Source organism: Solea senegalensis, linkage group LG18 (genome assembly GCF_019176455.1).
Source record: "Solea senegalensis isolate Sse05_10M linkage group LG18, IFAPA_SoseM_1, whole genome shotgun sequence".
Taxonomy (NCBI): domain Eukaryota; kingdom Metazoa; phylum Chordata; class Actinopteri; order Pleuronectiformes; family Soleidae; genus Solea; species Solea senegalensis.
The window spans coordinates 19,556,993-19,628,640 of NC_058041.1; the positions used below are offsets into that span (position 1 = coordinate 19,556,993).

At 41.2% G+C, this 71,648-nt stretch overlaps 4 protein-coding genes across 5 annotated transcripts; 3 read left to right on the top strand and 1 right to left on the bottom strand.

Moving 5' to 3' along the window:
• The first annotated feature begins 302 nt into the window (after window positions 1-302).
• On the top strand, window positions 303-18,204 carry rundc3ab (RUN domain containing 3Ab). Its single transcript, XM_044014656.1, has 11 exons — window positions 303-602; window positions 4,137-4,252; window positions 5,168-5,295; window positions 8,935-9,020; window positions 9,114-9,203; window positions 9,284-9,364; window positions 9,980-10,145; window positions 11,774-11,931; window positions 12,067-12,171; window positions 15,631-15,731; window positions 17,091-18,204. Exons 1-11 carry the CDS (start codon window positions 496-498, stop codon window positions 17,231-17,233), a joined length of 1,281 nt encoding a protein of 426 aa, XP_043870591.1. The 5' UTR covers window positions 303-495; the 3' UTR covers window positions 17,234-18,204.
• A 2,940-nt stretch (window positions 18,205-21,144) lies between these two features.
• Window positions 21,145-36,394, top strand: LOC122759509 (protein FAM117A-like). Of its 2 annotated transcripts, XM_044014433.1 has the most exons (9): window positions 21,145-21,421; window positions 21,614-21,849; window positions 22,521-22,666; window positions 23,279-23,425; window positions 24,465-24,581; window positions 33,314-33,442; window positions 33,530-33,716; window positions 33,891-34,062; window positions 34,456-36,394. In XM_044014433.1, exons 2-9 carry the CDS (start codon window positions 21,729-21,731, stop codon window positions 34,736-34,738), a joined length of 1,302 nt encoding a protein of 433 aa, XP_043870368.1. In that variant the 5' UTR covers window positions 21,145-21,421; window positions 21,614-21,728; the 3' UTR covers window positions 34,739-36,394. The 2 variants fall into 2 exon arrangements, with proteins under 2 accessions (XP_043870368.1, XP_043870367.1); XM_044014432.1 differs by having other exon boundaries at window positions 21,145-21,849.
• Window positions 36,395-37,304: 910 nt separating this feature from the next.
• Window positions 37,305-52,973, top strand: LOC122759670 (nucleolar transcription factor 1-like). Its single transcript, XM_044014655.1, has 11 exons — window positions 37,305-37,577; window positions 37,653-37,828; window positions 42,662-42,730; window positions 44,011-44,154; window positions 46,785-46,849; window positions 47,259-47,366; window positions 47,907-48,048; window positions 48,739-48,780; window positions 50,071-50,142; window positions 51,484-51,552; window positions 51,636-52,973. The coding sequence occupies exons 1-11, from the start codon at window positions 37,550-37,552 to the stop codon at window positions 51,687-51,689; spliced, it is 969 nt and encodes a 322-aa protein (XP_043870590.1). The 5' UTR covers window positions 37,305-37,549; the 3' UTR covers window positions 51,690-52,973.
• Window positions 52,974-63,020: 10,047 nt separating this feature from the next.
• LOC122759607 (translational activator of cytochrome c oxidase 1-like) lies at window positions 63,021-70,087 on the bottom strand. Its single transcript, XM_044014544.1, has 5 exons — window positions 69,746-70,087; window positions 69,548-69,654; window positions 68,889-69,022; window positions 67,071-67,233; window positions 63,021-63,415 (listed from the first exon to the last, which is right to left on the bottom strand). Exons 1-5 carry the CDS (start codon window positions 69,996-69,998, stop codon window positions 63,206-63,208), a joined length of 867 nt encoding a protein of 288 aa, XP_043870479.1. The 5' UTR covers window positions 69,999-70,087; the 3' UTR covers window positions 63,021-63,205.
• Between the last annotated feature and the right edge of the window lie 1,561 nt (window positions 70,088-71,648).

The following is a 71,648-nucleotide window of genomic DNA, read 5'->3' on the forward strand; positions in this document are numbered from 1 at the left end:
ACATGAATACTTATGAATCTTTACTTCCTGTCCTTTTGTACATGAATACTTTATGAATTTTTACTTCCTGTCTTTTTGTCTTCTGATTTTTGTTGGTGGTAATAAAGTAATAAAGATAGTTAGAGGAAATGTAGTGGAGTAATTGTAAGAGTTGCTACTCATACAAATATCCACATGGTCATGTGTCTGATCTCCTGCAGCCAAAAACACAACTATCCCTTTAATAACACAGTGGCTGCTCAGGTGATTCGTCTTGTTCAGGGGGGACGATGGGAGACAAACCGGTGTCGTCATGGTGATGTTAAAAAGAGGGCGGGGACAGAGATGTGGATGCTGCGAGTCCTCTCTCGGTGAATAAGCTGCACGAGGACCTCCGCTGCTGCCTGTCGGCGCCTCTGATGTTTCACCCACACAGAGTCCACGAGCGGAGGACCGGCGGCCGACAGGGAGAGGTCCTCTGATATCAGGACTTCCTCCCCCCTCCCTCTCTCCTGGATGGAGCCCGGCTTTGTGCAGGCAGCGATGGCCGCGGGCGATGCCTCGAAAAAGGCGTCGGTTCGGAACGTAACCGTGGAGAGAACGAACCTCCTCACCGTCTGCAGGTACGCGAGCGCGCGCGCGTGTGTGTGTGTGTGTGTTCGCTCTGAGTCATGCGGTGTCATAGCAACGTTCCGGTTTTATTTTCGTCACAGAAGATACATGTATACAATAACCATATGACGACATATCCTGACATCCACTGTGACGTCATCCTCTGCAGACATGAAGCCAGTGCTGTGGGCTTCTCATGTCTCACGTCTCACTCTCTCAGTGTCTCACTCTCTCAGTGTGGGTGATCATTTAGCGTTGTCATTTTTGTCACTGCCTTTTATTTTCTGCGCTCTGATGGAGGCGTGGTTGCTATGACGACAACCTTCCTAGGACAAGGACTGCTTGGCACCCTAGGGAATCAGATCATGAAGGCAGTGAGGCCATCACTGGGTAGAAATAAATATATGTATACATATATGTACATATATACAGTTTATGGCCTATTTAGCAGTCAAGGATTGTGTATGTGTACACCAGGTGGAGGAGGCGTGTCTGACCTCTATTGAGCAGCGTATTTAAATCTGTTTTATTTAGAATTAGGTTGATAATAGCAGTGCATGATATGATCATATCTGTGACATATGTGAGATGGTAGCTCAAACTGGCTGACACAGGGTGAAAGGCGGGGTTACACCCTGTGTCAGGGCAAAGGGCGAGATGACACCGTTCTCACACCTGCGGTCAGCGAGTGTCCAGTTAACCTCTGCATGTGTTCGGACTGTGGGAGGAAAACTGACTCACACAGAAAGGCCTCGTGTTTCCTCCACATCGGAGCCAAACATGGAGCTACATCAAACCCCAATGGACCACCATGTCTTTATAGCCCACAAAAGACTGTATCAAGGTTAAGCTTGAGGTTAGGGTTATAGTAAATCTGCCCTTCTCTGTGGAATGGTATGTATAACGTTCCATTATTCAGTCCCTTCCCTTTGGGTACCAGACTCCCCCACAACAGTCAGTTTATTGGGTAACAGAAAAACGGAACTCTGGAACGACGTCATGCTACGTATCTCGCTGACGCAGCCCCGCCCACCGAGTTAAGGTAGTCTTCTCTGTCTGACTGTTCCAAAACTGACCGTACTGTACAAACCAGACTGTACCATGATGGAAACACAACGTAAACACAACACAAGACGATGCTTGTCCTCACACGAGGCAGATGATTTCACTCCCATTGTTCCAGAAGCAACAATGTCTCATTCAGCTGCTCTGACTCACGCCACATGCAGGACAACAGCTGACTGACCGTCTTCAACAAGTACACACACACACACCTGAGCTCAGTCTGTGAGTAGACACACAATCTGAGAATTTAATGCAATTTAGGCTCCAACTAACAATCATTGTCTTTATCTTTTATTCTGTCCATTGTTGTCTCCATTACTCTGTGAGTTGTTTAGTCCTTAAAATATCATAAAACCAGATCTCCCAAAACAGTGACATCAGCCAAAATAATTCACTTTACCGTCACATAAACCAAGAAGCTGAAATGACAGCACTCACACCGATGAATCGATTATAACTATTACAAATTGATTTATCGATTACTTTACAACTTTAACCAGACATCAGATACACCACAATCAAAAGAGGTGTGTCACATGACCACATGCGTCTGACTGTTATTCATTGACATACTTCTAATATCATAGTTACCTATGATTCAGGTTTACCTCAGTGGTAAAAACACAAGAAACAATGAAGCAGTAGACGAGCAGCAAGCTAAAAATTAAGATTTTCTCAATTTGGTGCGGAGCGTGAAACTGTCAGTCGCTTATAAACCACAGTTCCACTTGTTATAAGACATGTCTTCACCTTCAAATGTAATCATTTACATTACACGGATTTTTGTGCCCATAAAATGTCAGAAAATGTTTAAAAACTGATCTCAAAAGAGTTGTTTTGTCCACAAAACAAAATGATTGAGTTTTGATGATTTATTTGTTACATGGAGCAAAGAAACCAGAAAATATTCATGTTTAAAAATGTTAAAAAGTTATGAGCTGTTGCAGAAGGATCATGTTTCTTTGAAATGAATTAGAGTTATGGTCTGTGATGCATGTGTATATATTCTATTCTACCCTGACTTATACTTATACTACATGATTGTACTTTGAAGCTAGACAGGAAGTAGGAATAAGCAGGAAATGAATCTGCAACGCCCATAATCAATCACATCATGAAAAACAATGGATGCTAAAAGGATAGTAATGAGATACTGACACATAGTGCTGGAAAAACAGATTTTACCCAGTACCTAATAACAATCTCTGCCTGGTTAAAGCAGTGGTATCTTCTTCTTCCCTCACTGGGAACAGAAGTTCGTAAACGACTCACTCTCCTGCACCAAAGTCCATCAAGAAATGCTCAGGGTTGTGATTCTCTCAAACCTTCCAGTCCCAAAGTTACACATTTGAACTCACTAATCTGGGACATCAGTGGATGAACAACAGCTGTGCGCTGTGATGTGTCTTCGTCCTTCAGTGAACTGAAACAAAAGGAAGCAGTTATTGTCTCACTGATTCATTTGTTCCCATAAATGTATGATCACTGTAGTCAGTGATGTCATTCTTCAGTGGTTAACTTCCTGTCAGCTCCCTGCTCCTCTACCTCCCACCTACACTCACCTCATAGGACTGAAAGTCATATCTGGTTATTTTTTCTGTCCTCCAAAGCATTATAGCATATTAGATCAAATGTGCTCCAGAGGCAAACAGTCTGTTATAAATTTAAGCCACATGTCAAAGGTCAGAGGTCACTGAAATAAAGAAATAAGGAGGAGGCAACCGCAGCGTCATTTTTTACATTACATTACATGTCATTTAGCAGACGCTTTTATCCAAAGGGACTTTCAATGGAATTGAGTACAATCAGCCATTTTAACGCAGAATGAATTATATTGATAGAAACGATATTGTCCCGTGTAATATATAATATATGGATATATAGTAAATAAATATCGAGATATCGCCCAGCCCTAGATGACCCACTAGCATGACCAGTGATTCACTGTGACTGTAGATATCCTGGAGCAGAGGAGGAAAAGACCACAATCTTCTGCTCAGAGAACCAGAGCCAACATCCTTCAGGGGGAGCATGTTTGACAAATGAAAGTTGAACTCTCCCACTATCGTCCAGACAGACTTGAGGTCTGACATAGTCATCAGGTCCGAGCAGGCGAAGAAGGTCGTCCTGGTGGAACTGACTGTGATGAGGCCCATGAGAGGAAGAGCCTTAGATACCAAGACCTGTTCATGGAGTTCAGAGAGAGAGAGGGGGTTCCCAGCACAGTCTGTACAAGAGGGGCCAGGAGGGCTGGAGACCTGGAACCCAGTGAAGGTTGGGCTCCACCTAAGGATCTCAGTTTCAGGTTGAAGGCCGCAGTCATTCTCAAGAGTGACTGCGTAGTGGCATGTATTAAACGACTCTGGTTTACATCTGGTTAAGTTAATTAAGTTAAGTTAACTAATTTGAACTTGAGCTTTTACCTCATTGTTTAAATGACACTCACACACACACACTCTCTCTTTCTTCCACACACGTAGGTTTTCAGTGAAGACATTGTTGGAGAAATACACTGCAGAGCCCATCGATGATTCCTCTGAGGAGTTCATCAATTTTGCAGCCATCCTTGAACACATCCTCAGCCACCGTTTTAAAGGTAATGAGCATCTGAGTAAAGGGATGGGCTCAAATATCTGCTTATTTGCTGATTATAAAAAGTCGATCAGTTATTGTGACTATTGCTAATGTTTTATCAGTTACTGCATTCATAGAAAGAAATCTTTGTACACTTGTGGTGCATCCTTTATCACAAATGGCAGCAGTAATCATTTAGTTAGTGGTCTTCAGGTGTGTTTGCAGAAGTGATGAAATTCCCCAGGGTCTGTGAATGCATCTTGTCAGCTCAACATGCTGTGAACCCTGCATTACTGTCACTGTCATGCACTGGAGACAAATAAGCACATAAAAAAGCAGTAGAACATTATAGAAGTACACGTGACCCAAAAAGTTATCACTGTCAACATTGAGAATTATTATTCAAGAAAACGTCTCCTGAAGAGGAGCTCAAATAATCCAGTTAAATGTGGTTTTAAAGTGTTTTATGGGCAGAAAACAACAAACTAAGACACTGTCAGTGATTCCAACTATTGTTTGCACGTTTTCTTAAGTGAAAGTTTTGCACTTAAGTGAATTTTGTTTTTTAATTTCTCAATAATTCTTCTTACATTTCACAAATCTGAGACAAAACATTTAATAGCAGTGATGTTGTGTTTGCACAATACATGAACATTAGATCAGTGAATAGAGAGCATTTGTTACACTGCTATTGAAGACAATTATTTATGTTTATATATGTTTTGTTAATGTAGTGGGCAAAAAAAAAACTACGAGCGTCGCACATCAGCACCATCTATTGGTCTTGTTTGTGTTTAGTCACTAACTCGTCTGCTCAGGAACCCACTGTTCCCTGAATGTAACACACAACCGTTTGATCTGCAGTCTTCACACTGATTTATAAGGCACCAGTGTGTGGAATAATAATAATAATGTTCATGTCACATGTTCCTCTCAGGCTCGGGCAGCTGGTTCGACGGTCAGAGGAGTTTCTGGGACTATGTTCGTGTGGCCTGTGCTAAAGTCCCCAACAGCTGCATCAGCAGCATTGAGAGCATGGAGAACATCAGCACCTCACGAGCCAAGGCAAGTACAACACAGCGATGATAAAGTTTGAATGCAGACAGTGTATCTACAATAACCTTAGCGCCTTCTACTGGCTGTACTCTGCTATAGCACACAAATCACGTTCTCTGGCAGATGCAGTAGGAAAACTCTCCATCTTGTGTGGCTGCGTGTGCAGGAAAGTCGGCAGCCCTCTGTGATGTTCAGTCAGGTTGTCGTGACGACTCATCTTTTGCTTTATTCAGCAGTGGAGATGCTCGGGTTAAGTATAGAGCTGAAACAATTAACCGATTCATCGATTATTAATCGATTACTAAATTAATTGACAACTATTTTGATAATCGATGAATCGAGAAAATAATCGACAGATGAATCAATTATGGAAATAATCGTTAGTTGCAGCTCAAGTTAGTAACTGTCAGATATGTATATTTGAATCAAACCCTGGTCTGCCTCAGTTTACATCATATTACCTGGCTGCACATTTGAATATCTCTTCTTTTTGGTTAGGGTGTTAACAGTTTTTTCCACAATGTGGTTATACACTATAGCCCAGTGGTGAGATGCAGTTACTGCATCTCACCATGAGGACACGCCCAAGTACCATTTTCATGCCTGATACCATTATTTTAAAGGAGACATATTATACCCTATTTCATTAATGCTCGGTTTTGTGCCCGGTCCCTTTACATGCAAATGAGACACAGGCAAACACACACCCACTTCTTCCAGGGGGTGTGTCGACGCCGGCACGCTACCATGACAACAGTTGAGTGTGAACCGTGGGAGGAACATTGCTGGTGGAGGAAACATTGCTGTTCATCTAGGGCTGGGCGATTGATCGATTTTTAATTGAAATCGGATTAATTTGTTTGGACGATGTCAAAAAAATGAAAATCGATTTTTCTGATGTTTCCATTTTACTGCACTCGCTCAGCTCCTGTTCCCTCCCCTCATTCCTCTCCCCCTCCCTCCACTAGTTCTCTGACAATATCAACATGGCAGCGTGTGCATAAAACAGCGAGAGTGTCGTCACAGGAAGAGACGTCCTACATAAGGATGGAGCCGAACACTGTCCAACTGTAAATCAGATAATATGTCCCCTTTAAGGGTTCGGGTTCAGGCACTTATTTTTGTGTGTGTGAATGTTGCCTGTCTCTCCTTTAAAGAGGAACTAAATGTCTGTTCTGAAGCTGACTCCGCCCAATGCCTGATTTTGAAAATCTACAAAAAGTGGGCAGGGGGAGGAAGGGTGAGCGAGCACCTCTGGGGTCGTGATGATCGAGTGACAGCAAGTGCATATTGCAGCAGTGGCAGCTTGCTGTGGTATTTCTGATTCAGAGTGAGACACTTGCATTTTAATAAGTTCACACACCACACATGACATTTTTCGCGATAATAACTGATAAACGTCACCGCACATGAATTAGTAATCTATAAATCAATGATGATGAAGGCCGACTGTTTATTCATACAGCTGTGTTGTTTCTGCCAGCATCTGGAAATGTCCCACACGGTGGAGTAGTGGTCAGCACTCCACCGTGATTTTGAGCCCCGGTTTGAACAAGGGTCTTTCTGCATGGAGGTCACATGTTCTCCACGTGTGTGTGTGGGTTTTCTCCGGGTTCTCCGGCTTCCTCTCACAGTCGAGGGACACATGCAGGGACCGTTTGTGCAGAAGCTCCTCACTGAAGGTGACCCCGGTGCCGACAGAAGCGGTCAGCGGGGTGGCAGAGACCGACACGTCCTTGTATGGAGGGAAAAAGTGGCTTTACCCGGCTGTGCTGAGAGTTTTAGCGGATAATATCCCACACAGAGGAAGTTGGACTATAGTTCTACACGTAACACCTCATAATAGAATTCCCAGCATATCATGAAGGAGATCATCAATGATGGACAGGTTCTGGTGAGCCGTATTTCAGGCTTAGATATTTGAGTTCTTATATGTAGATAACAGTAATGTTAATAGTTAAGGTTTGTTTCTGTCCCTCTGAAACAAACCTTAACCTCTGTGGTGTGTGTCGCTCTTTCCACAGGTTGTAGGATTGTCCACAGATGTTATAAAACAAACATTACATTTAATGAATGGTTGAGGAAATGACTAAAATATCTGTAACTCTGAAGAGTTGATTTTAAAGCTGAATAATAATATGGAGCCTCTGCATTGATACAATATTGGATGAGAAACTGTAACATGTGTGTGGATGTTATTTTATCTAAAGGGTTATTCTTTCGCCCAGGGTAGATGGTGAAGTGATATGTGCTTTGATGGGATGGTGCTGAGAGGGAGGGGCGTTATCGTGTATTAAATATACATACATATATTTATGTGTATTTATATTTATATACATAAATGTGTGTTTTATGTTTTGTGCTTTTGTTTCTGGATTGTTTTTATTTTGTTACTCTCTTTTCTATTTGATTTTGCAAATGTTGTCGCTGTAAACATAAAAAAAAGAAAAAAGACAGTTGAGACTCATTCATCACAGCAGGAACGTGAGCCGCAGCACCAGCATTTTTTCAAATCAAACCAAAATCTATGGAATTGTACAGAAAATGGATAAAACATCCTCATATTCATGTAACGAGAACAAATTGGATTCTGAAATCTCAGATGAGGTGTGTAAGAATTGTATCAGGAACAGTCATGATAGTTCACACTTTGATACTATTCAATATAATACATAGATTACACTATTTTCCCTCCAAATTGCAGAAAATATTCCCAGAAGTGTCATCCCCATGTGTAAGTGTCTAAGTGAAGAAGAATTTAGAATTGAATGGAAAAGTGGACCTGAGGCTTTGACTCCTACATTTGTCATGTTTATTTTTAAAAATGTCTGGAAGTTACACAAATAAATCCACAGAAACAGATCAGATCATGTCACATAACTAGTGTTATTAGTGTTAGTGTTATCATATTTAGCATTTTTGGCATGTTTTTTCATCGCGTTAATCTCATTTTTAATCTGGAACTTTACTGTTTCTGTATGTGATTCAAAATCGCCCGGACGACACCATAAAGTGATAAGTTAGCTTAACACGAAGCAGCTCAAGTTTGGCCTACCACGTCACTGCAAAGCACCCAGTCGCTATTGCAGCCACAGCTAACGTTAGCAGCAAAGACGTTAGCAACTTTAGCCATAGCAAAGCTCTTCACCAAACTCAACTGGAGGAGAACAAGTCTGTGAACGACAGGCTACTTTCTAAAGTAGGACCTGATGTTTTATTTTAATTTTCTAATTATCTGGAGTTTGACAAAAGAACACAGTGGAATTTAAGTGGCTGTTCAAGTTTGTGTAAGCATGGCGGGGGTGTGACGTCAGAGTGAGGCGACGTTGTTGTTGTGGTGGTGGTGGGAGAGTTTCAACAAGTATTATGTTCCTTAGTTTCTGTCAGTAGAAAAGAGTGACTTTGGATCTGCCGTAATAATGAATTTAAATGAAAATGCATCAAGCACGAATTGGCATGTATATCAGGATAGCAGCACAGAGGCTTAAGTAGTCCATCCCTCCTCTCACTGTTTGTTTAGTGAATAAATAAAAAACATTTGACCTTTGACCTTATAAATCAGATAAATAACATAAATATTGAGGTTTGATACCAGGCTCTCGTGTGTGTTTAATACTTGAATATCTTACTCTCTGGTGACCTCTACAGGGCAGAGCGTGGATTAGAGTTGCTCTGATGGAGAAAAGACTGTCTGAATACATAGCCACTGCTCTGAGGGACAGTAGGACGACCAGGTGAGAGACACTGACAAACTGACCACACACTATATATTCTGTATATTCTGACACGCATGTTCTTAGCAGCTCACACGTGTCTGTGTGTTGCAGGAGGTTGTACACAGAAGGAGCCATCATGTTGAGAGAAGAAGCCACAGTCCTGACAGGGATGCTCATAGGTCTCGGAGCCATAGACTTTAGGTCGGGGAACTTTGACCTTTATTACTTTTCATTTAGGAGCATACTCTGTATCTTATTCTTGTATTATTGCTTTACTACAGTTTCTGTCTGAAAGGTGAGGTCTTGGATGGAAAATCCTCGGCAGTGATTGATTACACACCATACTTGAAATTCACACAAAGGTTTGTTTTTGTTTCCCTCTCTTCCAGCTCCAAATAACTTATTTGTTTGCTTTGTACATTATCATCAAGTCACCACGTAATCATGTCAGTAAAGAGCAATATTCCTCTGTGATAAAGGCTTGGTGAAAGGACTGTACATACATCTACCTCAGCTGTATATGAATTAAACAAATGCATTCAGAACTATAATAATTATCCAATAAGAAAAAAAATATTTATTTACAGATTGTCAGGGCTGGATACCATTGTCTTCAGGGACAGAATCACAAGATCATTTGTTTTTTAATTGTACAGATTTGAGTTTATATTGACGATATTGTAAATAGTATTTAAATTCCTCATTGATTTTGGAAAAATAAAGTTATTCATTGATGCAGATTTATTTATTAAGAGCAAAACACTCTTTAAAGTCTTTTTAAACGGAACAAAAAGTTACAAACAAAACCTTATTTAATTTTATTAAGAGAGAGAAGAAATGATCATTTGATCATTTCTTTGACTATAGTCATGGACCAAACGAGTAAATCATCGACAGATTAATCAAGTATGAAAATAATAGTTAATATATATATGTATATATGTAGTATATGTATACTGTATACGTATCTGTTGCAGCTACGATTACCTGAGTGACGATGAAGATGGCCACAGTGTCAACAGCAGCACCAGTGATGACAGCGTCCCTGAACATCCCTACATCCCCCTGGTCACTGATGAGGAGAGCTGGAGCACAAAGTGTCGCAAGATGGAGCAGAGGTTCAAGATCGTCAACGCACAGAAGGTGTGTAAAAATGTGGTCTGAAGGTATTTTTCAGGTATTTGTGGTTGTACGTGAAAACATGGTTAAAATGTGATCTAAAGGTATTGTTTGGGTATTTGTGGTTGTACGTGAAAACATGGTTAAAAATGTGGTCTGAAGGTATTGTTCGGGTATTTGTGGTGGTGCGTGAAAAATGTGGTTAAAATGTGGGACACAAAACAGATTTCAGTCACTTGACAAAAGATGTGTCTAATAGAATTTATGCCAGATTAAGTCTGAACTGTTTTAAGAATATAATGCTGCTTTGTGTTACTGTCACACAGACTTTTTCTGACTCATCCTAGGAGAAATAGTTTTCACAATATTTCAATTCAATTCAATTCAATTCAGTTTTATTTGTATAGCGCCAAATCATAACATACATGATCTCAGGTCTGTACATAGACAACATCAAGGAGAGCAGAGAAACACAACAGTTCACACAATGAGCAAACACTAGGCATCAGTGGAGAGAAAAAACTCTCTCTTAATAGAAGAAGAAATCTCTGACAGAACCAGACTCAGAGATGTGCGGTCATCTGCCTCGACCGGTTGGGGTGAAAGGAAAATGGGGGACAGAGGAGAGGTGGGGGACAGAAAGGGGGGAAAGAAAGGACAAGAGGGAGATAAGGTAGAGACAGAAGAGAGAGAGAGACCAGGAGCAGATACACAACAACTGTATCAGGTTACAAGTTTATACAGTTACTGATATTGACTTTTAATTATAGCACAATAATAATGGGTAGTCTCGAAAACAGTAACTCAAGTGTATTGACTTCACCTAGTACCATTGAACTTATCAGTATCAGTTTAATGTCTAAAAGTGTCTGCTACTCTTGGAGTCATCCCTAATAAATCAGTCATGTTGCCATGGTGATGCTTACCTCAGGGGGTCGACCGGTGACCTGAAAGGAAGAAAACTTTCTTTTCTTTAGTGGTCAAATATAAAGAAAAATAAACAAAATGGCAAAAGATGTTTTCTTTTAAAAAAAAGTTTTTGATCTTTATTGTCTTTCTTGCAAACAGGTAAAAACATAATTAAATAAAATAAAACAACATTTCAAAGTTAAAGAATAAATAAACTGTAAAGAATCAGGGATGAGGTTTCTTAAAAACTATTCTCTGTCCGTCTATGATCGGAGCGTCAAAGATTCTCCCAGCTTTTCCATCTACTACCGTTTGCTTTATTTATTACTCTAAATCTTTGTTATCATCACATGAAATCACAGCTCTGTAGCACCTGTGTGGAGAGGTCACTCTTTCTCCTCCTTTCTTTCTCGTAACTGTCAAAGGTGTCCAAGAAAAAATCTTATAGCTTTGACAGTTTTAACGGTTCCACGTCTAGATCCTGTACACACTGTGTAAACAAAGAAAATAAGCCTTTTTTGATGCTGTTGATCCACAGCTGCTTTATCAGCATGTTCAAATGTGTCACTGTGTGTTATTCCTTCATTTGGATTCACCTAAGTGAATTCTGGAAGCCATGTTTTCAGTGGGCACCACACTACAAACCTGAACTAATGAGTCATTTAAGTTATAAGTGAAGTGATATTTAGTCTGATTTGTAAAACCAGATGAATCTTTCACTCAGTGTGAACGTGTGTTGTCAGGGTTACCTGGAGGAGCTGGTGCGCCTGCGTGAGTCCCAGCTGAAGAACACAGAGGCTGAAAATAAGAGGCTGAAGGCTCGCCTGGACGAGCTGCAAGGCCAGAACCTACAGGAGAAGAAGGAACTAGAAACCATAGTCCTGGAGCTTCAGGAGCAACTGTGAGTCTTGTCTTATTCACCCGCAGATAAATGTGTATGAAATATTTCTCTCTGGGCTTTGAGACTAAATGTCAAAATTAGATTTTGATGGAATGATGAGAAGATTTCATCTGTGTTTGTCCTCGTGTATTTCAGGACAAGCTTGATTCCATGTGACTCCAATCACCTGGCCAAAAACCTTTCCATCCCTCTGGTCAACCAGTGGCCCACACTCCAGGGGGAGGTCAAGTTGATCCGCAGGTCTGACATTTGATGACTTCTGTCACTTAAAGCAGCGATTGCCAAACACTGGGGCGGGACCCACAGATGGGTCAACCTTTTATTTGATATTTACTGTATGTGTGTAAATTTAAAATAACATGTGTAAATGAAGTTGTCATTTATATACTAAACGTATCTTGGAAATCATTTGGTTACCAAAAAAAAAAAAATCATAACATACATGATCTCAGGTCTGTACATAGACAACATCAAGGAGAGCAGAGAAACACAACAGTTCAAACAATGAGCAAACACTAGGCATCAGTGGAGAGAAAACAGAAGAAGAAATCTCTGACAGAACCAGGCTCAGAGATGTGCAGTCATCTGCCTCGACCGGTTGGGGTGAAAGGAAAATGGGGGACAGAAAGGGGGGAGAGAAAGGACAAGAGGGAGATGAGGTAGAGACAGAAGAGAGAGAGAGACCAGGAGCAGATACACATCAACTGTATCAAGTTACAAGTTTAAACAGTCAATGATATCGACTTTTAATTATAGCACAATAATAATGGTGATGATATGTATGATATGGATAGCCTCGAAAACTGGATCTGGATCCTGCAACCTGCAAGATGAGAATACAGAGAGAGAGAGAGAGGGAAGGAAGGAAGGACACAAACTAGGGAGAGAAAGAGACAAGGTTAATGACATATAAAAAGTCATATTCATACCCTGAGTGTGAGAGAGTGAATGTGCGTGTACCACAGGAAAATCCCCCAGCAGTTTAGTTCTATAGCAGCATAACTAAGAGCTGGTCCAGGTTTCCCTGAACCAGCTCTAACTATAAGCTTTATCAAAAAGGAAAGTTTTAAGTTTAAAATACAGAGAGAGTCTCCGCCTCCCGAACTGTCATTGGAAGCTGGTTCCACAGGAGAGGAGGAGCCTGGTAACTGAAGGCTCTGTCTCCCATTCTGCTCTTACAGACTCTGGGAACCACAAGTAAACCTGTATTTTGAGACCGAAGTGGTCTATTAGGGTGATAAGGTAAGACTAGGTCTTTCAGGTATGAAGGGGCGTGACCATCAAGTGCTTTGTACATGAGGAGGAGGATTTTAAATTGAATTCTAAACTGTGGGTGGAGCCAGTGTAGAGAAGCTAACACTGGAGTTATATGGTCTCTCTTTCTAGTTCCTGTCAGAACTCGTGCTGCAGCATTTTGAAAGAACTGAAGGGTTCTAACAGACTTGTTAGAACATCCTGCTAATAAGGAGTTACAGTAATCTAATCTAGATTAACAATAGCATGAACTAGTTTTTCAGCATCCTGTAAAGACAGAATGTTTCTAATTTTCATAATGTTCCGCAGGTGGAAGAAGGCTGTTCTGGAAATGAGTTTTATGTGTGAATCAAAAGACATTTCCTGGTCAAAAGTAACTCCAAGGTTCCTCACAGTGGAACTGGAAGCCAGGGTGATGTCATCTAAAGTGACAATGTGATCAGAAAGTTTTTCTCTGAGGTGTTTAGGGCCGAGTATAAAAGTTTAAAAGTAGAAAGTTACAGGTCATCCAGGACTTAATGTCTCTGAGACATTCCTGGAGTTGAACAACCTGATTTATTTCATCTGACCTCATTGATAAATATAGCTGTGTGTCATCTGCATAACAATGAAAGTGTATGTTGTGCTTTCTAATAATGTTCCCTAGAGGAAGCATATATAAGGTAAAAAGTATAGGCCCAAGCACTGAGCCTTGTGGAATGCCACAATTAACTTTTGTTTGTAGTGAGGCTTTATCATTAACGTGAACAAACTGGAATCTATCAGATAAGTATGATTTAAACCAGCAGAGGGCAGCACCTGTGATACCAAGAGTCTGCTCCAATCTCTGCAGTAGAATATCATGATCAATGGTGTCAAATGCAGCACTAAGATCTAACAGGACAAGTAAAGAAACTAGACCATTATCTGAGTTACTAACTTTAACTAGTGCTGTTTCTGTGCTATGGTTTAATCTAAAACCTGACTGAAAATCTTCAAACAGGTCATTAATGCGCAGATATTCACATCATTGATTGGCAACAGCCTTTTCTAAGATTTTAGAAACAAAGGGAAGATTAGATATAGGTCGGTAATTAGCTAAAATATCTGGGTCAAGGGTCGCTTTTTTAGAAGGGGTTTAATAACTGCTACTTTAAACGTTTGGGGCACATATCCAGTTAATAAGGATAGATTAATTTGAGTTAATATAGAGTTGTTAATTAAAGGAAACACATCTTTAAACAGTTTGGTGGGGATAGGATCTAACTGACAGGTTGATGGCTTAGATGATGAAACTAATGATGTTAACTCAGGGAGATCTATAGGGGAGAAACTGTCTAACTGTGCACCTGGTGCTTCTAAAGCTCTTGTACTAGAAGATGAGTCAGTCCCAATATGAGGGAGGAGATGATCCATTTTTTCTCTAATTGATGTTATTTTATTCACAAAGACGTTGATAAAGTCATCACTGCTCAGTGTTAAAGGAATAGATGGTTCAGTGGAGCTGTGGCTCTGTGTCAGCCTGGCTACAGTGCTGAAAAGAAATCTATGATTATTCTTATTTTCTTCAATTAGAGAAGAATAATAGGCAACTCTAGCTTTGTGTAGGGCTTTTTTGTAAGCTACAAAACCATCTTTCCAGGCTATATGAAGTTCCTCTAGGTTACTGGAACGCCATTTTCTTTCTAATCTACGTAACGTCTGTTTAAGAGCACGAGTATTGGAGTTAAACCATGGTGCTCGTCTCATCTGATTCACCACTTTCTTTTTCAAATGAGTCTAATTTAATAGCTTCAGAGTCATGTGATGGTTGAATGGCTTGTTGTGAGGAGATTGCTTCTCCACTGCCCCCTACTGTCTGTTAGTAACACAGCACTACACACAAACACACACACACCCTGTAGCCCGGTCCCAGCTGTAAGCAGTGTGATGTGTGTGTAGTATTTAAGGTCGAATAAGATAAGATATAGGTCGGTAATTGGCTAAAACATCTGGATCAAGGGTCGCTTTTTGAGGAGGGGTTTAATAACTGCTACTTTAAAACTTTGGGGCTCATAATAGTCATAAAAAAAAATACAGAGCCGTTAATTAAAGGAAACACATCTTTAAACAGTTTACTGGGGAGGGATCTGACAGGTTGATGTTTAATAATGAAAGCACATCATACACTTTCATTGTTATGTAGATGACACACAGCCTGGGGTGCCGGGTAGTTCAGTGGTTAAGACCGGTCCCCCATGTGCAGAGACTTCTTGATCACAAGTTCAACTCCAACCCTGGCAGGTTGTACAAAGTTAGCAATGCAAGCTCATTGTTCAACACTCAATTCCTCTGTAAGTCACTTTGGATCAAATGTAAATATTTAGGAATGTCTCAGAGACATTAAGTCCTGGATGAGCTGTTATGTCACCGCTCTCAGTATCAGACATGAAGCAGTGACGTTGTGCCTCATGTGTTCATACACAGGAGGAGTTTCCCCAGCACTGAGCTGCTGTCAGTGGAGATCAGCCTGGACTCAGACTCTCAGAGGACGGACAGCAAACAGAACGGAGGAGCCTGGTGCACAGGTGACATTAAAAATCATGTCAACACACAGAGACTGTGTAGTTATAATGTCACCATCTCTGTGTCATTAGATCTTCTTATCTTATATGTGCATTCATTTATCACACAGTATGTGTTGATGTTCATTTATGATATCCTGAACTTGCTGTTGCTTTATTTATAGTGGTGTGGGTGTTTCACAGTTCACCTTGTCATAATTCATGTTTTACTGTTTTATTCTCAATGACTTACTTTTACTTACTTTAATTTTGATCCTGTTTTACTTTTGAGGAGTTAGCATTATTTTTTTAGTTTATTCTGATTTTAATCAATCCTGACAGTAAGTGGTAGAGCAGATCCTCTTTCAACTCCCACTAGTCTACATGCCAATGTGTCCTTGGGTAAGACATGTGACCCTATGTTGCCCCTGATGGCCGTGCCATGATACTGTAGATACACTGAATGAATGTGTGAGTGAATGGCAAAAAACCCTGTAGTGTAAAGTGAGTAGTCATCAAGGCTTTAAAAGTGCTCTATAAACACAGACCATTTACCAAGAATATTATTATGACTATTTGGATGTTAAGACTATTTAACTTTTATTAATATATAATGTTTACGTCATGCTTAGGTGTTTCCTCAGCTAATTTCTATTTGCAGATTGATTGATTGATTGATTGATTGGACCAGTGGGGGACACTGGTCCATGTTCTCCCTGTGTGTGCGTGGCTTTTCTCCAGGTTCTTGTGTTTCCTCCCACAGTCCAAAACATGCAGAGGTTAATTGGACACTCTAGACCAGGGGTGTCAAATGTACGGCCCGCGGGCCAAAGCAACTTATTTTTCCTCAGGAAATTTGCAGTTTGTTTGTTTGGTTTTGTAAAAAGATACTTCAAGTTATTATACTATTATTTTACTGGTTCAGCCCACTAGAGAATCAGGTTAAAATGAGTTAAGTTAGTTAATTAATCCCCTTAGGGAAAGTATTCCTCTGCATTTTGACCCATCCTAGAATTAGGAGCAGTGGGCTGCCACACTGAGTGGCGCCCGGGGAGCATTGGGGGTTGGGTACCTTGCTCAGGGGTACCCCAGCCCTTTTTGGCCAGGTGGGGATTTGAACCGGCGACCCTCCGGTTACAAGTCAAGTTCCCTTTGACACCCCTGCTCTAGACTGACTGTCGGTGTGAGTGTGAGAGGAGATGGTTGGTTGGACCTGTGATGGACTGGCAACCTTTCCAGGGTGTGACTTCGCCTTTCGTCCCATGTCAGCTGGGATTGGCTCCAACTCTCCTGTGATCCTCACATCGAGGATAAAGCGGTAGAAAATGAAGCTTTCATTTAAATAAGTGATGTTCGCTGTGTGTTTCTACCTCGCCCTTTCAGGAAAAGACTACACCCCCTCCATGATGGGCCTGTGCGGGTCCTTGGCCTCCCTGCCGAGCTGCAAGTCTCTAACAAGCCTCAAGTCCAGTGAATGCCTGGTTAACATCAGCACAGAGAACAGTCCTGCCCTCTCTCCCAGCTAGGGGGTGCCAAAGTGACACTGCCAACCCTGGTGAAGAGACAGAACAAGACGACTGCTCTGTGCTCTCTTGTGTAGTCTTAACGTGACTCTGTCCACTTTTAGGCTCTGAGAGAGTAGCCTCCCAGTGTGGGACAGTGACACAGACGCAGGAATAGCTGCTGTACTGCCCGACAGCCTCCTTTCACCTTCACTGTCTGTCATGTTTTGGATGTGATTACACCTCCTGTAGTCCAGGAGGTGTAATCACATTGTGCAATTACAGTAAACTGTTTATGTACTGGTCTCATTCACCACAACCAACGCAACTCACTGTAGGCTTATTCTCTGTGTCACTGTCCATTCATCTGTCACTGTATCTTACTCTGCCTGTTGCATAACCCTGGCAGAATGGATGAGCGTTTATAGGAAACAGACAGAATGTTTTTACCATGTTATATTACACTATTATAAAAGTTTGGAAACAGATCATACAAGAGAAGGCTGACGTGATCGGAGGGTTCTGAAGATTATTTTCAAAGTGAAGCGGCACAACTTTATGATGTTAGAATTATTCCATCGTACCGTAGGCTAGAGGTCGAGATTATGGGATACGACTCTTAAAGACCAAGTTATCAACGTTTGCTAGGGGGCGCTACAATGCAAACACAAAAACAACAAGTGGACATCATATCTGTGGCATACAAATGCAAATGACATTGTGACTATGCAGAATGAATGTTTTCATTGTCTTTTTCTACAAACCTGGCTTGATAGAGGTGTTTGAGCAGCAGAGAAATAGTGGATGTGTAATGTGAGTGTGTGTGTGTGTCAATCAGTTGTTTTCTTTTTTATATAATAATTCATTTCATGGCATAGACTACTTATTTGTATCATTTAGCATCATGTAATATTAGTTTCATGCAGGTGTGTTGAGAGTTGGTGTATGCTGTTATTAAAAATTGCAATAAAACTGCCTTTTTTTGAAACATTAAACGCTGGAGTGGATTTGTATTGTCTATACAAAACGTTATAATGCAATGCTAATTCAGCAAATCAGAAATCAAGTGATGCACTTACTAACACCTGTAAAGCTCTGCAATGGACCAGAACTATGACCTACAATCCAGTCAAGCCCTACTAGCCCTACTAGGCCCTGTTAACCATCCAGTGTGTAACATTTAGTAGTTTATATTTGGCAGCAATAATATATACTACACATAAATATGTTGATATGAGAATATAACCTCTGAATGTCAGAGTACAAGTCAGATTTCTGCTGTCACTAACATCAATATTAAATCACTGCTGTCAGTTTTCATCTGTGGACATGTTACTATGCTAACCTGAGATACGTGTGTTTCCAAGGTAAATACAACACACCATAATATATTGATATGTACTTTAGATACTAAGGGTCTTGCTTCATGGTGGCCGACATCTTGCACTTCCATGTTTTTACAGCAGCCTGAATCAGTAGGAAGTCTGTTCTTTGGATATCACAAGGCCTGAAATGATTTTCTTTGTCTGTATCTGCTAAGACACTTTTTCAGAGCATTGTTCTCTGTGAAACATTGTCATAAGTATTTTGTACCTGTGACATTCAGATAGCTAACTCTGTGAATACTGCGAGTTAAGCTAGCTGTGAATATTACACGCTGTCATTCGCTCCGATTTTTGATGGATAAACCTTTAATGTATAATGTTTTTTTTTTGTTTGTTTTATCCTAACAACAGTGTGTAAGATTTAGCAGCGAGAGTGGTGAAGTTGAATATCTCTTATCTGTCCCAACATGTAAGAGAACCCATGGTGTTAGCATTAAAACAAAGAAGGTGTTTAGTTTTTCCATAGATGTAAATGATCCTGTCATAATGAAAACAGTCAAATTATTTTATATTCCATTTCTGTCTAATTTAATCTTACACACTGTAGCTTTAAGATCAAAAAGGCTTTGTGGAGTTCCCCCAGTTGGAAACCTGTTTTATAGTCTTGTTCTAATGAAATGTTTATATTTCTATATTGTGTGAACTTCCCTGATGCCTATTCCCACAATACGTGCATTACAGCAAATCAATGTACAGTACTGCTTCTACATACATAGTGTGACAGTGTAAATGTACACAAAATAGGGAGATTTCATGACTACCAGAGGATAAACGCTGTGAACTTTGCTACTGACAGTCATGTTGTGACTTGAGAGTGATTTCATGTTTACTTACGATGGAGAATTTGATAAAAAATGAGCAGCTCTGTCGTTTCATTGACCCACACACGCCTCTCTCTTTGTGCCTCTGTCATTTTGTCTTCCTTTGTAGCTCTACCGTGTGAAGCAGGGGGGCGTCTCTCCTCAAAGGGGTTTGAAATGGCCTTTTGTGAGGTCATAGGTCAGGATCATTCATTAATTTAAAGAGACAAATGCACAGAGCTGAACAAACAGCAGCTGCTGAAGATTCCCTTAGTAAACTTTACAAAAGCATTATGTCAGAGACACATTCCAGGTCCACATACTGTCCAATTAACTACCTAGCTGTAAATGAATGGACACTGGGCGGTAGTGCAATATCGGCTTTAGTTATCTGGTGTGAACTGTTGAAAATGATGTCACTTGGGTGACGTGCAGAGCAGTTGCAGATGAACACATGCTTCAGCGATTCATCCTTCTGTGATAAAGCTTGTTCACGTGCCAGACACATGTAAGTGTGTTATGTAAGCACAGGCCGAGGGCCAATAGTTGGCCTCTTAGGTTTGGACAAGGGGACACTCAGCGTTTCAGCACAACTCCTGGATCTCTTCATAAAATGTGCTGGGTGTTATCTTTGCCACCATCTCCTGTCCAACCATCGGCACTCCCACAATACACACTGTCTCAACATGCACACACCACCCACAACCACTTCACAGTCCACCCAGATGGTGTGCACACACCCAGCTTTGATGGTTTTATAGGCCTCAGGCCTGTTAGTGTGGTTAAACCACCAATGACTGAATTAACACACACATATTATGTACACACATATTATACCAAACTGTTCTGTAAATCTTGATTTGGATACTCAACGAGTGACTAATGTAGAAGTGTTTCCCTTTGTTTTCTATGGTATGAAAGTCCATTACTGAATGTAATGCAGTGCAGAGTGATTCTGCCTCCCTATGACAAACATGAACATGTGCTCACTGGAATGGATTTCCACAAGTCATCCAAGTTTAAGGAGCTGCACAGTTGCTTTCACACTATAGAAATACTTAGTACTTTAGTCACACCACAGAAAGTACTCCTGTTAAGTACTTGCTTCACAGCAGATGATTGACTGCAGCAAAAAAAAGAGTGTTGAGGTGCTGGTGCGTGACTTGATTATTTCCATTTTATTTTGTACACAAAAAATGTTTAACTTGACTCAATTTATTCTTAATTAGTTAGAGCTTTAGTTACTTTCTAGATTTATATTATGGGTGTGTGTAAAAACAGATATATTATATTGATACTGTTTATTATACATGCAAAACATCAGTTATGCCACAGGATTAATATATACACTTATATTAATGCACAAATATATTATTTTATACTGGAACATTCTGCCAAATGAACGTCACTTTTCGGTCGATGTCGGCCTACCACACAGAAACATGAGGGTTAAAACAGTGGGGATGGGGTAGGATATGACAATTTACCATCACAGTGGTTCCAACTATCAATAATGTTTTAAACGTTTTTCATTTTAAGACGCTTTAAAAGCTTTATTGTGACATTTAAACACACACGAAAATCGGTTAACATGAGATATGTTCGGGGGGCAGTGACAGCAACTTTTCATTGTTTGATTGATGGCGAATTGTCCAATAGTATTAAAGTCAACGCCTCAGGCAACCAATCAGACGTGAGACTCAGAGCTGGCTCCGCCCACTACATAATTAAACCCACAGCAGCGTGGTGGTGGTGCTGCTGCTGCTAAAGAGTTTGTAAGGAAGCTCGAATGCCGAGGGCCACAGTGACTGCGGCCGCACCGCAGCCTCAACTCGGCCGCAATAACACTCTCCAAACTGAAGAATTGCAATGAAACACACGCCCAGGTTTGATTAGAAGACGTGGGAGTTGATGTTAGAGTGACTTTTTCAAAGTGGAGCCGCTTCCTTGTTCGACAAGCGGGTGAAATATCTCAACATCATCACAAAGAAACTTTGCCTGCTAAGCTGCTAACTGGCACTCAACAAGTGAGGGATTCTGTTTTGTTTGTATGTTTTAAAAAAGTGTGTTCACCGCTGAAAACTTCACCAACTCCTGGTTCCGACTCAACTGTGGAGAGAAGTGCTGCTGCTGCTGCTGCTGTTGTTGTTTACTTTGAGGCTTTTTTCATTCTCGACACGGTTTAGAGAAGTAGAATAACTCGTCATCATCCTCAACAGCAGAGGAGGAAGAGCTGCAGCTGGTAACGAGCACAGTCTCCACACAGAGCGCCCCCCCCTCCCCTCCTCACTTCCACCAGGCAGAGAGGAGCCGAGTGGCCCCGGGTGAGTTACCATGTCCGGCCGTGGAGTTGGACAGGGCCGGGGAGGTGCTCTGGGTCCACAGCCTCTGAAGGCAACCATCCCCTACCAACTGACAAGCAAACCTCCATCACAGCGCAGGGATGGAAAGTCAGGTATGAAGATCCTTCACACCTGCTGAATGTTCACATGTGAAAACTGAATGTATAGATAAATAACCAAGTAAATGAATGTACAGAATAGCATACAGTCAGGTATGATGATCCTCAACACGTGTGTCACCATATACATACATATACTGTATACTCTCTCTATATATACATATGTGTGTATATGTGTATGTGTGTGTGTGTATATATATATATATATATGTATGTATGTGTGTGCATATATATATGTATATGTGTGTGTGTGTGTGTGTATATATATATATATATATATATATATATATATATATATATATATATATATATATATATATATATATATATATATATATATACATATACGCACACACACACAACCTATATATAACTGTTCATATAAGCAAATTTGATGCATGGATAAATAATGAAGTAAATACATTTACAGAATGTTAGATGTGTACTTCCTATATAGAGGCAGCCACAAGAACACAAATAAACAACACAAAAGACGTAAACTGTTGGGTACAATGATTATTAGTTATTAATGTTCATCTATATACGTGTGTGTGTATATATAAGTACATTTTACTAACTCATGAAAATAGAGAGAATATTGGCAACTGTTCAACCTGTTTCTACATGTAAAGTATAAAGTGTACATTTGTTTCTCATATTAACAGCTGGAAAGGTCAAACTGCACCAGCTGAGCTCTGGCATGAGGCGAACGATGTCTCTGGACGCCATTGTGGGGCCGTACCTGCAGGGGCAGTGGCTGAAAGAAGCAGAGGGCCGCGGCAGCCTCTCTTACAAGGACAAATCCACTCAGGTCAGTGTCTCTGTGATCATGTTCACTGGTTTAAATTGAGGAATTGAATGTGCTACCTTACTGCATTTCTTTCCCATAATAAGAATGACCAAACATACAGAAGTACTCGGGTCATGTTGAAGAATAGTTTTTAACACGGTTGCTATGAGAAACTGGCTTAAAGAGAGACAGTGTTAGGTGCCTGCAAAGCTGTTCAACCGTGAGAACCACGGTCCCTGAAGTCAGCTGACTCGGCCTTTTTGGTTGCACCCATCCTCTGCTCTGTGCAGGCACTCACTGCTGCTGCGTCTGTTGCCCACATCCCCTGTTTCTCCTGCTGTTCTCGCTCTTCTATAAAGGTGAAGAGAGTGAGCCTGTGGGTGATGTCGTGCACATCAGCATTTAGATCTGTGTCGGTGTGAAACTGAAATCTTGTTTTAATGTTTGACATTTCCCAGTCTCTGATTTTACTTTGCAGCTTCAGTGCAGGTTGCCCTGTTTAGCAGGTTTCCTTGTTTTTAAATCACCTGCCCACACCTGCTATCTCTAATGTGAAAGAGCTATTGATGACATGCTTCTTGGAGGGTATTCTATCTCATGGTAGCTGACCATATCATGGTTTCTTTCCCCCAGACTCCGGCCTCGTGGTCAGATAATTGCGGCGGCGCCAGCAGCAGCAGCAGCAGCAGCGGTGACGCCGGCAGCAGCAGCAGCAGCAGCAGCAGCAGCGGCGGCCACAAGCGCTCAGCATCATGTGGCAGTGCTGAGCATCTGCGAGAGGTCAGTATCTACTGATGCTGTTCAAAACATGTGCTTTAGTAACCCTTCAGTTTCCTAAACTGGGCAGTTTTGTATTCACTGTATGGTTTATAAATGGTATCTAGCTGTTTTTAGGCTATAGACTATTGCTTATGATCTGTATTACATTACATTAAACATTACATTAAAATACAGTTTCAGATAATACCTGGTTTATTTCTTTGTTTAAATGAAGGATATTTACGTGTGTTGGAAACAATGAAATTGACTATAAATGTGGTCAAATTCAGCTGGAACACAAATAATTAGGCTTGAAAAGACTTTTTTAAAGTCATTTCAGTTTATCAGATACCTTATTATCAGATACCTTATGATATGACGGTCAGTGTTTTCAGCAGCGGGGGCCGTCTCTCCGGGGAGCCGTGACCCTTGACTGCAGATTCTACTTTTACAACCTATCTATTGAATGGCTTAAAATAAAAAACCAAATATGTAAAACAATAAAATTAAATAAATAAAAATGATAAATAATAATTTATATGCCTCTCTCACATGCTTACTAATCACTTCTGTGTCAGATATTTAACATAGAAATAGACTATGGAGTAAACAAGAACTCTTTTTTTAATGAAAAGGCAATTCTTATTTAACATTCCATTTATATCCATACAGTTGTTTATATTACTCTGGTTCACTTTAAATACATGTGACAAGCTAAGGAATGTAAGATAATATAAGCTCATGTTATGTCCGGTGTTCAGTGCCGTCCTCCCCGTGGAAAACCAGAGTAGATACCTGAGCAAGACAGTTCTCTGTGGTTTACCTTAGTACTCACGAGTCGTGAGCACCTGACCCGGTGCAGGACTCTGCTGTGAAGGTGGATACATGCGGCGGCCCGCCACTCCTACATGAATGTAAAGGAAACACTGGACATGTCTAAAATCTAAGACGATATCTTTTAAACCAACACCACATAATGAGAATATTCCTCCTCTGGGGAGAGCATGTTAAATGTGTTTTGTGCAAACATAGCGACTGATGAACCGTGTGCTGATTGCAGATTGGTAAACTCAGACAACAGCTACAGCAGCGTAACAAGCCCGTGGTCTCGGGGGGACGTGACAGAGAGAGCCAGCGGGGTCATCCTCAAAGGAGCTGTAACTTAGCAACGACTCAGGTACTCACTGTCAACAGCACGCTCACACATGCATGAAAACATCTCACTGACCAAAATGAGTTGTTGATCAACTGCTGGCTCCATCAGTCAAGTTTGTGACGTAAGTTACTGAAGAGGCAGCAGTGAAACTAAAAACACTGATTTAGTTTGTGGACTTTGGTGTGGGACAGTGAGCAGATGACAAACTTAACTGCAACATAAAGTAATGACCATATTTTTAAGATATCGTGGCAAAGGCTGGATAGATTTTATTAGGTGAGTAAAAACTGTTTTAACACGTGTCCCGTCTGGTTTGCAATGAGAGCTCAGTCTGCACTGACTGAGTGTCAGTGTGTCAGTAACTCGACACACTGACACAGAAGGAACTATAAAAATACAGTTAGAAAGAAATGCTTCATTCATCAGAAGTGAATGGAAATAAAATGCTGAAGCAACAGGAAGATCACAACAGCACAATACGTGCTTCTGCTTTCTCACACTTCACAGCTGGACTGTGGTGACACACTGACGACACATGTTACAAATCAAACTAGCACTCCAGGAGGAGATTTTAATAAGAATCTTAATGATTGTTGTTCATTTTCAGCAACATGAGGTCCTGACACATGGTCAACACAGGATACAAATGCTGACAGCAGCGTTTGTATCCTGTGTTGAGAACCAGACTGAGGTGCAGTTGCTTAGTCTTCTTGAGAACATGGCTCACCTGACAAAAGGATCATGTGTTTTAATGTTTTAGATGCATCATTTGAGGGTCACAACTAATGTCCTTGCTTTCCCGTACAATGACAATAAAGGCGTTCTGATTTCTGAATATGTAACACGTACTGTACACAAGCATGAACCATTCCTCTCCTGTTATGTGCTCTTTCAGCTCTTTTTCCCATTTGTCTTTAATTAACATCAAACTCTTGTATAAAACTGAGATTACTCTGCCCTTTTCCCTCTCTGAAATACCCAAACAATTCCATTACCAGCGTTAGTTCTTATCTCCTATCTTCTTATCTCAAAACAATCCTTTAGTTGTAGGTAACGATATCTTTCATTTTCATCTCGTCCAAATTTGTCCCTTAACTTCTCAACACTGCAGTTTACCCTGTTCCACCATTGTGCGTATTGTTGTGATTCATTTGTTCAGCCATTGGTTAAAACCTTTAATTGTCTCTGGTATAAACCTGGAGTCAAATGCAAACCAACTCATCATCTTTATTTTCCTCTCCAATTTTTATCTTTCACAACTGCATTCAATGTTTCTTCTGTAGTTTTGGTTATCCTGTCCCGTCGGCCGTCTCATTTTTTTCTATAGTTCTTCCCAGTTCTATATTTTTGAAACCAACATACCAGAGGTGGGATTTGTGCTGCAAACAAATGTTGCTTTAGGCTGTAGAATCCTAGGTTTCTTTCCTCCCCATATGAACCAGGATATCCACTTGTCCCATTCTGTGACTTGTTCTCGTGGGATTATCCCCGGCTGAGATTGAAACCGATATATTATATACAGTTCTCGGTAGAACATTTGTCTTAATTATCTCTATCCTTGAGCTGAAGTCCAAACAAATAGCTGTCCAGGTCCCTCCTAATATCTTGGTTCATTTTCATGTGATTTGCATCAGTAGCTTGTCTATTCTATTTGTATTGTTTACACCCAAATATTTCATTGAGTTAGCATTCTATCTGAGCTGGTATGTGTCTTTTATCTCTCACAACATGGAATAATTGTCAAAATCTGTGTCTTTGAGACATTCATTTTGTATCCTGAGAGTCGTCTTTCAACTCCAAGGTTGCTTTAAAAAAAAAAAGAGCAATATATCGTCCACAAATAATCCTGTTTCCTAACTTCTGCCTCCGGCCTGATCATTTGGGAGCAGCGGCTCAATGAACAATGCAAAGAGACTTGGAGAGACGACATCCCTGTCTAAACTGAATTTATTTTGATCCTTGCCTTTGCCTCCTGATATATCGATCTAATACAATTAACCGATTGCTCATTAAATCCAAATTTTTCCTAATTTACACTATGGAAAACCCTTTGGGCATCTATGCTTACCAAAATGGCACTTTCCCCCTGACTTAGGATGCATTCTATGACATGTAAATGCCTTCTTTTATAAACCCACATTGGTCCTCATCAGTCAGGTCCTGCATAAATGTCTCTAACCTCTATAATGCTATAATGAAGGTGTGGAGTTAAAAGTGATATGGGTCTGTAATTGCCACAATATTCTTTAACTTTACCTTCCTTTGGAATAATGGAGATAATGAGGGAGGAATCTTGCCAGAGTGGAATTGTTAGTTTTATAAAATGAGAAAATCCCTCAGATCCCGATTAATAGACTTTTTTTTTTTTAAACTTTATTTTTCATTCAATAAAACAAGAACAAAACACAAATACAGGGGGTAGACACTACTATCTTGCATAAAGATGCCATTTTGTCCATCTTGCAGTACATAACTCTGATTTCATCCGTAGTCTATAGGTCATTTGCTCCATTGATCGAATTTCTTCAACAATATCTAGCCAGTGGCTCAGTCCAGGTGGTTCAGTTTTCAGCCAACTTCTTGTAATGGCTTTCTTAGCCGCAAGGGATAGGATCTTGAACAGATAAACATCATTTTTAGCTATTACCCCATCTGGTATCAGTCCCAGGTACATATGCCTGATGTCATCAGGGATATTATAACCAAAAATTTCACCCACGATCCTCAGAACCCCGTCCCAAAATGATCGTATTTTCATACAGGACCAGAATATATGAGAGTGACTGGCATTCAATTGCCCACATTGTCTCCAACAGAATTGTTGTTGACCCAATTGTTTATGTTTAAGTTGTGGTGTAATAAAAAAACGTGTTATGTTCTTCCAACCAAACTCCCTCCATCTCTTTGAACTTGTGGATGTATGTTGGGTCTTGTAAATGGAATGCCAGTCACTCTCAGACAACCCAATGTTAAACTCTTTTTCCCATTTCTCTTTTATATACAATGTATTCCTTCCTTGTTGTTTCATTAAACCTCTATACAGTTTAGAGACTATTTTTGAAGGAGTTTTTTTATATGCACCTGTCAACAGCTCAATCACATCATTCCCTTCCAATGAGAGGTCTTTCTTGATCTCTGTCTCATATAAGTGCCTTAATTGAAGAAATCTGTAAAAATCTCTGTTGTCCAATCCAAACTCAACCTTAAGTTGACCAAATGATTTAAAATGTTGCTTATCAATGAGTGTACATATAGCTGTTATTCCTTTGTCTCTCCACTTTTTAAAGGTTTTGTCTATCACACCTGGTCTGAACCTGGTGTGAGAAGGCCAGATCAACAGCTTACAGTCACCTGTTAACTTGAATTTTTTAACGACGTCATACCATATTTCGAACGATCCTCTCAAAATTGAGTTTTCAACCTTAAGATCCATATGATCTTTTCCACCTAACATTGACTGAGGGGGGGCCCGACCCAGGTTCATCTCAATGTCCTTCCATCTGGCTTGATAACACGAAGAGCACCAATAGACAACATATCTTAACTGTGCAGCATAGTAATAATCTCTGAGACTTGGCAATGCCAATCCTCCATTTTCTTTGTCTAGTTGAAGGGTCTTGAATCGTATCCTAGGTCTGGCACCTGCCCAGATGAACCTGGAAATTAGCTTGTCCCATGCTGAGAATTGAGAATCTGGTACTTTAACTGGGAGAGATAAAAAAAGGTACAACAACCTGGGTAAAAGATTCATCTTGATCACCTCAATTCTTGAGCTGAAATCCATCACTAACAATGACCACTTTGCTACATCTTTTTGAATTTTATCGTTAATTAGCCTGTAATTTGTCTCATAAATTGAGTCATATTCCTGAGTTATTATCACTCCTAAGTATTTTATTGACTTACAATTCCAATTTAAATTATATCTCTTCCTGATTTCTTTATTTGGCTTGTAATTAAAGGATAAAACCTGTGTTTTTGACATATTCAATTTGTAACCCGACATCAATCCATATTCTTCCATTATCTTTAATAATATGGTAAACGTTGTGTTTGGATCTTGAAGAAAGGTAATTATATCGTCAGCAAATAGTCCTATTTTGTGTTCATCTCCTGCCATCGTGATTCCTGTCAACTTATCTTCTTGTCTGATTAGTTGAGCAAGTGGCTCTATGAAAATTGCGAAGAGGGCAGGACTAGCACAACAACCTTGTCGTGTCCCTCTGTAGAGTTTAAAAGTGCCCGTCAGATGCCCGTTTATTTTAACTCTGGCTAATGGGTCAGTATACAATGCCTTTATGCAATTTATGAATTTATCATTGAATCCCATCCTTTCCAGTACTTTATACAAAAAAGCCCAGCTAACCCTGTCAAACGCTTTTTCAGCATCTAAGCTGATCAGTGCAGCGCTTGTATGGTGTTTATTAACATGTTCTATAATATGAAGTGTGCGCCTGATGTTGTCCTGTGTTTGCCGTCCCTTTACAAAACCTGTCTGGTCCTCGTGTATCAAGTCAGGCAAAAAACGTTCCAGTCTTTTAGTGATAATGCATGTAAACAGTTTATAATCTACGTTCAGAATAGATATTGGGGGGTATGACTCGCAGTATTCTTTATTTTTCCCCTCTTTCGGAATGACAGATATCACAGCATCTCTCCAGGAAGGAGGGGCTATCGCCTTCTCAAGCGTCCAATTAAATGATTCTAATAGTACCGGGGCAAGGGCTTCTTTGAATTTTTTGTACCATTCATTTGGATAGCCGTCACTTCCAGGGCTCTTATTAGTCGCCAGTCTACCTATGGCTTTATCCAATTCATTTTTTGTAATAGGGGCAGTCAAATATCCATTTTGCTCTAAGCCTATTGAGGGGAGGTCCAATGAGATCAGGAATTGCTTGATTTTCTCATCGTCAACTTTCTCAGGCTGTGAATACAAGGTCTCATAGTAGTTTTTAAAGATTGTATGGATTTCTTCTGGGTCATATTTCAATGTATTTGTTGAGGGGTCCCTAATCTTATTAATTGAATTTGTTATTTGTTGCGTCCTAAGGCGCCTCGCCAATATTCGTGCGGCCCTTGGGCCTGATTCATAGAAAGTTTGCTTCACGGATCTCAGTTTATTTTCTATTTCATTGTTAATTAAGTTCTCAATTTGTTTCCTCTTTTCTTTAATCTGGTTACCTATTATATCTTTATTGACATTTTTGGGTTGTTTCTCTAGGTTTTCCAATTCCTCCTCTAATTGATCATATTTTGATCTCCAGATTTTCCTTAGGTGAGCTGTCCGTGATATTAGCTTCCCTCTCATAACTGCTTTGATTGTGGCCCAAAGAATAGTTGGGTCGACCTGGTCGTCCTTATTATCATTTATACATTCACCAATTTCTTTTGTAATTTCTTCCACTGTGGATTTATTATTCAAAATTCCTATATTCAGCCTCCATAGTGTATTCCTTGGCTTGCTGTTTAAATGTAAACTAAGGTAAACCATGCTGTGATCTGATATATCTGCCGTTCCAATTGTGCACTCTTGTACCCTGTGTCTATCAATGCTATTCATCAGGAAAAAGTCTAGCCTAGAGTGTACTTTATGTGTGGCTGAATAATGGGTAAATTCCCTATCACTTGTATGAATACTTCTCCAGACATCAAACAAGCCTACCTCTCTTATCAGGATTTTTAGGTCTTTTGATTTTGAGGATCCAAGTCTGCTTGTGCTTGTCGTGTCTAGTCGATGGTTCAAAATTGTATTCCAATCTCCCGAACAGACCAGGATTCCCTCACTCTCAGAAATAATTAAATCAAATAGTTTCCTAAAAAAGGATCTGTCCCTCTCTGGAGGAGCATAAACGTTCACAAATGTGATCAAAACACTGTCAATCCTGCCCTTAATAATTATATATCTACCTTCATCATCTCTTTTTTCTCCAAGCAGCTCAAAGTTTAAAGAATTAGATATCATTATTACAACCCCTCTCCTCCTACTATTTTTACATGAACTATAATATGTGTTGGTGTACCCAAACTTTCTTAGCTTCTCATGTTCCGGTTTTGACATGTGTGTCTCTTGTAAAAATACCACTTGGGACTTATCTTTCCTAATTTTTGCTAGGACCCTACTCCTCTTGACCGGGTTACTCAAGCCATTAACATTCAGAGAAGCAATTTTCAAATTCTGTGACATCACTTAAACATAGAAAAATGTGAATTATTTTGTAGTAGCGTAAACCCCTGATAACACAAACAATAACAAAGACAGAACAGTGTCCACTGAACACAGTGAAAAACAGACCTCCAAACTAGGAGGAGAAAACTCCTCACCAAGACCCCGTTGGTGGGTCGAGGGTAGATCCTATCACTAAGACAGGGCCCTAAGTGTAGGGTGGCTAGGCCAAACCTTTCCATCCTAAAGTCCAACGTAAACTATTTCGACACTCCCAGACAGTTATTGTTATTATACCCTAAATGAAGCCAGAAATGAGTCCAGTTCAAATCTTGTGTTCCAGACTCGTAGTGACAGTGATGAATTCTATTTCTTCATTTTACCTCCCTTGCGCTGGGGATCATCTTTCTGAGCATCGGTGTGATCACTCTGGAAACCCTGAAGCTTAGATCGTGCTCTCTGGGCAACGTCGTCCTCAGCCTCATAACGACCCGGTACCTTCTGCCATGAACCCAGCAGCTTTCCCAGGTGCGTTCCCCAGTCAGTCTCACCTTCGGTCGACGTCGCCTCCTCCACTGTGATTCCTCGTCTCCTCAGCTCCACTCTCGCCTCCTCTGCGCTGTTATAAAATCGGGCTCCTGTCTCCCAGTGGATGCGCATGTTCACATATGGTGTTTGGAAGCGAACTCCTTTCACTTTCAGAGCCTTTTTGATCCCGTTATACTCTTTACGTTTCTTGATCACCTCAGCAGTGTAATCATGATCGAAATAAATGGTCTTATTATTCAGCTGGATCTTTTCCTTCTTTGTTTTATTCCATGCCTCCTTCAAAACCAATTCTTTGGTTGCGAATTCCTGGAAATGTAATATGAATGCTCTCGGGGGTTTGTCGGGAGCGGACCTCCGAGGTCCAGATCTGTGTGCGCGCTGAATATTTAACTCCATGTCAGCCGGGATCGGCAACTTGCTTTGGAGGAGCGCCTCGACAAACTCCGGCACCGAGTCTTCTCCCTCTTCTCCTTCTGCCACTCCGAAGATGCGGATGTTATTGCGTCGAGAGCGTGACTCTAGATCGTTTAATTTAAGTCGCAGCGCTTTTTGCTGTTTCAGGCAAGAGCTCAGAGCCTCGGTCGCTTCAGCAGCCCATCTTTCAACCGTCTCCACCCTGGTCTCCGCCTCGTCCACCCGGTCCGCTAAGCCGTGAACTTCTGCTCCGAGTGTGTCCAGTTTATCATTTATTTCTTGTCCGAGATGACTGAATTCTTGTCGCAAAGTGTTTTTATCGCCTCGTAGGTCAGTTTTGAGGTCGTTAATCGCCTGAATTATGTCTGCTGGCGCCATGACGGTCGGATCGACTTTACCGCTGCTGTCTCTGGCAGTCGACGTGTTTTTCTGCTTTGCGGGCTCCTTATCGTCGACTTTTTGGCTTCTAAGTGATCTTCCCCAATCCATCTATCCTTATTTTCAGCCAAAACTGAATTAAATGTAAACTTGGGGTTAAATTGCGATTTGTCTGGGAGAGCGATCTCACGTGCGTCCGACTACTCCATGCGTCAAACCGGAAGCCCCGATTAATAGACTTTACCATCTCTTTTATTGTTATTTCTGAAGTTAACATCTCAGTCTAATCAGGTGCTCTCCACCAGTTTGAATCATTTTTATGTGAATGTAAACCTGAGTTGAACAATCTGAATAATTGCTGTCTAAATTTGAACTGAATCAACTGAAACTGAATGTATTGGTTTGAAAGTATATTGCAATACATTTGAGAATGTATTTGATTTGATTGAAAAAGTCATTTTCATTCAAATTCAGTTTAACTGAATTTCTTGTACCACACGTGCAGGTCCTGGATGCAGTACAGATGGAGAGAAAATCTTCAGTTAAGAATTCAAATTCAGTTCCTGATGGCACAATCCTGATATCCTATACGTTTCTTCTTCTTTGTGGCATGTTTCATGTAGAATCAGTCAGTCAAAATAGACCTGTGCGAGTAGTTGATTGTATTTAATCTCATATGTGCCAGTGAGGCAGTGATTAGCTCTATCCAATAATTTTACAGTATTACTCAAGCGATTACTGTCCAGGGTGTGAATCCGCTTTTCACCCTGTGTCAGCTGGGATATGACTGTGGAGGATAAAGCAGGAGATGGTAAATGAATGAATACGTTATTGTTATTATCATTGTTATTATTGTTGTTGTTGTTGTTGTTGTTGTTATTATTGATAGCAAAAATAATAATAATGTATTTTAGGGCATGTGTTCAGTGTTCTGTAGGAAGAGCGATTTCCTTTTGTGCAACAAAAAAAAGAGAAATAAAGTTAAAGGCTAAAATGAGTTTTTTCTTGGCAGCCATGTTTTCAGTGTCAGAGTCTTAACCTCTTACAACCACACGTCCACAAACTGTCCCTTTTAATTACTGTCACATGAAGGATGTGCTCCATGCACAGGACGGTTTCAGGGCTGTGATTAAACGCTCCTCAAATAATGCTTCTACTAGAAAAAGTGGAAGCAAGACGAGCTGACGAGAGAGTGTGTGACATGATGAGTGACGCAGACTGAACTTCTTCTTGCCTCGTGTGTCCTCAGGGTCAGTCCATTCCCATCCCTCTGTCTCCCTTGTCCACACTGGTCCCTCGACTGCGTTGCAGCGTGGAGGGTCTGAACCAGGAGCTGGAGGGCATGTTTGTCTGCCAGCCACCAGATCCTCCTCACAGGGTAACTGTCCCCTTCACACCATGTACTCATGGAAATACTCTTTCAAAGACACTTGATGTTTATAATGAACTGTTTCCTGCTCATCAGCTGCTCGAGGTTCCAGACGGTCACCGAGCTCCGGTTCCTCTGCAGAGCTGCAGCAGTGGTTCTCAGAGTGACCCCACCGACACCACACCTATGTCCTCATTCTCCCCCTCCCCCTGCTCCTCCCCCAGCTACATCTCCACCTCCCCATCCTCCAACTCAGAGGACGCTCATGTGGATCTGCTCCGAGGTTAGTTTGTCATTCACGGTGGAATATTGTCACGGATTCTTTGCAGATGTTAAAAAAGAAATGAGATTCTGACAATAAAGCATATGTGTGGAGTCTGTCAGAGATGGAGAGATGACCAACTGTCCTTCTACCATGAAATATGTGCACATACGTATACTTGCCTCTTGTTCTCAGGTGTGATAGACATCACAGAGACATGCCTCCTGTCCCCGCTCTCCTCCCAGAGTGAGGCTGGTGTCTCCCTGCCTCCGCTCAGCTCCTCGTCCCCAGGGCCAAACAAAAGCTGCTGCTTCCAGAGAGAACCTCCAGAAGGCTGCGAGAAAGTGCTCGTCTGGGAGGAGAACAGGTAGCAATATTACAGTTACTTTGAATATGTATTCGACATGGGTTACTGCAGTTTAAGGTTCTGCACAGGTTACATTTATCTGCAAGTAAGCAGGCCAAACTCTATCGGGGTTTAGAGTATCAGTATTTTAGTATCGGCTCAGCTCGCTTGGAACCTTGGTACCAGGTAATAACCCTAATGGAGCCGAGTAGTGCTAGAACTGTATAATTAGAGGAACACTGGTACAGGATCTACAGCTATCTAAAATGAGGTTCCACTAATGCTGTTACATTAAACGGCATTTTAATAGTTTTTTCTTCGATGGAGTTTTCTTAGACGCTGTCGGGTAAAAAAAAACGACAGTATTTTAGGACAATGCCACTACTGACTCTCCTCCTTCTGTCGATCTCCAAGCAAACCAGAGCCAACCCTCATCTCGTCCTGTCCAGACCCCAACAAGGTGAACTTCACTCCTCATGGAGGCTCCGCCTTCTGCCCCGTCAGCCTCCTGAAGCCCCTGCTTCCCTCCATGGACTTGTTGTTCCGCAGCCTCACCGTCTCCCCAGCAGCCATCTGCTCCAGTCAAGGGACCAGCTCCTGCTCGTCTGACAGCCCTGCTGCTGCTGCTGCTGCTGCTGCTGCTGCTGCCGCCGCTGCCGCCGCCTCAGATCCTCCTGTGGGAGAAGAGTCTCTCTGATCACAAGTCAATATCATATACCTACATGATCCAAAGCTTTATACATCACTAAAAATCAAATGATGCAAAGATTTCTTTGTGAGAGTCAGCTGGAGATGTGCTGCTCACATTACTCTCTTTTGTCCAAAGAAGCCATGATATACACTTGTTATTCATTCATTTACTTTTTTTCTTCTTTTTTTAAAAAACTTGAAAAGAGAAAACAAAAATCAAGACAGAGTCAAGTTTTTATAAACCTGATGTCTGACTCTGCAGCTGGTGAACAAAGCATGACAAATCAGTTGAGTGTGTTTTTTTTTATTTACCTGATTTATGACACAATGAAATGACATTGGATTTAAGGGAATATTCCAGATGTTGGACTTGGGTAGTATCTTTACCTAAAGGCTTCCGCTTATGCATTCCTGCTTTATAAAGTGATGGTTCAGGGGTTTGTTGTATGAGGTACTGACACATAATCAGCACTGACTGTGCTGATGTTTGCTGCTCTATCCAGAGTTTAGAGCGATTTATCCAACTGGAAAATGAAGATTGTGTTGCTTTGTAAACTGTTCACTCACAGCTTTTCTCTCATGGAAAACTCTTTGGACTTCAGTGAAAACTTCCAATGCTGTCTTTTCATACTTGGTTCTTTCTGCAGAAAACCTCCATCTTATAAAGTGCCTGAATCAGTTAAAGGAGAGGTTTTCTTCTTCCACAGGTTTTTCTTGTGTTTGTAGAAGCAAATTGTTTTTATGATATCATAGATTTAAAGGCGCAGTGTGTAAATGTTTTCAACACGTCTCTTCAAGTGTGTAGCCTTCAGTTTAGAGCCTTATATAAAATATAGACTTATGGAATACTAGGTACATTAATTGTTTCTTTAAAAGGATTTCACCTGAAGTTGGGTTAAGTAGGTGCACACTGTGTCAGTACCTCAAACCACCACACAACCTGAACATGGTTTTTGCTTTTGTATCTCGTTGACTTGCAAAACAAAAGGTAACTTGTACAAGTATTATTGGCCGTTATTCCTTGATGTACTAGATGTGATATTTTTATATAGTTCTGAGTTGACTACTTAAGCAGTTTTTATGGTGTAGATTACTGGTCCTTCTCCTTCTGCCAAGCGGACAGGTTGATGTTCAGAAATAGAGGATTATTTGTGTGTAGACACTTTTGCACAAAATCAAACTGCAACTTTATTTTTGAGTCGCATTTGCTAGTTTTATATTCAGTTTTTGTACTGCCTTTTTTTTGTACTCTCAATGACCTGCAACATAAGCTAAGAACAACAGTTACTTTTAGTTTCATTCTGTCGTTCTAACCGAGGCAGGTGTTACATGAGATAATGTATCAGGTGGATTTTTTTTTAATGCACTTCCGGGAACATGCTTTTATGTGGAGGAACCAACGTCAGTCCTGGGTTTATTGTTTCTGATGGTAGTTTTGTGTGTGTGTGTGTGTGTGTGCGTGCGCGCGGATGGGAGGTTAACAAGTCTGACTAATTTGTACTAGTTGTAGTTACCGAGTGAAAGCTGCATTTAAACAATGTTTCCAAAGAAGATGTTTCTGTTAAATGTGTGTGTGGATGCTGGGGGAGGGCAGGGTGTTTTTGACGACATGATGTTATCTCAGGTTCTGTGTTCTGTCCACATAAACTTATATGACTGATAATGTCTCTGTCTCTGTGTGGATGACCAGTGACGTGCGGTTAGGTTCATGACTGGGGAGGCACTGAACCCAAAATAGAAGCTTATATTTCTGTTTTGACCTCAATTTAAACATTTAGGTGTTTTAAAAGCTTTTAATTATGCTTTAATTGACTCCATACTGTTCAACAATACAATAGCAAGGGAAACAAAAGAATATTATAAGGTCAAAATCAATTTGGCTGATCTCTTATTAAAATTGAAAATGGTGTATGGTCTTACCTATATGTGTGTCTATGTATATGTATATGTGGTGTGTGTATATATATGTGTATATATAGTAAGTCCATGCCCCGAATCCTTCAAGAATATCTCCATCACTCAGTTGACAGGTGCTTGTGCATCATCCATGGGCTCTGCTCCGTCAGAGCCAATAAGTCACATGACCTGGAAGCTATTTAGCTATACTGCTTAGTATGTATGTTTTTTTTTTACTTTATTTTATTTTTACTACTTTTTACTTTATTACAGTATGAAATGTAGTTAAAATTCATAAAAAAAACAAGAAAAACATTAAAATGTGATTAAAAACCAAAGGTTTGTCTCATACAGCAAGTGTAGCTGTACTGTACTACACTGATTTTTAGCCAATAGGAAGCTATTGAGGTATTGACATTAGAATTTATTAGAAATAAAATTAAGTTTGGTATAAAATACACATCACAAAGGTAATACATAAAAATTTTATATATTGTTATGTCAATTTCTTAAAGCAACAACGTTGATGACAAAGGATGATTATTTTTCATAATTTTAAGCAGGCGTAGAATCGCTTTTTGATCACTTTGATCCACCCTCCACACCAGATGGTGGCGGTAGTGCACCAAAATAAACCTCAGAGAATACTCGCGTCTGATTGGTCGCTTTAACAGCGGAGACGGAAGCTCTCAAATGTCTGCGGCTTTAAAAACACAACACGTTTCTCTGCTTTTTAATCTCTCAGTTCGGTAAAAAGCTTAATGGTAACAACGACAGTTAGTAAATACACATTTGTATTCGCCAGCTCGTCGCCACTTTGCCTGTGGCTGAATTAAGATAACTAAGTTACGTGGTCAGACTAACTTCTGCTCACTTTGACTAACTCACCACAGAGATACACGTTTAAACGAGGCGTTTCAGAATGACCGACATTAATCCCGGAGAGTCTGGTTGGTATTGTATAAAAGTCATTCACACTCGTATTTAGAGTGTACGACATTAACGCGGCTGTGTTATGGTCTCAGAGTGGACCAGTGGAAACCTCCTGAAGCTGTTCTCTGCCATGAAGAGCAACACGCCCTCGCGGTTCATGGAGTGTGCGTACACCACAGGACTGAAGAAGGTGGACTGGAAGAGCGTGGCGTTCCATCCTTTCTCTCCTGAAGCCTGTCGACTCAAGTGGAGACAGATTGTAAAGAAGGTGATTCTCACTTCATCTCATGTCCCGGGTCCACACTGTCCATCGTTTCACTGTATAAGAGCTGCAGGTAACGATTATTCTCATAATCGATTAATCTGTCGAACTGATTATCGATTATCAAAATAGTTGTCGATTAATTTAGTAATCGATTAATAATCGATTAATTGTTTTAGGTCTACACTGTACATACATTAGCTTTGTGATGCTGTACGTGTGTTTGGATAGCTTGAAAATGTGAAGGATTCATGTGAGATGAGCTGCACGCTTTTAAGCACTGTACTGCTGCCTAGTGTTTGTGCTGAACGATTATACCACAGTATACTTGTATATAACTATATTAATCAAACCAATGATTCTGTAAAGCAGAGCGATATGACCCACAAAGAAAATCTGGATATTTTTAAACACGAGATATACAGTATGTGGATATAGAGCCCCTGTTCCCTTCCCTCATTCCTCTCCCCCTCCCTCCTCTAGTTCTCTGACAATATCAATTCAATTCAATTTATTTGTTTAGCGCCAAATCATAACATGCATGATCTCAGGTCTGTACATAGACAACATCAAGGAGAGCAGAGAACCCCAACAGTTCACACAATGAGCAAACACTAGGCATCAGTGGAGAGAAAAAACTCCCTCTTAACAGAAGTTGAAATCTGTGACAGAACCAGGCTCAGAGATGTGCGGTCATCTGCCTCGACCGGTTGGGGTGAAAGTAAAATGGGGGACAGCGGAGAGGTGGGGGACAGAAAGGGGAGAGAGAAAGGACAAGAGGGAGATGAGGTAGAGACAGAAGAGAGAGAGAGAGAGACCAGGAGCAGATACACAACAACTGTATCAAGTTACAAGTTTATACAGTCAATGATATCGACTTTTAATTATAGCACAATAATAATGGTGATGATATGTATGATATGGATAGCCTCGGAAACTGGATCTGGATCCTGCAATCTGCAAGATGAGAATACAGAGAGAGAGAGAGGGAAGGAAAGACACAAACTAGGGAGAGAAAGAGACAAGGTTAATGACATATAAAAAGTCATATTCATACCCTGAGTGTGAGAGAGTGAATGTGTGTGTACCACAGGAAAATCCCCCAGCAGTTTAGTTCTATAGCAGCATAACTAAGAGCTGCTATAGCTGAGAGCTGGTCCAGGTTTCCCTGAACCAGCTCTAACTATAAGCTTTATCAAAAAGGAAAGTTTTAAGTTTAACTTTAAATACAGAGAGAGGCTCCGCCTCCCAAACTTTCATTGGAAGCTCGTTCCACAGGAGAGGAGGAGCCTGGTAACTGAAGGCTCTGCCTCCCATTCTGCTCTTACAGACTCTGGGAACCACAAGTAAACCTGTATTTTGTGACCTAAGTGGTCTATTAGGGTCATAGGGTAAGACTAGGTCTTTCAGGTATGAAGGGGCGTGACCATTAAGTGCTTTGTAAGTGAGGAGGAGGATTTTAAATTGAATTCTAAACTGTCGGTGGAGCCAGTGTAGAGAAGCTAACACTGGAGTTATGTGGTCTCTCTTTCTAGTTCCTGTCAGAACTCGTGCTGCAGCATTTTGAATGAACTGAAGGATTCTAACAGACTTGTTGGAACATCCTGATAATAAGGAGTTACAGTAATCTAATCTAGATGTAACAAAAGCATGAACTAGTTTTTCAGCATCCTGTAAAGACAGAATGTTTCTAATTTTTATAATGTTCCGCAGGTGGAAGAAGGCTGTTCTGGAAATGAGTTTTATGTGTGAATCAAATGACATTTCCTGGTCAAAAGTAACTCCAAGGTTCCTCACAGTGGAACTGGAAGCCAGGGTGATGTCATCTAAAGTGACAATGTGATCATAAAGTTTTTCTCTGAGGTGTTTCGGGCCGAGTATAAAAGTTAGAAAAGTAGAAAGTTACAGGTCATCCAGGACTTAATGTCTCTGAGACATTCCTGGAGTTGAAAAACCTGATTTATTTCATCCGGCCTCATTGATAAATATAGGTGTGTGTCAACATGGCAGTGTGCGCAGAAAACAGCGAGAGTACCGTCACAGGAAGAGACGTCCGACACAAGGATCAAGCTGAACACTGCCCAACTGTAAATCAGTTAAAAACACTTAGGGACAGCACCACTGATCCACTGCTGATCGTTGCATAAACTGCTGCTGTATGTGACTGTATCAGACTGAGTCTGTGCTCCGGTCATGGAGGACGTACTGAACAAATATTTTTAATTAGGACGTGTCAGAATGGTCAGTTATGAGCTCTGTGTGACCTTTTCTTAACAATGTGTGTGTTTGTACGTCAGTGAAATACAGTCGCATGAACACACTTACAAAACCACTACTTATGCCCTGTTTGTACTCCAAAAAAGCCTTGAGAATTCTACACTATGCCAATTACAGAGAACATACAAATCAACCATTTATCAAATCAAAAATACTCAAATTTTATGACTTAATAAACTTACCGCACAGTACAGATGATGTACAGGGCTGCCAACAAAAGCCTTCCTCACAATCTACAGATATTATTATATATCTAAGAGGGAACATGATGTTCAGGCAGAGAAGGGTAAGAACTACATTAAATCATTAAAATCCTGTCTGACACCACAGGTGTCTAGACTGCATCTCTGAGTGCTACCTGATGCTGAAACATCTTTTTGTCAAATGTCATAAGAAAAAAAAGAAAAAGTATGATGAAATGAAGTGTATTGTAAAATGAACATATGTATTCTGTGGGTAATGGGGGCGGGACTAGATAAGCTTTTGCTTCTCCCGCTTTCCCTTTCGGTTATGTGTATTGTGTGGACTACACTAAGATGATGTGTGATAATGAGTGATCTAACTGACATGAACAAAATAAACATAAATAAAAAAATAAAAATAAGTACGGCGACCGCTGGCCGCAGTCTGATGTGAAGTGAAAAAATAAAAAAAAAACTTGTACATCGCACTTATGACTAGCACTTAATAGTTTGTTCTACTTGAAGCTCTTACTTACTTCTAGCTCTTATATGTACCCAAATGTTTAAATGCACTTTTGTAAGTCGCTTTGGATAAAAGCGTCTGCTAAATGACATGTAATGTAACATGTAAAAGTGGTGCGAACACACGTTTGCTGACTTTATCCGGCACATTAGCTTCATATATAAAATCCTCTGTAAAACACTGTGCTCCACTGTGCAGCCACCAACAGCACACTTGTCCCTCCGCGTTGACATAATACCGCTCTTCCTCCCTCGCCTGCACTCTCGCAGGGACAAGGTGGAGCTAAGGTGGAGCTCTCCAAGTAAACTTACTGGTGGGCGGTGTTTTATCACCTATACTTACACTAAGGGGGACCACGAAAACATGACTGAGTATTCTTTTTCCACACTTTGGCGACTGGTAGGGCCTCCAGAGTCCCAAATATAAGTACTGAAATGGTTAAAAAGTTGATTTTGCATAATATGTCCCCTTTAAGTGACCTTATTCAATGAAATATCATATATTTGTCAGTTTTATGTATTTTTAATCAATATGTAAAATTTATATTATTTAGTGTATTTCACTAATTTGTTACTCAATAGCCCCGCGTGACCCTCATATGTGCAGTATGAAGGATAAAAGGTTATAAACCTCAGAGAATAGCGGATAGAGACGGAAGCCCTCAAATGTCTGCAGCTTTAAAAATACAACACGTTATCTTTGCTTTTTAATGTCTCACTTTGGTAAATAAGCGTAACAGTAACAATGACAGTTAGTAAATACATATTCGATGTAACAGTCCTGTGAACCTATGTGCAGGATAAAGTGGGAGAAGATGGATGGATGGGTTCTGTAAAAGCACATCAGCAAAAATGTTCACGATATATTAGAGGGTATCTTGTCACTTACTTACTTCTAGCTCTTGTTTGTGCCCAAATGTTGAAATGCACTTATTGTAATTCGCTTTGGATAAAAGTGTCTGCTAAATGACATGTATTGTCATGATATATAGATATAATATTCATACATTGCCCAAAATCTTCTATAAGGGGTCCACACTTTTTTAAACATGGCAAACTATTGTGACACAAGATACTCATTTACAGCCATATCTTTAACCCACATATCATTTTTGAATTTGTAAACAATCATTGGAAATCCATTAAAACTTCACACATAGAATTTCTGCAAATTTGTTTGGGGACCCCCAAAGATCTCCTGCCATTCATCTTCATATCCTGGGTTCACATCCAGTCTTTGGGAATCACTGGTCTACTCTGAACCACATGGCCAAGATCTAGACCAGACATACAGAGGCCAAGGGAGGGTGACATCAAACCAAAACTAGTGAAATGACTATATCACCAGTCAGTTCCTGGTTTTAATAAGTCAGATCGACTATTTCCAATAAGTTGTGAGCCAAAGATACAGATATGTTCTACAGATGGTGTCTGTACCACATGTCCTGCATGTCTCTCTTGCTTGAGATACACTGCCTAGCCAAAGAAAAACTCAGTTATTGTTGTTAGGTTTCCATTGGCATATTCCAAGATGACAATGCCAGGATTGATCGGGCTGTTTCAGGGAGCATGAGGCATCATTTTCACCACAGAGTCCAGACCTCAACCCCTCTGAGAATCTTTGGGATGTGCTGGAGAAGGCTTTGCTCAGTGGCCTGACGATCTTGGTTTAAATTCAACACTGGACGCAAATAAGTCTTGTGACATTGCAGAAGCTTATTGAAACAATGCCACAGTGAATGAGTGAGTTCAACAAAATATTAGACTGTGTGTGTGAGCCTGTTTTTTAGGTAGGCCTTCAAGGCAGTTTTATAAATCTTTGTTTATGAAGTGTATTATCCTTGTTGTTGATTTTCAGATGCGCCTGACTCGATCCCTAACTGAGCTCCTTGTTGAAGCTGAAGAGAACCTCATTATTGGCCCACAGGTAAAGCACAACAATGCTCTACATTTGCCCTTTGCGAAGTGCAGCTGCTGCTGTATACAAACAGTTGCTCCCTCAGTCAGGTCTGATAGTATTGCTTGACAGAGGACACAGTAGACCAAACAGAGGCACCGCTGTTTACTGCAGCAGTTCAACTTTTGTAGTTGTAATTTTGCATCCTTGTTTTAGAACAGAGTCATGAGTGTTATGTTGAACAGTGTCATGTTGCATGTGTTAATGGGATCACAAATGACGTATTCATCTGAACTGTACTTGTACTGAACAATTACATCATAGACCAAATCACAATATTTGTCAGAAAACCGACAATCAAGATGTTTCCCCATTATTGTTCAACCGTAGTCACCAGAAGAGTTTCTCCAAAGAGTTGTCTGATAAAATGACGACAGTAAATTAGTCATAGGGCAGTTTTTTGGGGCCAAAACATTAGAGATTCACCAAAAATTACCAAAAAAGGCATTTTTGGTTGTCGTTAGAAAAACTTTTAACACAGAAACAACACGACTGAAACAGGATGTTTTGATGACGCATGCAAACAATTTCTAATCCCACTTGCACACTCGTTGTCTGTTATATTCGATGAGATCCTCCTAAATATTTTTCATAGATTTGTAATTGATTTATTCTTTGAAGCATGAATATGAATCTATATAAATACAATGCATTGACTTTGGACAGGACGTCTCAGCCATAACAACAACACTGGATTAAAAAAACAATGGTACAGAATTGGCATCGTTTCTTTCAGTGTTTTCAGGAGGGAGGCTTCTCCTTTGCCACCGACTGTTGCTCGTGTCTCACAACATCTTCAGTCACAAACAACTTGGTATAAGGATTCTACAAAAACACAACAGCTGTGTTTAATTTTGATTTTTCTATCCAAACATATGTTTATTGCCAATTTTAGCAACAGAATCTCTGTGAATCCGTTCATATTTTTTTCAGAATAATGGCTCTGAAAAGATAAGATTTTTGAAATATCTGCCAGGACAAATACTAATGCCACATTGGCAGATTTGGCCCATGGTTCGTCTGTCTGTATGGAATTAGATTTGTGTCAATATTTTATATTTTAACGCTTTTTAAAAAGCAAAAATAAAATAAAATAATCGATTTAATCATTCAAAAAGATTTTATTTTATTGTTTGAAAATACACTTGTTCTTTGTGCCATGGTTTTTTGTTTGTCAGCCAATCAGCAGGCGGCTTCCTAAGGCCACAAATGTCTGCACTACACTTTATAATCACTGGTCTTTCCTGCAGGTTCAGAAGAAGCCGCCTCCTCCAAGTGTCATGTTTTATCACATGCACAATGCCAAGTTTAAGGAGCAGCACCCAGAGCTGGCCCAGAGAGACATTATGAGGGTGTTGTACCAGAAGTACAAACGTCTCCCAGAAGAAGAGAAGGTAAAGTCACTGAGAGAAACAAAATAATCCAATTTTATTTATATACTGTTTTTTATACACAACTAGAGTTCTGAACGGGCCTGACAATTACGACCCGACCTGACCCACGGGTCTTCAAGCCCGAACCCAACGCCGCCCGCCACACCAACTCTCCAAGCTCTCCGAACTCTGGGGTTTGGGTTTGAACTCAAACCCGGCCTTCTTTTCTTCTTGTCTTGTGTTCAAAAATAATAGCAGTGTGTTTAAAAACATGAATAAAGCACAAAATCCTTACTATTATTATTATTATTCCCATTTTTAAACACACTATATATACACTTGTGCATATAGTTTATATAGTACGTTTACATACCCTGGGAGAATTTATGATTTCTTGGCCATTCTTCAGAGAATATGAATGATAACACAACAACCTTTCTTCCACTCATGGTTAATGATTGGGTGAAGCTATTAAGTACCAAAATGAACCTCATCAAAGGTTTACATACCCCAGTTGTTAATACTGTGAACATCAATGACAGCTTGAAGTCTTTTGTGGTAGTTGTAGATCAGGTTCTTTATTTTCTCAGATGGCAAAGCTGCCCATTCTTCTTGGCAAAAAGCCTCCAGTTCCTGTAAGTTCTTGGGCTGTCTTGCATGAACTCCTCTCCAAATGTAACGTTTAAGGTTGTGGCCAAAAAGTTCAATTTTGGTCTCATCACTCCAAATTACTTTGTTCCAGAAGTTTTGAGGCTTGTCTCTGTGCTGTTTGGCGTAATGTAAGCGGGATACTTTGTGACATTTGGGCAGAAATGGCTTTCTTCTGGCGACTCGACAATGCAGCCCATTTTTATTCAAGTGCCTCCTTATTGTGCATCTTGAAACAGCCACACCACAATTTTTCAGAGAGTCCTGTATTTCAGCTGAAGTTATTTGTGGATTTTTCTTTGCATCTCGTACAATTTTCCTGGCAGTTGTGGCTGAAATCTTTGCTGGTTTGGTTTCAACAGAATGCCTATTTTTCCACCTTAATCAGCGTTTGAACACTGGTGATTGGCATTCTCAATTCCTTGGATATCTTTTTATACCCCTTTCCTGTTTTATGCAGTTCACTTACCTTTTCTCGCAGATCCTTTGACAATTCTTTTGCCTTCCCCATGACTCAGAATCCATAAATGTCTGTGCAGCACTGGATGCAAGATGCAATGGTCTGTCAGAAGCCCAGATTGTTATCATTCATATTCTCTGAAGAATGGCCAAGAAATCATAAATTCTCCCAGGGTATGTAAACTTATGAGCACAAGTGTATTGAGAGTGACAGCCTCAGGTCTGTGTTTATGTCTGCAGTGAACTCTATTTGTTTTATTCAACATGTTAATGAACCCACTCACAGTTTAAATCACACCTTCGACCTTGTGCTGACCTGTGGCATAAATGTGGAGGATTTATTGTTGTTTTTTTCCCCATGATCCTCTACTTTCTGACCATTTTCTAAGTACTTAACTTTCCTGTGATCATCAACAGTGGATTTAGAAACATTGTTATTATTATTATTATTATTATTATTATTATTAATACTATTATTACAGTTGAATTCTGCCACATAACAAAAATCTGAAATATCCTGTCATTAAAGGATGCTCAAATGCTTGTTCATACCTTTATTACTTTATTACATGTAGACTAGATTATGATAACTTGTCAGGATGCTCCTGATGAGTCTCTGAAGTATCTTCAGTGGGTTGATTATGGAGCAGCACTGGTACTGACAGGAACCAGGAGAAGCGATCACATCACTCCTGTGGAACCTGCTCCTGGACTCTCACTACATTTAAAGTTACACTTCACACTTTCCTCTTTAATGGAGTGTTAAAGAGGCATTATAGTGTAGGCGGGTTCAAGTGAACACTGAACCATTACTTATGGCGCATTTCTACCGGCTTAACGTACCTACTTAACGTGGGCGGAGTCATCACTGCACGGCTGAGTGAGACTGCGGTGACTTGTTTTATACGCCACACCCACACACACACACACACAAGTGACTAGTGACTTTACACCAGACTTCTGTAGTTGTTTGAGATTAATCCACGTTGTTAGGATTGTAAAGTAGTGTTAAGTGATCTACAGTTTGGCTTGATTTGTGAGTGGGACGTCTCTTCCTGTGACGGGACTCTGGCCAGTCAGCGGCCGGCAGTCTGACCAATCATCATATAGTTACCTAGAATTAGGAGTAGTGGGCAACCACACTGAGTAGCGCCCGGGGAGCAATGGGGGTTGGGTAACTTGCTCAGGGGTACACCAGCCCTTTTGACCGGTGACCTTCCAGTTACAAGCCAAGTTCCCTATCCACTCTGTCCTCTCTATGTAAATCTGATACCTTGTTTGTAATCTGCTGAATGTGTTTCTGTACCTGTGATACCTACTGCACGTCCTGAGAGAGGATCCCTGCTAGCACAGATGTAATGTCAATGATACAAGGTCTAAGGTTTAAAAGGTCTAAAATGACTGAACCCTAACCCTACTAAGACTCAGAGAGACATTGGAGTAAAGGCCAGACTACATTGGTATTTTAGTCTGGCCTGTTTGTTTTGTTCATTCAGGCCTCAGTGTTCCATGATTAATAACTGACTCCTCTCTTTGTATCACAGGCTCCATATGGGAAGAAATACAAGTGTGCATATCGAGAATACTTGGCGAGGAAACGTGAACTCAGGTACCATACCATACACACGCACATCATGTGTGTGTTGTGTGTGTAAATTTGTCAAGCAAAGTCCGTCTTTCAGAGAACAAAGCGTGGGAAATGCATATATATGTGCAGGAGGAGGAAGGCGACATCCAAGTGTGTGCATACTGAACCTGTAGATGGTCTGCCCCCTGAACCATGTCTGGAAGACACACACATCATTACTGACGAAGACGAAAAATCACGCAGTTCCTCTTTAACATCATGGCTGATTGTTGTGATTGAGGCACTGGTTTAGAAGGTACCAGGCTGAAACTTCAGTGAAGTTCAGGTTGGATTGTATGAGATCAGTGTTGAGAGACAGCGTCTCACTGTCACTGAAAACATTTGTTGTATGTACATGTAAAATCAGCATCAAGCTAATTTTGTCTTTCAGTGAAAAAGGGGTGGAGCCTCCATATAATACGTGCAGGAGGAGGAAGGAGTCTGAGCCTGTGCAGACTGGAACTGAAGGTGGAGATGGTCTGCCTCCCAGGCCTCATTTGTAAGACACACACACATTTACTCACACCTTATTGGACTAAGATGCAAGTCAGTGTATTTGAATCAATATGCATTATTGCTGTCAACATTAACACATTCATTTTGGCGATGAATTTAAATAGTTCCTCCACGGGGCCTCGCCAATCTACACTACTTAAATGTGGCGACGAAAAGCCAAGCAGGTCACATCTCACTACAAAGGCGTTTCCTTCCATGTATGCTTCGTAGCAATTAGCCACCGTTATGTTTACAGTTGTGTCTGTTTAATCATTTACACTTTTGATTAATTAAAAACAATTTATTGTTTGTTCGCATTTCTTTCTGAACTGTAAATTGACCGAACTGTGACTTTAGCGTATCATTACACCCGGAACTGTGAGTGTGGAGTCTCATGGTTACTGAAAACATGGCTGCCAGAGGTCAGAGGTCAGCATTTAGTGAGTAAATGCTGACCTAATCCCGGCACACAGGAGAGATGATGCTCTGCCTCTGACTTGGCTTTGTCATATTTAGTTACTTATATTTGTTTGTGTTTCTGCAGCAATGCCTATATTCTATTCTGCAAAGAGCAAATGTCATCTATGGATGGTGTCGGAAAACATAACTATGCAAAGGTTTGTGGTCAACGCTGGAAAGATTTAACTGACGGAGAGAGGAAGAACTACCAAAGACGCTGCCGAAAGGTATGAAAACACAAATAAACCTCGAACCTAGTGTGGTTCTGTGAGGTACTGATTTGTCAACCCTCTACTACAGTAGACCAGAAGGGAGATGCTCTGCTCATGAACTTTGCATTTGCTGTATACCACTATCAGAAGGAAATCATGTATGACTGACAACTGGAGAGGCCAGCTTTCTAAATTAAATTTAATTTTCCTGTGATCATCAACAGCGGATTTAGAAACATCACCATTATTATTATTATTATTATTATTATTATTATAGGATTATTATTATCATTATTATTATTATTATAATAGTTTTATTATTATCATTATTATTACAGTTATTAGTAGTAGTAGTATTGTTATTATTATTATTATTACTATTATTATTAGTAGTAGTAGTATTAGTGTTGTTATTATTATTATTGTTATTATAATAATAATAATAATAATATCATTATTATAGGATTATTATTATCATTATTATTATTATTATTATTATAATAATAGTTTTATTATTATCATTATTATTACTGTTATTAGTAGTAGTAGTATTGTTATTATTATTATTACTATTATTAGTAGTAGTAGTATTAGTGTTGTTATTATTATTATTGTTATTATAATAATATTATTATTATTATAGGCCAACATTATCATGGTGTTTGACAGGAGAAGTAAAGCTTTACTTTCTGTGATTTCTTCCAGCTGAAGAGAGCGTATGACATTAAACTGGATCAATACCTAAAGGTGAGTAATGTTGAAGTCTGCGGCCGAAGCTTTGAGCTCTAACACTTGGGGACATGATGAGAAGTTCTGTAGAACTTTCTAGCAGGCAAAGCTATTTATCTTTCATTCTATTTATCTGTTCATTGTTGTAATTGGTATCAAAGCACCATTGCCTTTAAAGTGCCTTTAAGGTGCATTGTCAAAGCCATTTTTTGTTATATATTAACCTTCGTATGTGCCTTTGTAAATCTATCTATCATCACAACCTGTACGACTTGTCGGTTTTACAACCTAACAAACTGCTGTCTAACTAACTACTAACTGTCTATCTAACTAACTAACTAACAGTGACTGCTGTCTAACTGCTGTTTAACTGTGTATGTGGAATAAACCTTCAGAAAGACAGTCGAGTTGTACCCGCAGTACTTGTTCTGGTTACCCTTTCCAGAAGGGAGTATTGAGCTGAAAGTTCTTTTAAAGGACAGCAGCTCAGTGGTCCCGGCTCCACATGTGTACGTACACTAGACCCCACGTCGCTTCTGACGGCTGCACCAACAGCGTGTGAATGGGTTTGAAAGAAGCTGCACATGTAGCTGTAGCTATGCTGTATGAAAGTGTGGGTGAACGGTCAAGACTGTGGTGTAGATAATGACCGCAAACCAACCTGTGGCCTTATTTTATAAAACTCAGGGTTGAATCCATCCTCCAGAATCTTCTTGCTCGGGTTGGGTCAAAATATCGATTGTGGTGATATATCGTTGTCCTTCCTCGTGCGTTAGCCGATACACCAGGGCAAATTTTAATGAACTGCTGACCTGCCAGTTTCACTCATACGGCGCTACTTTACAGCAGGTTAATGTTAAAAGATGCTCCATCCACCTTCAATACATGGATTTCATGCACTTTGTTCTGTTTTTCACAGACGCTTTGTTACACAGATATCGTCATATGTTGCTAAATGATTGTCTTATTATCACAAAATGATTGTATTGTGATGTTATTGGTATTGTGGACTCTGTGATTCCCACACTTTCTCACACATACTCATAAAACTTGTCTTTATAAATCTTGCAGATGTATACTCGCACAAAACATCACGAAACATACATTCTAAATTGTACTGTGTTCTCCATGTGAGGACTGAGGTTTATTTAGGAATGAAGAGACCTCTTACTTTCCTGCACTCAGTGATGATTTTAGCAGCTGCTGCCTTCATTTCTTTAGTTTGTGCCACTGTGGAAATTCAACATTGACATCACAAAACATCACCCCTTTATTTTAAAAATGAACCCTCGTTTCTTGTCTTTGCAGAAACAGCAACTCCGTAAATCTGGGGACACAAACACTGAAGGAAGAGAAGCACTGAGCCCAAACAGACCATCAGTAAGTGAAATTATCCATGGTAACATCTTTAAATGAAGCCTTATGATGTGACGGCTTTTATTTTGAAGGGCAAAGTAAATGAGGTTTACTTTTGTCACAACTAAGGATTTATTTCATTGTTGCTCTTGTTGCATGTTGTCAAATGTAATTATGTAACTTATGTCTGCAAGTTATTGAATATGATTTAATAGAATTGAAAGAAAATAACTCACAGTAACGTGATTGTGGTGAATTTCTATTTCAAACTTCTGTCAGGAGCTCATGATTATTATTATTATAATAATAATCATATAATAATATTGGTTTAGTTTTTCACTTATAAGGATCTACAGTTTTCTGTGGTGCAAAAAAACAAAATGTTTTAGTATCTTAAGAGTTTAAAGCTGTATTGTGCAACATGTTTTTTTTCAAACTTTATTGATTAAGTTCCATAATAAAATACAAATGTATTTTTCTGCCTCATCTATTGAAAAAATGGACCCCATATTTTCTGATAATAACCACTCAGGGAAGTGTCTCTAGAACAATGTGAGAGGGTGACCCCTGTGACCTCTGTACTGTACGCCTTCTGGCCAGCAATGTGGTCAAATTCAGAAGTCTGACACATGTCTGACACATAAATTAACAATTAACATATTACCATGCAGTTTGCATACTGTCAAAGGGAATTTCTAACAACAGTAGTCAGTGCAGGAGGTGACGAGGCTGTGGACAATGATTACTGTCGGGCGGAGTCGATTATTATTATTAATGATGATAATAATAACAATAATAATAACCATAAATACTTAATATTGTGAAGATGACAATAAGCAGACCTGGTTATGTTAGTGATGTAGGATTGTAATGATAGTGACACACAGACTTAACCTGAGGGGAGGGGGAAACAGAGGAGTCACTGTCACTGCTGAGGGAACAACTGTCACCTGTAGATAATGAGGATTTCTCTTTTTGAGGAGATCAGAGGTGAACCCTAACCAGGGGTGGGAGTGTGGGATTTGGTGAGCATTCGTCAAACAGTGGAAGTGGATTTTACATTTGCAGAAGATATTGCCAAAGGGAAGGAGGTAGATGCTAAAGAGGAGGTGCCCCAGGACTGAACCCTGGGGCACACCTGTAGTGACGGGGGATGCCTATGGAAGATAATCTATTGAGAAGGATGGAGTGAGAGATTGTGTCATAGTCTGTCACCAGACTGGAACTGTTCATGCAGGCAGTTCTGCGTTTAGTGTGAGTGGAGTTAGGAGCTAAATCATGAACTGCAATCAATGTGTTGTGGATGATTGTGACATAAATGTTAATTATTGCCTCATAAGTGTATATTTACCGTATGTCACACAGGATTCTGAAGATGAAGACATTGAGGAGAGCAGCAGCAGTGATGATGATGATGATTTTGACTGTAATGAGGTGAGAAAACTGAAGCATATGTTTTTAAATGTTTCTATTCTGGTTTGCAACTGATGGTATAAATATCAACCTGTGATCCACAGGAGGAAGAGGAGGAGGAGGAGGAGGACGAGGACATCACATTTCAGATGTATTAGATAGTAATGAGACATGTTCACAGCAGGATTGTGGATTTGAGAACATTGATTTTAAATATACCAGAACTATGTGCCTTCGTCTTTACAAAGAACCTCAGAGAGAAACACGCGTTAAAGAGGATTTGAACAAACAATCACTCGTTCATCTTCTACTCTTCTAATCTGCTTAAGCCAAATACAGAAAAGAAAAACACAACAACAACAATACAACTATGTACAGGTAGGGAGTGATCCTTGTCGCACAGCAGTCATTGGTTTGTGAAAATAAAATCAGGCCTATGAGGTGTGACATATTTGACCCAGTTCTCCCAGTATGAAGCAAATTTCTCCAATTCATGACATAACAAATGCAGTTATCCTCTCCATTTTATAAATGTCCATCCACAGATTTAAAGTTGGGCTCTCTTGTGATAACCATTTCCTGGTTAGACTCTGTTTACAGGCCACCAGCAAGATATTTGGTAAATGTTTATCCCCTTTCGACCATTCCTCAGGTATGTGTCCGAAAAACACAACCTTACTCTTGAGGGTTATTTGGCAGTTGAAGATAACCTGCAGGGCATTATGTGTCTCTCTGCAATAGCCCTTAATGACAGGACAGTCCCAGAAAACATGGTAGTGGTTTGCGTTTTGATTTCCACAGTTCCTCCAGCAGACAGGGGAATTCTCATCATAGTCATCATAGACTTCTGAGAAGGCGTAATAAATGACCTCATCAGGCTTTTCCATCCAAATTCCCTCCACTGCTTTGAGCTGGTACGTCTCCATTGATGCCTCCAAATTGCTGTCCATTCTTCCTCAGATATAGTTATCCCTCCTTCCTCTTCCCATTTTATTTTAATATATGAATTTGAATGTGCTTTCAAATTCCACAGACCCTTATACAAGCATGAAACGGTTTTATCAATCGTTTCCGAATCATAGGCTTTTGTAAATAATCAAACATGCATTTACTACTTTAGATTTCTCTCGGTGGGCAATAATTATATGAGAGTAACCGGGTTTTACTCATATTGATTTTGTACCCCGATAATTGGCCATACTGTTCAAATGATTACATCAATTTAGGCAGAGAGTGTGTTGGTTCAAGATGTCGTCTGCATAACAGGCCAATTTATATTCTGTCCCTGTTATAATGATTCCCTTGATATCTTCATTTTGTCTGATGTACTGAGCTAGTGGTTCCAAATATAGTGCAAAATGTTGTGGTGACCATGCACAGCCCTGTCTGGTGCTCCTTTCTAGTGTAAAACTAATAGATAAATATCCATTGTTTGATCATCATGTATCAGTGTCAGTGGGAATTCTTCTAACCGTTTGGCCATAATAGAAGTAAATCATTTATAGTCCACATTAAGAACAGAGATAGGCCTAAAAGAGCCACACACATTTTATCCTTGCCATCTTTAGGTATGGCTGAAATTATTGCCTTGAGGTGGCGTTTGTGCATTTTTTAAAGACCAGTTCAGAGTGGGAAGTAAAACAGGTATTAGTTCTTTTTTAAATTCATTATACCACTCTGCCATGTAGCCATCAGTGTAGGGGAGGAAATATCTACCACCAAGTAACAATCTCTCAATCTCAACAGTCTTTCCGGCGTTAGCAAGAGGTTTTTCAAAGTAAAGTATAGTAAACATTTATTTAATCTGACTCCATTTAAACAACAATTAACTTTACTTTTAAATATCGTTGGGAATTAAAGTTAACCAATCATTTAAAATGTAAAGCCTTTAAGAATTCAATCCTATTGTCAAGAAATCTGACACTGGTCTAGTTCAGGGATGGTTTATATTCTAAAAACCACTCAGTGACCAGAGTGAACGGATTCTTAACTATTTAGAACAAAAGTCTCAACAAGGCAATATTAGAAATGAAGGGTTAACATACCACTTTATTGAAATGTGCAGTAGTAGAAAATTGCTCCTGGCTCTTGTAGCCATGTGCTGTGGTTATGGTCACCAGCCAACGGATGATGAAACATACAAAACCACAGACCGCTTCTCTCTAGGCGATGATGGCAACACTGTCCTATGTGATGGAAAGGTAGTGGCAAAAAGAAGCTCAATTCCCAACTTGGTGGAGAATGGCATATCAAAAACAAAAGCCCCAGGGGCAAGAAAACTAATGATACTCTTTAGAGAGAAATACAAAGGAATCAGTGAGGAAAGGGTCCAATCACAACTCAACTAATCCAGGAATTATCATAATTCACAGGCCCGATTTACCAATAAACCCATCCCTAAATCTATTACAGCGAAGGAAGTTCAAATAAGACAAATATCTTTGGTCGCCTCCTCCACTGTATGATATAGCCGCGTCCCATCTTCATAAAACACTCGCAGTCTAGGTGGGAACGGTGTCTGGAAGTGGATAATTCTCTGCTTTAACACTCGTTTCGTCTCAGCATATTCCATCCTCTGCTGCAGGACTGCTGGGGGGTAATACTGGTCAAAGTATATATGGGAGGCTCAACCAAGCCTTGCGCAGAATCTCTTCTTTGACCCTTTAGCGGAGGAAATTGGCTATTATTGACCGCAGCTTATCTTCCTCGTCTCTGGTGGGTGTTGGTGCCAGCGCTCAGTGCGCCCTCTCGATGTGCGCTCCGTAGTCGGGTGATCCCCAAAGTGTCCCGCAACAGTTTTTCCACAAACTCCACCATAGATGAACCCTCGGCTCCTTCGGGAACATTGTATATCCTTAAATTCTCCCGTCGGTATCCCTTCATGTTCGAGTAGCTTGTTTTCTTGCAGATATATGACCTTTATCATATTGTTCAACACCTGCTCCACGTTTTGAACACGGCCTTCGACTCTCCGATTTCGACTCAAGTTGCCCCTCTGCCTCCGCTATTTTTTGGTTAACGTTAGTGATCTCTGATTTAATCTCGTTCAGTTGTTCTTTCGTGTCTTTTCGGAAGTCCCGAATCTCCTCCAAAACTTTAGCCAGACTTGCGGCATCATCTGAGCATGTGTTAGCATTAGCTGCGTCATCTTGTACCTGCGGAGCTGTTCTCCGAATTTACTTCATTCACAGGCTCTGCACCAGTGCATTCTTTGTTCGTACACTTCTTCACCATCCTTGCTCCTCTTTCTTATTCAAGTACTATCTGAAAATGTGGTATTTGACGGCCGAACGGGGCAAAATAACTATTTAAGCGAGGGAGCTGTTACATTAGGCAGCCATTCAGGGGTTCCGGCGATGTCAAGCGCTTTACTAAATACTCAAAGACACCTTACAGAACACAAAAGCAGCTAAAACAACATGAAATGGTAAAAAGCAAAAGAAAAAAAACACAATGTACTGAGCTAAACATTAAAAGCAATTTTAAAAAGGTGAATTTTTGTCAGTGACTTGAACGTTGGAAGGTCGGTGCAGTCGCGGATCTGTTTAGGGAGTGAGTTCCAGAGGGAAGGGGCAGCAACGGAGAAGGCTCTGTTGCCCCAGGTTCGGTGCTTGGTCCTAGGAGATGGAGTCAGGAGGTTAGCATCGGATGAGCGGAGGCTGCGGGATGGGTTGTGGCGGTAGAGCAGGACAGTGAGGTAGGAAGGGACCTGGTTATGGAGTGCTTTGTGAGTGCAGAGGACTATTAGGAGGACTATTAGTTGCTATGTTTCTGAAAGGTCTGCCTGAAGGCTACAAACCCTTTGTGATCCATGTCACACAACATGATGAGACCATAACTTTTGCTTAGTTTAAAACGAAGCTACGGAGCTACGAGGACACGGAGTGATGCAGCTGCGCACACGGCAGCAAAAAGAGCGAGAGGCCAGTACATGCAACCGGGGAGCTGAGACGAATTCAGTGGCAGATGTGGTGTGCTTTAGGTGTGGTCTGAAGGGACACTTGGACAGAGCCTTCCAGTGCAAACTGTGGTGTGGTCACTGCAAGAGCGCCACGCACAGGCGGAAACAGCGCAGAAACCAGGACAACGCACGAAACTCGCATATCACAGATCTCACAAAGTTTAAGAAGTTTGATGAAAAGTTCCAGACACACTCCGTGGAGCTGGCTGATGGCACAAAGTTCAAGGGAGTGGCAGAGCGCAGAGGCCACGCAGAAGTCCGTCTGATTGACAGCAGAGGAAAAAACCTGAAGACAATTCTGAGACGGGCGTTGTCCATCCTGTCCTACCCTCAAGACATTTTATCTGTGAAGGCAGCTACTAGCAATGGTGCAACCATGGTCTTCAAGAAGAGGAACAACGTTCTGATCCACAGAGACGGTACAAAATTTAACATTCACTTACATGACAGACTGTATTATTTGCACACGATAACAGACAATAATGGTGAGGATCAATGTAAGGGGTGTCATGATGGCAGACATGGCATGAGGTACTCGGACACTGTAATTATGATGACATTCAGAGTTTTCAACATGTCGTTGATGATATGAAAATTAAGGGGTCAACAAACAAATCTCCACATTGTGATGTGTGCACTCAGGGGAAGTTTTTTCAAACCTGAAACCAAGATCCGGATGTGAGTGCTAAAATCCCCCTAGAGCTAGTTCACAGAGATTTGGCTGGACCAATCCAACCTAAGTCTAAAGATGGGTACAGATATGCACTTTCATTCACTGATGATTTTTCCAGTGCAGTGTTTGTGTATTTCTTGAAGAATAAAAGTGAGACAGTACTAGCAACAGAAAAGTTTCTTGCTGATACTGCCCCATATGGCAAGGTTAAATGCTTTAGATCTGACAACAGTACTGAATTTACACCAAAATGGAACTGCTGAGTGCATTTGGCGCACACTTGTCGACATGGCGAGATGTATGTTAATAGAAAGTAGTTTGCCAAAACAGTTGTGGACTTATGCAGTCCAGACTGCCAGTATAGTGAGGAACCGATGCTTTAATAAACACACAGGGCAGACACCAGTCCAAGCATTGACAGGGAGACAGCCCAACTTGTCGAGAATGCAACAATTTGGTTCACAGTGTTTTGGGAGGGAGAGAAAGGACAAGAGGGAGATGAGGTAGAGACAGAAGAGAGAGAGAGACCAGGAGCAGATACACAACAACTGTATCAAGTTACAAGTTTATACATTCAATGATATCGACTTTTAATTATAGCACAATAATAATGGTGATGATATGTATGATATGGATAGCCTCGGAAACTGGATCTGGATCCTGCAACCTGCAAGATGAGGATACAGAGAGAGAGAGAGGGAAGGAAGGAAAGACACAAACTAGGGAGAGAAAGAGACAAGGTTAATGACATATAAAAAGTCATAATCATATCCTGAGTGTGAGAGAGTGAATGTGCGTGCACCACAGGAAAATCCCCCAGCAGTCTAATTTTCATAATGTTCCGCAGGTGGAAGAAGGCTGTTCTGGAAATGAGTTTTATGTGTGAATCAAAAGACATTTCCTGGTCAAAAGTAACTCCAAGGTTCCTCACAGTGGAACTGGAAGCCAGGGTGATGTCATCTAAAGTGACAATGTGATCAGAAAGTTTTTCTCTGAGGTGTTTAGGGCCGAGTATAAAAGTTTAAAAGTAGAAAGTTACAGGTCATCCAGGACTTAATGTCTCTGAGACATTCCTGGAGTTGAACAACCTGATTTATTTCATCCGGCCTCATTGATAAATATAGCTGTGTGTCATCTGTATAACAATGAAAGTGTATGTTTTGTTTCCTAATAATGTTCCCTAGAGGAAGCATATATAAGGTAAAAAGTATAGGCCCAAGCACTGAGCCCTGTGGAACTCCACAATTAACTGTTGTTTGTAGTGAGGCTTTATCATTAACATGAACAAACTGGAATCTCTGAGATAAGTATGATTTAAACCAGCAGAGGGCAGCACCTGTGATACCAAGAGTCTGCTCCAATCTCTGCAGTAGAATATCATGATCAATGGTGTCAAATGCAGCACTAAGATCTAACAGGACAAGTAAAGAAACTAGACCATTATCTGAGTTACTAACTTTAACTAGTGCTGTTTCTGTGCTATGGTTTAATCTAAAACCTGACTGAAAATCTTCAAACAGGCCATTAATGCGCAGATATTCACATAATTGATTGGCAACTGCCTTTTCTAAGATTTTAGAGACAAAGGGAAGATTAGATATCGGTCGGTAATTAGCTAAAATATCTGGGTCAAGGGTCGCTTTTTTGAGAAGGGGTTTAATAACTGCTACTTTAAACGTTTGGGGCACATATCCAGTTAATAAGGATAGATTAATTTGAGTTAATATAGAGTTGTTAATTAAAGGAAACACATCTTTAAACAGTTTGGTGGGGATAGGATCTAACTGACAGGTTGATGGCTTAGATGATGAAACTAATGATGTTAACTCAGGGAGATCTATAGGGGAGAAACTGTCTAACTGTGCACCTGGTGCTTCTAAAGCTCTTGTGCTAGAAGATGAGTCAGTCCCAATATGAGGGAGGAAATGATCCATTTTTTCTCTAATTGATGTTATTTTATTCACAAAGACGTTGATAAAGTCATCACTGCACAACTATACAATTGTGTTTTTCATTTATTGTGTAAGCTTGATGAGGTGAGGCAAGAGGTTTCAAAGGATCAGCTGTGACCCCATAAACCCTTGAAAAAACAGTGACCCCATAAACCGTGCCTAACATGAAAAGTTGCTCCCCTTTTTTACCCATTCCCAAGGACAACCAAGGCCACAAAGCTGGAGCTCAAACAATCATTTATTATAATACTCCAAGAAGACAATGGTAACAATTATCGTCAGGGTGAGCATGGCTCAAAACAACAAACAAAACTATCTATATCCCAACCTAACTTCACTACCAAAATACAGGTTTCTGACATGACTCCCTATAAAATAAACAAAAAAAGCTGTAAAGAAAAGACCCACCCTTACCGCTACCTGGATTTCTGGAGCCAAAAGCTTCAACAATAAATATAAATAGCTCAAGCGGCGGCCATTTTATACTCCTCCCAATCTTCCTTCTCCAATCAGCAGTCAGTATCTGCACCTAAGAAAAGAAACACCAAGGGTAGTAGCACCACCCTCAGGCAAGGAGGAACAACAGCATGAGGACCAGCGCATGAGGCGTTGGTTGCTATTCTGTATCCAAGTTAAGAACACAAGCGGATCGTGATCGGAAAAAACGACGGTTGGTTCAGGGTTAGACCCAAGATACACTTCAAAGTGTTGCAATGCCAATAGTAAGGCCAAAGCCTCCTTTTCAATTGTGCTGTAATGTAGTTGGTGCTTTTTGAGCTTTTTGGAAAAGTAACAGACTGGATGGTCGATGCCCCGCGCATCCTCCTGTAGGAACACTGCACCTGTGCCACCGCACTGGCATCCACCTCCAGTTTAAAAGTATGTGCAAAATCCGGGGCAGCGAGTACAGGCGCACTACAGAGAAGAGCTTTGGCAGCTTCAAAAGCAAACTGACACTTCTCTGACCACTGGAAAGGACTTTTGTGGCTTACTAAGTTCGTCAACGGAGCCACTATGTCTGAAAAGTTTTTACAAAAAGCACAATAATACCCGGTCATCCCCAATGTCGCCGAAGAGGATCGGATCATTTAGTATGAGCCTACTAATATCAGACCTGGTAGAGTCAGACAGGTGCACCAAATGTGCCTCTAGATTTGACAGGATTTCTGAATTTCGAAGGCGCGCACATGAAAAATAGCTGCACCTGTCATTCAGCCCATCATCACTGGGATCATATGGTGTAACAGACATTGTGGCAACAGGTGTAACTACGGGAGGCAAAACACTTTTATCACTGTCAACATACATCTTCAGCATGTTGATGTGACATACACAAGTTTTTTTCCTGTGATCGGGGGTGTGGATTACATAGTTGGTATCACTGAGTTTACATTCATTAGGGGTGGAGTGGTTAAGACCCTACCTTGTGTACAAAAGACATCATGGTCGCAAGTTCGATTCCACCCCTGGCTAATTGTACTTGATTCCATTGTAAGTCGCTTTGGATAAAAGCGTCTGCTAAATGACATGTAATGTAATGAGTTTACATTCGATCACATATGGACCGGAAAACTTTGCCTGCAGACCAGAACCAACCAGCGGTAGGAGAACTAGTACGCGGTCACCGGGAGAGAAGATCCGTGCAAAATTTGTTTTCATTTTGGAGTGAGCGGTGGAGAGTGAATCACGGGCCAGTCCTGGTCTGTGGCAGGGGGCAGAGGGGGGGAGTATGAGAAGAGGTGGGATTGATGGTAGAGCAGGGAGGGAGTTGAGTCTCCTGACAGCCTGGTGGAGGAAGCTGGCTGGAGAGGCTGTGACATGGATGGGAGGGGTCACCTGCAATCCTAAATGCCTTGCAGGTGATGCAGGTGTTGTAAATGTCCATGAGGGGACACACAATGATCCTCTCAGCTGCAATCACGGTGATGCAGCTTGTCAGGATGCTCTCGATGGTGCCTCTGTAGAAGGTGTGCAGTATGGGGGGTGGGGCTCCTGCTCTCCTCAGTTTGCGGACAAAGTACAGGTTGCTGTGGCCAGTGATGCAGTATTGTGGCTCCAGGACAGATCTTCAGAGATGTGCACACCCAGGAACTTGGTGCTGCTCACCCTCTCCACTGCAGCACCATCGATGGTGGGTGGAGTACGCTGGGTGTGCACTCTCCTGAAGTCCACAATAATCTCCTTGGTCTTCTCCACATTCAGGTGGAGATTGTTGTCTTTGCACCACGTGGCCAGCCTGTTCACCTCACTCCTGTAGATTGTCTCATCACTGTTGTTGATGGGACCCACCACAGTTGTGTTGTCCACACACTTAATGAAGAGATTGGAGCTGAATGATGGAGTGCAGTCATGGGTCAGCAGAGTGAAGAGGAGCGGGCTCAGCACACATCCTTGGGTGGCTCCTGCCCGCACAGCCTGTGGTCTCCCCGTCAGGAAGTCCAACAACCAGTTGCACAGGGAGGTGTTGAGCCCCAGCTGGTCCAGTTTGTGGATTAGCTGCTGGGGGATGATTGTGTTGAATGCTGAGCTGAAGTCGATGAACAGCATTCTAACATAGGAGTCTTTAGTCTCCAGGTGGGTGAGGGTAGAGTGGAGGGCACTTCATGAGGATGGGAGTGAGTGCGATCAGACGGTAGACGTTGTAGCTGGAGGGAGACGACTTCTTTGAGACCGGGATGATGGTGGTGGCTTTGAGGCACGTGGGGACAACAGCCTGTCTCAGCGAGGAGTTGAAGATGTTGGTGAAGACATCTGTGAGCTCCTCAGCACAGTCTCTCAGGACACGACCTGGAATGTTGTCAGGACCCTGGGCTTTCCATGGGTTTGTCCTTCTGAGGGATCACCTCACACTATCTGCGGATAGCGGCAACACCTGGTCGTCGGGAGGTGGTGGGGTCTCCTGTGCCGGGGTGCTGTTATCTGCCTCAAAGCGAGCCAAGAAGTCGTTCAGCTGGTTCAGCAGAGAGGTGGAGCTGTCGCAGGTCTGCGGAGAGGGCTTATAGTCCGTGATGGTCTGCATCCCTTGCCACAGGTTCCTGGTGTCTCTGCTGTCATTGAAGCGGTCAGCAATCCTCCTGGAGTACTCCCTCTTGGCCATCCTGATGCCTTGTGACAGGTTGGCCTTGGCTGTCCTCAGGCCCATCTCGTCTCCAGCTTTGAAGTCAGCGTTCCGAGCTCTCAGGAGCTTGTGGACTTCACCTGTCAGCCATGACTTCTGGTTGGCCCGAATGGAGATGGTTCTGGTGACCGTGACATCGTCCATGCACTTCCACATGTAGGAAGTAATGGTCTCCGTGTTCTCCTGGAGGTCTGTGGTGTTGTTGTAAGTGGCTGCTTGTCTGAACATGCTCCAGTCAGTGGTGGAGAAGCAGTCCTGGAGTGCCTCTGAAGACCCCTCAGGCCACATGCGAATCTGTCTTGTAGCTGGTTTGTTGACTTTAACCAGCGGCCTGTATGCTGGCATTAGCATAATAGTAGTGTTGTCTTAGGCCCCAAGGTGGGGGAGGGGGCGAGCTTTGTAGGCACCTTTGTGGGTGGTGTAGACATTGTCCAGGATATTGTTTCCTCGTGTTGGAAAGTTGATATGTCTGTCGACATGGTTGGCGTGGTTGAAATCCACAGCCTGGATGAGGAAGCGTCTCGGTGGGCTGTCTGCTGGTCACTGATGTTCTGGTGGAGTTCTTGCAGTGCCTCGCTCCTGTTGTTGTTGGAGCCAGGGGGATGTATATTGCCACCAGTAAAATGGTATTAAATTCCCTTGGCAGGTAGAATGGCCGGCATTTGATAACCATAAACTCCACCAGTGATTAGCAGTGTTTGCAGACCACAACAGCATCGCGGCACCATGCATCGTTGATGTAAACACAGAGTCCCCCGCCGTGAGCCCCAACGAGCACTCTGTCTGCCCGATAGCATGTCTGCCGGGCTAGTTGAATGGCACAGTCCGGGACGCTGTCGTTAAGCCATGTTTACACAAACACAAAGACACAACACTCACTCACAGTCTTTGAAGTTGCGCGTAGTAGACGGATGTAGTCCAGTTTGTTTTCCAGCGAGCGTACGTTCGCCAGTGTGATGGTAGGGATAGCTGGCCGACGAGGGCTAGCCTAGCCTGGATACCTCCGCGCTTTCCCCTCTTTTGCTTCCTCATACACCACTTGTGGCGCTTCCACTGTGGGCTGGTTGCAGTAGTGGGGGTCGGTGGCTGAGCAGGCCTCTGCAGCAGACCGCAGCCGAGTAGCTCTTCCGTGTCTGCTGGGATTATGTCTGTGAATGTAGTTCTGCTGATGGCGAGCAAAAACTCACGGGAGTATGTGCACCTTGGGTTTACGGGACGTAACGGAGACGAACATATGCACGTAGGTGCACAACACAAAAAACATAAAAACACAGATCTGACGGGAAAGAGAGGAGCTGCATGTCCACGCACCGCCATCTGAAAGTAGTAGTAGTAGTAGTAGACAACGAGTACTCGCTCGTTGTCTCGGTTTTTCTCTTCTCCTATAATATAATTATTATTATTACAAAAAAGTTTTAGTTTGTACAGAGAGATGAGATTATGTATGTTGTGATTAAATGTAGGACAAACACTTTTTACAGTTTTTCTCAGTGGCTTTGGTGCTTTTCTCACATCACTATTAACATTTGCACAGCAGTTAGTGCATTTCTCAAAACAATTAGTGCAAACTGCAAAACCTAGTGGATAACCTGCAAAAGCATGTCACTTGCTCAAAATGGATAGTCCATTCCTCAAAAGCAAGTATTCATGTCAATGAAACTGCCAGTGTGCCACTGGATGGTTGGGGGTTGTGGTCTTTGCTGATCCCAAAGACACATTTCTTCATATTCCATATTTTTAAATGTATATTGTATAAAACAAATAATCATAATTAACATGTAAATGTTGAATTCAAAGTCTCTTAGAGTTCACTTTATTTATGATCTTAGGTAAATCGTCACATATCATCCAATATAGACAATATCGAACAGTGGCCGAGACGTTCATCCTGCTGATGTCCAAGACAAGCTGTTGTCGTGTTGATGCTGACTGATGTGCAAGGTTGTCCAATGTCCATGTGTCCACCGTCCTCAACCATCAGCCTGGATGTTGTCCCACACTTGGACCACGTCTGGACAGTCACTGAGAGCCTCTATGAGTGTGGAGGCAGCACTCAGCTGCTCCTGGTCCAGAGGTGACATGGTGCTGGGAAGACACTCCAGTCCAGAAGACGAGATCTGGACTCCCACACTCTCCAGCGAGGCACGGACATGATTGAGCTGCGTGGCGTCACAGATAAACTGTAAAGAGAGGTGTGATCAGTCTGATTTGTGGAGTGAAACTTTATCAACAATAAGGTGATGACATAAGAATATAGATGTTATTAAGGCTGCAACTAAATTCATCGTCAACAATTTTTTATCATGGATTCACTGGTCTGAACGGCATTTATAATTTTAGTATTTATCATTTTTTAAGCTTCTTAAAAGTGAATATTTGACTTTTACTTCATAAATAACAAAGAAACCGTTAAAGGGGAATCATTGTGGTTTGTTTGTTTTGACACAATATATACTGTATGTATATATATATATATACTTACGTATACAGTATATATACAGTATATAGTATACTGTATATACAGTGGGGCAAAAAAGTATTGGGACACCCACGATTGTTCAAGTACTGCCACTCAAAAAGATGACAGAGGTCTGTAATTTTCATCATAAGTACACTTCAACTGTGAGAGACAGAATGTGGAAAAAAATCCAGGAAATCGATGATTTTTAAACAATTTATTTGTATACTTCATAGGAAAATAAATAACTGGACATGAACAAAACATCAACTCAATACTTTGTGATGTAACCTCTGTTTACACTGGTCAAATGTTTCCTGTAGTTCTTGACCAGGTTTGTGCACACTGTAGCTGGAATGTTGTCTCATTCTTCCATGCAGATCATCTCCAGATCTGTGGTACTTTGTCGCTGGGCAACAAAGACTTTCAACTCCCTCCACAGACTTTCTATTGGGTTGAGGTCTGGAGACTGACTTGGCCACTCCAGGACCTTGAAATGCTTCTTATGGTGCCACTCCTTTGTTGCCCGGGCGGTGTGTTTGGTGTTTCGCCCCATTCATCCTCTCTGCAATACGGATCAGTCGTCTTGTCCTCTTTGCTGAAAAGCAGCCCCAAAACATGATGTTTCCACCCCCATGCCTCACAGTAGGTATGGTGTTCTTGAGATGCAACTCAGCATTCTTCTTCCTCCAAACACGGTGAGTGGAGATGTTACCAAATAGTTAATTATTATTAATATTAATATAATTTTGGTCTCATGGGACCACATGACATTCTCCCAATCCTCCTCTGGATCATCCAGATGGCCTCTGGCATACTTTAGACGGGCCTGGACATGTTTTGGTTTAAGCGGGGGAACCTGTCTGGCTCTGCAGGATTTCAATCCATGATGACGTAGTGTGTTACTGATGGTAACCTTTGTGACTGTGGTCCCAGCTCTCTTCATGTCATTGACCAGGTCCCCCCGTGGAGTTCTGGGCTGATTCTTCACCGTTCTCAAGATCATTTGTCCCCCACGAGGTGAGACCTTGCATGGAGCCCCAGACCGAGGAAGATTGTGAGTGAACTTATATGTCTTCCATTTCCTAATAATTGTGAAAACAGTTGATTTTTTCTAACCAAGCTGCTTGCCTATTGTTCTATCATCCCAGCCTTGTGCAGGTCTACAATTTTGTGTCTGGTGTCTAGAGAGCTCTTTGGTCTTGGCCATCATGGAGGTCTGTCTTTTATACAGATAATGAGTTCAAACAGGTGCCACTATTACAGGCAACGAGTGGAGGATAGAAGAGCCTCTTAAAGAAGAACTTACAAGTGTGGGATAGCCAGAATTCCTGCTTGTTTGTAGGTGTCCAAATATTTATTTTTTGCAGGAAAACACAAATTGTTTAAAAATCATCCAATGTGATTTCCTGGATTTTTTCCACATTCTGTCTCTCACAGTTGAAGTGTACCTATGATGAAAATTACAGACCTCTGTCATCTTTTTGAGTGGGAGAACTTGCACAATCGTGGGTGTCCCCAATAGTTTTTTGCTCCACTTTATATACATACATATACAGTATATATACAGTATATATACACATAGGCAGTGGTGGGCTGTCAGGGCCAGCAGAGAAGGCCCTGATGTTGATGGAACGCAAGACTCTAGTGCTTGCGTTCCATGCTACAAACGGATCCGGTCCAGCCTACATCCAGGACATGATCAAAACCTACACCCCAGCCCGCCCACTTCGCTCTGCATCAGTAAACCGGCTCGCTGCCCCCTCACTGAGAGGATCGCAGAGGCATTCGCAGAACTCGAGACTGTTCACTGTCCTCACTCCCAAATGGTGGAACGATCTCCCCCGGGACAAGACGACAAAAAAAAAACCAAAAAAATACATATACATCGCACTTATGACTAGCACTTCATAGTTTGGTTTACTTGAAGCTCTTACTTACTTCTAGCTCTTATTTGTACCCAAATGTTTAAATGCACTTATTGTCGCTTTGGATAAAAGCGTCTGCTAAATGACATGTAAAAAAAAGTATTTTTTTTTATTATTATTATTTAAATTTTTTTTTAATAATCAAATGAATGTGTGTCTGAACGTGTCTGAATTCAATTACTTTTTCAGTATGTTATGATTATATTTCCAGAAAGAATATGGTTATTTTTTGTGAAGCTGAGCTGGATTTTCCATATGTCATTAAACGCATCATAGCTCTGTGGACCTGCTCTAGTAGTATTGCTAGCCTTTCGTTGAAGCTGCCATTTCCTATTTGTTTATAACTTGGACTGACGTGTCGTCAGCCAGTGACAGAAGGCCCCAGGCCCAGCAATGTGTCTGGCGTTAGCCCCCGCTGTTGTCATCAAGAGGTGTGTGTAATTAAATAATTACATGTATTTAATTCATTAATTAATGGCACGTTTTATTATTTCATGACACATTTAATTATTTCATGGTCCATGTTGCAGTGGATCATTAATTTATTTTATCTGTCAAACTCGCTCATCAAAGTCAGAGGGCGGGGCTAATGTACAGCACTTTCTATTGTAATTGTTCTAGTCTTAGTGTTAATATCTTTCTACAGTGTACTTTCTTGTAAATGCATGATTATTATTTATTATTTATTATTTGTATCTTTACTGTCTTTGCTGCTGTAACAATGTACATTTCCCCACTGTAGGACAAACAAAGGACTATCTCCTTTTATTATTATTTTTCTGTTTTTCTTTGATATACTGTCTGATTATTTTGTCTTCATTGGATATATTATGTTCTCTGAACCAAAACTATCATTTTGAAGAAGAAGGCATTACATATCCATTGTATGTATCCTTATTTAAAACAAGATTGTATAATATTATATATATCCATATCCCTCTTCCTTCCTCATGTACTTTACAAACAATTTTCATTCCAAAAAAGGAATGAAGAAATTGGCAGATGTGACTTTAAATATAAAGCTCATTTGACTGGAACAGGCAGATTGTTCCAATTATCTTTTTAATAAACCAGCATTTCTTTCCCTCCAAACATGTTGCTATTTTTAAATGTAATGCTTTTTTTATTTGTTTTGTTGTTACCATTTCAACCTCTGTGGTAAACTGGGGTAAACTAAGAGTTTTCATATGTAAATACATTAATCTCAATGATAAAATCTCCTCCCTCACTCTCTAACATACAGTCCTTGTGATTTATTCTTTCAGTGTTGAGCTGCATCTTCATGACTTATTATGAGCTTTGATTATGAAGTTTAAGTCAGTTCTTCAGTCTTTGCAGAAATATCTGGAATTGCAATTATTTGAACTCATCACTGCTGCTGCGTGTGTGTGTATGTGTGCGTGTGCGTGTGTGTGTGTGTGCGTGTGTGTATGTGACCTCTGCTCTGACCTTCAGGAGACGCTGCTCGTCCTCATCCTCACTCTCATGGACGTCTTCAGCTCCGGCCTCGATGGCCAGCTCCAGAGCTTGCTCCATGGAGATGCTCTTGCCGACTGATGTGACAACTCCCTTCCTGCTGAAGCTGTGGTGGATGCCATTTGACAGCGCCCCACTGTGGACAAGCAGAGAATCACCTGAAAAAAGACTTTTCTCACCAAAACAAAACGACTGCTTCCAACAAGATGCGAGCACACATTGGAGCAGCACCTATTAAATGCTGGAAAGTCTCTCTGTGCAAAAGCTAAACTTGGCTGCAGTCGCGACTGAACTCGATCCTCGTCATTTGGGTGCATCCCTCGTTTGTGGTGAACCTGTGATTTTACTGGCTTGATTAACGATGCGGGAGAGTTGAGTTTGGTTTTTGGTGGAGAGGGAGCTGAACCAGGATGTGATGTTAAAGTTTCCTCAGCAGGGGGAGGCGTTGTTGTGTAAAAGATAGGGTGGAGTCAATCTCTATACGCATGTGTTTAAAAACTCGAGCTGCTCAATGTGTTGACCCTGGATACTGAGGTGTTTAAAGAGGGGTTCAGAGTTACTCTCTGCTCCCACAGAACGGCTCCTTGGTCTTTGTGGTATTTCATTCTCGTGAGTTTTGATTAAAAGTCTGAGACCTGGGTTTAAAATGAGTTTGCTGGACGTGAAACTGTTTAAAAACACTTGTTGTGCCCTCTCATATACAGAACCTGAAGGTCTGTGTCTGTGTACAGTAGTAAAAGCAGACGAGTGTGTGTGTGAAGAGTCCAGTGGTTTGGTGACAGTGACAAACATCGTCTACACCCTCTTACTACTGCTCTGTAGTCCTTAAAGGAGACATATTATAACCCTATTTCTCCGAGTTAAATAGTTCCCTGGTGTCCTAATGAACATGTCAGTGACATGCTTTGGTCAAAAGACCATAAGGATGAAGCACCATAGCAGTTCAATAACCCTGCTAAACCCGCCCCTTTCAGAACGCTCGGTTTTGTGCATGGTCCCTTTATATGCAAATGAGACACAGGCAAACACACATAATACCGCTCTTCCTCCCTCGCCTGCACTCACACATTTTATAGGGACAAGGTGGAGCTAAGGTGGAGCTAAGGTGGAGCTCTCCAAGTAAACTTACTGGTGGGCGGTAACATTTGCGCTGAAATGTGCATGCTGCCGTCATAAGCGCAGGGAATTCAACATGGAGTGTTTTATCACCTATACTTACACTAAGGGGGACCACGAAAACATGACTGAGTATTCTTTTTCTACACTTTGGCGACTGGTAGGGCCTCCAGAGTCCCAAATATAAGTACTGAAATTATTAAAAAGTTGATTTTGCATAATATGTCCCCTTTAAGGTCCTTAGAGTGGGGCTTTTGGGGGATTAGCAGCACACCCAGAGTCCAAAAGGTGTTGGAAAAGTCTGGTGAAGACTCCACATAGTCGGGACCTTGAGCACCCTTCCTCTGAGCCTGAGGCTCCAGAGGCTTCATGTGGGTTCAGTGTGTGTAGGATGGAGGTAATGAGGGGTTCACAGGGGAGATGGAAGGTGGGACAGTCCAGGTGGTTTGAGACTAGAGAGTTTTTTTTACTTTTTGACTATCACACAAACCCTGGTTTCTTGAGTGTAAAGACAAAGCAAAAACATTTTTTTTAGAACCTACTTTAAAAGAACAAAGGTGTTGTGTAAAAATACATGAACAACACCTGTACCTCTATTGATCCTCTTTCTATCTTGGTTTATCAACACATGGCAGGAGCACAGAGGTGTTTCTGTGCAACACTAAGAATCCTCACCCATTCTTGCCGAGCAGACGTTTAATTTCCTGGTGGCTGCGAGCGTTGTTATCAGTGAGGACCTCGATGAGCAGCAAACATCCACCAGGTCCACGAGCTTCAAATGTGTGCTGAGACGCCAGTTTGGCTTTTTCCTGTAGAACCACAAGAGAAGATGTTGAGACGAGAGCATGTCGTGGAGGGCTGGATAATACATGGATATTATATTGTGACATGAGATAAGACATATAGAGTAAGATATATTACTGAAATATACATTATATATGTGTATATACATAGATATATATATAGATATGTACAAAAAATACATGGAAATGTCACTGTAGCTGTAAACGCTGTCTCATAACCAAGAGCCTCACGCTTATGACTGGACTGGAGCGCGCTACAGTCACTGAACACCTCTTTAATTCAATTATGTGTGTTTAAGCAACACAGACCTGAAGTGAGTAGTGTGCTGTGTACCTATGATTGAGGAATAGCATTGATATTCAACTGTATTTGCATCAAATCTGACTGTTTTAGCCAAGATTATGATCAAATATATTTAATATAACTATATTTAAGTTCTCAACCTTCAGTTTTGAAATGTTCCAGTTTATTCCATTAAATTCTCATGGAAAATTCACGAAGTTTAACAGTGAGCGTGGTGGAGAACTTACTGCACTCTTGATAGCAGTTTCTATGCTAGCCTTGGGCATGTTTTTGTTGCGGCACTGCTCCACGATGTGAGCGAGGTTGATATTCAGCTCTGGGTTGGCTCCTCCCTCTGCAGATGAAAGCAGGTATAAAAACAGCCACATCAAACTATTGTGTGTTTGCAGTCTCATGAAGACGGTGACAGGACAATGAAGCCTCACCTTTCACAGCTATTCTTATCATCAAGCCGAGCTTCATGAACATCCTCGCTCTCGCCTCATCTTTGGGTCCTTTAATGTGTTTCACCTTAGACCACTTGTTGTGTCCAGCGCATAAGGCGGAGCACAGCAGCAGCGTCCTGACACAGGACGTCCTCCTCCACGGGACTGACGGATGGAGGACGGACTCCGAGGCCGCGGTCAGTGTGCGGGGGAACGGGGCTCGGAGAGTCCTGAGCACCGCTGGCCCCAGCATTACTGTCTGTCTGACACCTCCGGGTCTTTAGAGGACATTACACACTACACGCCGCTGCTACCCTGTTGTAGCGACCCGGCACTTCCGAGTGGAGGTGACGTCAGAAACTAGTACTTTCAAAATAAAGATCACGCTTGACAGCTGGTTTAATAAGCACAGTATACAGAACATATATTTATATACATACATACATATATAACCTGTATATATGTATACGTATACATATCTTTCGGCTCAGATTTGTTGTTACTTAAATTAATTTATTACCAAATTATGTGAAAATGAATAACTAATGTAAAAAAACATAAAATATAACAGATAACAGAAATATATGTATAGTATTTATATGGCTTTATTAATAAACTTAACATAGCTTAACATATACATATATATTTTAAATAAAAAAGACCCATTTTAATTTGTGAAAAAACACAAAATCAACTAAACATCACTCACAAAATACAACTGTGTGTAAAACAAAAAGAAAAAGCAGCATCCAGGTGAGGTTTTAGCGAAGATTGGCATTCAAAAAACCAATGGCCTCAGCTTTGAGGGGCTGATCCTGTTTCTCCTTTCTGTTATAATCTGCCCTGTTTTGGAGAAGATTCTTTCTGAGGGGACAGATGTTGCTATGCACAGTCTACGTGCCATCACATGTGAAAGACGCTTTCCTGCTGTCACTCATCTTCGGTAAAATGGTCAAATCCTCTTGCGCTCCTCTCGCTCTCGTCTCTCTCCTTCCTGTTCGTGTGAGCTGCAGGAACCTGGGTGTGACACTTGACGACCATCTCTCCCTCACTGCCAACATTGCTGCAACAGCTAGATCTTGCAGATACATGTTGCACAACATCAGAAGGATACGGCCTCTTCTAACCCAGAAGGCGGCACAGGTTCTGGTCCAGGCTCTTGTCCAGGCTCTTGTCATCTCACACTTGGACGACTGCACCTCCCTCCTGGCTGGTCTTCCTGCATGTGCCATACGACCTCTGCAACTCATCCAGAATGCAGCAGCTCGACTGGTCTTCAGCTTACCAAAATTCTCCCACACTACACCGCTCCTCCGCTCCCTTCACTGGCTTCCTGTAGCTGCTCGCATCCGCTTCAAGACTCTAGTGCTTGCGTTCCATGCTACAAATGGATCCGGTCCAGCCTACATCCAGGACATGATCAAAACCTACACCCCAGCCCGCCCACTCCACTCTGCATGGGCAAACCAGCTTGCTGCCACCTCAGGATCACAGAATTCAAGACTGTTCGCTGTCCTCGCTCCCAAATGGTGGAACGAGCTCCCCATCGACACTTATGACTTAAACATTGAAATGCACTGTAATGTTGTGTGGGACGTCTCTTCCTGTGACGGCACTCTGGCCAGTCGGTGGCCGACAGTCTGACAACATCACGCATTGGTATCAGCTCAGCTCACTGACTAAAAAAAGTACCAAGTACTATTGCTAATGGAAACGCCTCGCCTCGGCCCCCCACCCTATTGGAAAAGGGGCTATAGCTATAAATCAAATTTTGCTTAGGGCCCCATAAAGGCTTGGGCTGGCCCTGCTCACAGTTATAATATGCCAAAGGGGCATGAGCTGTCCTGTGATTGGTCATCTTCTGATTAAGTTGTGAGACTGTAAAGAGTCTCAGATCACGTCA

Bases quoted from the DNA above. Each gene is read 5' to 3' on its own strand.
- rundc3ab (XM_044014656.1), top strand. From the start codon at position 496: ATGGAGCCCGGCTTTGTGCAGGCAGCGATGGCCGCGGGCGATGCCTCG. The intron at 12,172-15,630 runs GTCTGACATTTG...GTTCATACACAG, and splicing joins GAGGTCAAGTTGATCCGCAG to GAGGAGTTTCCCCAGCACTG. The intron at 15,732-17,090 runs GTGACATTAAAA...TCGCCCTTTCAG, and splicing joins CGGAGGAGCCTGGTGCACAG to GAAAAGACTACACCCCCTCC.
- LOC122759509 (XM_044014432.1), top strand. From the start codon at position 21,729: ATGTCCGGCCGTGGAGTTGGACAGGGCCGGGGAGGTGCTCTGGGTCCA. The intron at 21,850-22,520 runs GTATGAAGATCC...TCATATTAACAG, and splicing joins GCGCAGGGATGGAAAGTCAG to CTGGAAAGGTCAAACTGCAC. The intron at 33,443-33,529 runs GTAACTGTCCCC...CCTGCTCATCAG, and splicing joins CACCAGATCCTCCTCACAGG to CTGCTCGAGGTTCCAGACGG.
- LOC122759670 (XM_044014655.1), top strand. From the start codon at position 37,550: ATGACCGACATTAATCCCGGAGAGTCTG. The intron at 48,781-50,070 runs GTGAGTAATGTT...TTGTCTTTGCAG, and splicing joins AACTGGATCAATACCTAAAG to AAACAGCAACTCCGTAAATC. The intron at 50,143-51,483 runs GTAAGTGAAATT...TATGTCACACAG, and splicing joins TGAGCCCAAACAGACCATCA to GATTCTGAAGATGAAGACAT.
- LOC122759607 (XM_044014544.1), bottom strand. From the start codon at position 69,998: ATGCTGGGGCCAGCGGTGCTCAGGACTCTCCGAGCCCCGTTCCCCCGC. The intron at 67,234-68,888 runs GTGAGGATTCTT...GCTTGTCCACAG, and splicing joins CGTCTGCTCGGCAAGAATGG to TGGGGCGCTGTCAAATGGCA. The intron at 63,416-67,070 runs GTCAGAGCAGAG...CTCTCTTTACAG, and splicing joins ACGAGCAGCGTCTCCTGAAG to TTTATCTGTGACGCCACGCA.